This window comes from Myotis nattereri (genome assembly GCF_964212035.1).
Source record: "Myotis nattereri genome assembly, chromosome: X".
NCBI classification, from domain to species: Eukaryota; Metazoa; Chordata; class Mammalia; order Chiroptera; family Vespertilionidae; genus Myotis; species Myotis nattereri.
In genome coordinates, this window is record NC_138078.1 from 90,926,584 (window position 1) to 90,995,122 (window position 68,539).

Sequence of the window (68,539 nt, forward strand, 5' to 3'; positions counted from 1 at the left end):
ACCACAACCCTCTCTTTTCTATGCCTGAAACAGACACTTATGGGAGAGGGGAAAAACAAGTTCACTAAAATGGGTTATTCAGGAAGCCTGCATGATATTGTGCATACATATGTCTCAGGAACCCTGACGCCCCAGCAGGATTTTTTCATTCTCCTAAATCTAGATAAAATTTACAAAGATATTCTGTATCCCTTTTCTTGGCCTTCTAATCATCAAATCTAATCAGCCTGCATCCTTGGTCTTTCACCTTTGCTAAAATTGGTGGTGTTGCATGCCTGATTTTACCCCTTTGTTTAGTGTTGTTTTGTTTTGCTTTTTAATTATTAATATAATCTATACTCAGTTTTGAACATGTGGGAAATATAGAAATATACAAAGGAAAAAAATATATTACCCCATTGTCCAGAAGCAACCTTTTAGTATTTTCTTTCCAGTCTTTTATCTACACATACTTTAAAAAAAACATAGTTGAGATCATACTGTATATCCAATCTCAGATCACCCTTTTCATTATAACACAAATAATTTCCCATGTTCTTTAAAAATTCTTCAGAAATATTTTAATGACACCATAATAATCTACTTTTAGAATATAATTTGCTTAATATTTCTCCCACTGATGGATATGTAAGTCTTTTTCTATTTATATTTAATATTAAAATTAATTTTATAAGGTGGTCATCCTTATGTAGGGTGTCTACAAAGTCTGAAAACAAAAGTGGCAATATTTATTTTACAGAATGATGACAATATGTATATTCACTTGTCCTTCCAGATTTTTTGAACACCTTTGTCTACATTTCATATTTAATTCCTTAAGAAAATTCAGCCTTTATCCTCAGTCATTGGAAATATGAAGAAGTCATTCATTCTGATCATCCTAGGTCTCCTGATCTAGAAAACCCAGCATGAGCACCCTCTTAACCGTTTTTTTTCTTAAAAGAGCTACCATAGCCCCTAACTTGAACTCCTCACTGACAGTGAGACGCTGCCCATCACTGAAACCACCACAGCATGGCTACCTCACCTGCACCTCCGCCGGGAACAACTATGGTGCCACCTGCGAATATCACTGTGATGGAGGTTATGAGCGCCAAGGGACTCCCTCCCGGGTCTGCCAGTCCAGCCGCCAGTGGTCAGGATCACCGCCCATCTGTGCTCGTGAGTGAAACCAGGGAATGAGGAGAGTGAATATATTGATCATGGCTACTTTGGAGGATCTCCAGATGTGTATAGCACAGGGATTCAATAGTAATGTGTGTGATATGAGAATGGGGGAGTGTTCTAAAATGTTTTTATTTTAGGGGCTAGTGTTTTCTTCCTGGACAGTCCTACTCCAAGATGAAGGGTTTAAAATTTCCAAGTATTCTTTCAGGATTTCCCCCAAGGAAAGGGAGAAACAACCAAAAAGGGTTATCCTGAAAGACTGGAATTCCTGAAGATATTGTTACCCATGCTGGGGTGAAGGAGAAGGCCATACTCTGACTGGCCATCTGCTTCTGCCCTAGCTATGAAGATTAATGTTAATGTCAACTCAGCTGCTGGCCTTCTGGATCAGTTCTATGAGAAACAACGCCTCATCATCATCTCAGCTCCTGATCCCTCCAACCGATATTACAAAATGCAGATCTCTATGCTACAGGTGAGACCTAATCCCCTAATTCAGGCTTAGCTTCTTTATATATGCCCTAACCTCACCCCATTATTCCCTTACCTCTTCCAAATCAGAGTTGCTTTTTCTACAGCACAAACTCTATTTCCTCAAACTCTTTATGGACAGTTGACCAGTTCTACTCTAGACAAATTTATCACACTTTCAAAACTGCTATGTTTTTACTAAAAAGGCAGTGAGGAACCTGGAATGGTGGGTATGACTTACAGGGGGCTTGGTGAGGGTAGGAAGGGAGTGTGGTGGAGCACTGTAGAGAGACTTGTAAAATAAGTATGATTAAATGTAAATGTTGGGATGAAATTATGTTTATGTTTTCAAAGAATAATAGCATTAACAAATACTTATATGGTAAGTGCTAGATGGGTACCAGGTATATAAGTATGTGTTTTATATATATTCATTTAATTCTCAAAACAACCCTTAAGAGGTAGGTACTATTACTATCCTCATTTTAAAGGTAAGGAAACTGAGGCATAGAGAGGTTAAAGATTTGCCCAATATCACTAGCTAGTAAGTGACTGGGTTAGGATTGAACTCAGTCTGACTCGAGGATCTGTGCTTTTAACCAATACTTATAACAGAAGAGAAAGACAAGTATTGTGATATCTCAAAGTAAAATGAGGGAATTGCACAATGATTTTTAACACACTGAGATACCTAGCCAAAGGCACTTATGGGGAAGGAAAGGTGAATAGGACAGAATAGATATGAACATTGGGATTTATAAAGAAAATAGACTAGGATCTTGAAGAGAATTCAGGGTATGAAGACAAGACTAAGAGAACCAGCTCTAAGGAGCTATAAAGGTGTTTTCTAAAGGTTGAATCTTTTAAGTTTCCAAGAGGCCCATGATGGAAGCAGCTTTATAAAAAGCATGACCCTGGGTATCTAGACCAATAAGGACCAAGTTCCTCCAGGGATCCCCTCCCCCCGCAAAAAAAGGCAAGCAAAGGCAATACCTCAGCTTGAACAGAAAGCAAGAACAAGAACTGGAACCAGCCAATAAGGACAGTGACTCTGAAAGTCAGGACTAGAGGAGTAGCCCAAAAATTAGACAAGGGGTTGGGCACCAGGGAGTGTTCACTGAGACTTTAAACCTCACCCCAGGTAACTGGCTCAGAGATAACCCTGCATGGCAATGCAGGACAAAGAGCCAGGGTAGAATTACAGGGTGTACTGCCTGATGTGAGGAAGGCAACAAAGGGTAATGAGAAGAACACTGGCACTATTTCTGAGAAATCCTGGAGACAGAGATTGTAGCCTAGTGGTAAGGAGCACACACTTGGGTAGGCAGTAGCAGCCTTAAGTTTAAATCTTGGCTAAGAATTTTACTGTCATGCAAGTTTTTGCAAGCTACTTTTTTACTCTACAGGATAAGAATATCACCTGCCTTGTTAGGGGTAAGTTAGATTATGCCTGCAAAACATTAGGTATGTGTATTCAGTAAATAATAGCCATTATTATCATATCACAATAGCTATCCATTAAGAACCTATGTAGCTTCCAACTGTAATATAAATAAGTTATGGTGACTATAGTTAATAATATTGCATTGTACTAGTATATTTTAAAGTTGCTAATAGAATAGAGCTTAACAATTCTTATTACAATAAAAAATATAACTATGTATGGTGATAGATGTTAACTAGACATCCTGTTGTGATCATTTCATAATATATACAAATATTGAATGATTATGTGGTATACTTGAAATTAATATTATATGTCAATTAGTATCTCAATTTAAAAAAAGAACCTACATAGTTTAAAACATATAAAAAATGAAGGAAGTAGGGATTGTGTTCCTGCAATTTAAAAATTATATTTCTCTTTTCTACCCCACATGTTATAATCAGCTTCATACACTTAATTAGAATAAAGAAAACACCGTTAGGGCAAGTAAATCAGGAATGACAGAGGGAAGAGGTTGTAGGCCCCATCATGTGATGTTTGGGAGGGAAGACCCTCCTTTCCCACACTGCCTCACTGTGGTCCCTGGAAGAATCAGCGAAGTAGTCTTAGGTTTGAGTCTGAGGCCCTATTCCATAAAACCTTCTCTCCCCTCCCAGCAATCCACCTGTGGACTGGACCTGCGGCATGTGACCATCATCGAGCTGGTGGGGCAGCCACCTCAGGAGGTGGGGCGCATCAGGGAGCAACAGCTGTCAGCCAACATCATCGAGGAGCTCAGGTCCAGGCTGAAGGGCCACAGGGAAGGGGTGGGCAGAAACCCTAGTTGAAACACTGGCAACAGGAGTGTGTGGGAGAATCAACTATACTACTCTCTTGGGGCACTACCATGTTTGAACTCTTTGGGTACATTAGTTAAGATCAGAGAGTGGCTATATATCAGAATCAAGTGGAGGGGGGCTTAAAATACAGAGGACCAGGCCCCATCCCAAACCATCTCAGGACTCTGTGCTTTTTTTTTTTTCCAATAAGGCATATCCCCTGACTCTGAAGTATAGCCAGAGCTGAGTCACAGGCCCAAGCATGACTCAGATAGGCCTCTGATCCTGTTGCCTCATGGCCTCATCTCTTAAACTTGGACCTCCAATAGGCAGTGAAATCTGAATCATATCTATCTACCCTTGGGGGAAGAACAAACTATTGGTGACATGCGGTAGAAGTTGACTTTTCTCATTATCTATCCATTATCACCCTTCCAATGCCTCCACATATACTCAGAGCCAATAAAGCCACCACACCTCTCTTTTCTAGATACACTACCTGCCTCTAGGTCTCATTCTCCATAGTGACAGAAAGATTCAGTCCCAGGTAGGGAGACACTGAGAAACACTCAGAGGAAGGAGACTGTAGACTTGCAGCTACAGATGCAAGAGTTGATCAGGTGAACTGATCTACCTCTGAGCTATCATGTATGGTTGTGCAAGTATGCCCAGCTCAATTCTAGAAAACACTAGTCTAGAAAGCACTGTGACTGGTTCTCCTTGGACTTATTCTATGCAGCCCACATTACTACATGAGAGAAACATCACCTAGTAATAATGTAGCTGCTCCATCTGCGGTGAGGAAGGGACAGCTTAGCAGAGCCAGACATACAAGGTCAGCAAGTGCAGGGTCAGAGCAGAGAAAAACGAAGGGTTTTGAGATAGGTAGTGGAGACAAGGACTCGGTTGGGGAAGGAATTAGTCCATCAGTGGAGCTACAAAAGGTCAAAGGGTAATATAGCCTAATGGAATGAAGCCCAGACAAGATCTCACACCTCCTTGGACTCCTCTCTCTAGGCAATTCCAGCACCTCACTCGCTCCTACTTCAACATGGTGTTGATTGACAAGCAGGGAATTGACCGGGAACGCTATATGGAACCTGTCACCCCGGAGGAAATCTTCACATTCATTGATGACTACCTACTGAGCAATCAGGAGCTGACCCAGCGTCTGGAACAAAGGGACGTATGCGAGTAAACTTGAGCCAGGGCATGGTTGAGGTCAAAGGAAAAGCTCCCCTAGTTGGCTGAAACCAGGGTCTAATAAAAGGAGGAAATGGTTTCCCATAATTCTAGGGACAGGACTCTGAGGTAGATGAGGTTCACCAATCTTGGGACATTTTCAGGAACCTTTTTAGAGCTGCATAATACTTTCCCTAAACAAGTCTCTGCTTTAGGTAGCACTGGAGGAGCATAAGAAGCTACGTAGAGACTGAGAAGTGGCCCTGGGCAGTGGGTTGGTGGTAGGTTTTCCTTTCTTAAGCTGGGCTTCTCCCAGCTCTTCGAAGTCTTCTAGATAAGTAAATCCTAAATTTATTCACTAACTGGCTGTGGGTTTTGTGTGATGTTTTTTGTTGTTTTGTTTGTTTTTTACTTTAGTAAGCATTTAATAATATTGTTTGGTCATTTTTTATAGCACTATTCTTTGTGACTCCTTTCTATATTTGGGGCTTACCAGTATACACAAACATTTAAGTTAGTACTTTGAAACAACAAGTTTGAGGTTGTTTGTGTTGCAACATGTATAATGTGTTTTCTTGAAGGGCCATCTGGATTAGGCGGATTGCCAGGTTTTAAGGGGAAACCTGGTGACACCAGACTACCTTGCAACCTGCACAATGATGAGAGGCTTTATTTTCAACCGGTATAGTCAAACCACAGCAATTCCTTCCTGTCCTGAAGGAACAAAGCCGCTCTATAATGGGTTTTCCCTTCTTTTTGTTCAAGGAAGTGAACAAGCTCATGGACAAGATCTGGGTAATGTCCCAGCCCCAGTCAGTTCCCAGTTACTTTGTTCCAAATTCAGATTGTAAATTTTTTATGGCATGGGATTCTTCTCTCTGAAATTAAGTATAAACAACCTTGGGTATTTTACAGCACTTTTTAAAAGAGAGTAAACAAAACATTGGCTTCATGTCTAATTTTTCTTCTGGAATGTAAAATCTTTTTAATTAAAGTATAATTGATATACAATATAATATTAGTTTTAGGTGTATAACATAGTTAGATTTCACATTTATTCACCTTACAAAGTGATCACCACAAAAAGTCCACTAACTATCCTATATAATAAAGAGGTAATATGCAAATTAACCTTCATGCCCTCACAAGATGGCTGCCTATGACCAGGTTGGCAGGGGGTTAGTAAGGGATGACCAAACAACTGAACAGCAGGTTGCATGGGGTGACCAGGCCAGCATGGGGGGGGGCCATGAGGGGTGACCAGGCCAGCAGGGGGGGCAGTAAGAGGCAACCAGGCTGGCGGGGGGTGGGGGGTCAGTTAGGGGAAACCAGGCTGGCAGAGGGGGTTGCAGTTTGGGGCCACCAGGCTAGCATGGGGGGCAGTTGGGGGCAATTAGGCTGGCAGGGGGGGCAGTGATGGATGACTAGGCCAGTGGGGGGGGGGTAGTTGGGGCGACCAGGCTGGCAGAGGGAGGCAGTTGGGGGCAATCAGGCCGGCACACAAAGGCAGTGAGGGGTGATCAGGCCAGTGGGGGGGGGGGAGTAAGGTTAAGGGTTACCAGGCAAGCATGCAGGTGAACAATTAGGAGCCAAAGGTCCAGGATTGTGAGAGGGATGTCTGATGCCGGTTGAGGCCTGATCCCTAGGATTGGGCCTCAACCGGCTGTCAGACATCCCCCGAGGGGTCCCAGATTAGAGAGGGTGCAGGCTGGACTGAGGAGACGCCCTCCCCGTGCATGAATTTCATACACTGGGCCCCTAGTATCACCATAAAAAAGTTATTGTGATATTATTGATTGTATTCCCTATGCTGTACTTTACATCCCCGTGACTTCTTTATAAGTTTGTATCTCTTAATCCCTTTACCTTTTGCCCATACCCCCACCACCCAACCCTCAGGCAACTATCAGGTTTTTTGTATCTATGAATCTGTTTTGTTTGTTTATTTGTTTAGTTTAAATTCCACACAAAAGTGAAATGACATAGTATTTCTTTTTCTCTGACTTATTTCACTTAGCATAATATCCTCTAGGTCTATCCATGTTGTCACAAGTGGCAAGATTTCATTCTTTTTCATGACTGAGTAAATATTCCAGTGTGTCTGAGTTGGATGTTTGTGTGTATACACATATATATTAACTTGTTTATCTATTCATCTGCTGATGAACACCTAGGTTTCTTCCATATCTTGGCTATTGGAAATAATCTTTATCTTTCCTAGTGATATTTTTTTTCTTTCATTCATTTCCTTACTAGAGGCTCAGTGCACGAGAAATGTGTGTGTGTGTGTGTGTGTGTGTGTGTGTGTGTTTTGCTTCCTCATATTCTAAGTTGCTGATTTGATTCTCTGCATCCTCTACTGTTGATTCCCTATAAATTATTCTTTATTTCAGTTACTGTATCCTTCATTTCTGACTGATTCTTTTTAATGTCTTTGAAATTGTCACTAAGTCCCTTGAAGCTCTCATTAAGTTCTTGAGCATCCTTCTAACCATTGTTTTTGAACTCTGTATCTAGGAGTTTGCTTGCTTCCATTTCATTAAATTTTTTTTAGAAATTTCTTCTCTTCTTTCATTTGTGACATGTTTCTTTGTCTCTGCATTTTGGCTGCTTCCCTGTGTTTGTTTCTATGCATTAGTTAGAGTTTCTATGTCTCCTGGAATTGGTAGAGTGGCCTTGTGTAATAGTTGTCCTGTAGGGCCCAGTGGCTCAGCCTCCCCAGTCACCTGAGCTGGGCCCTCTAGGTATGCCCTTGTGTGGGCTGTGTGCACTGTCTTGTTATAGTTGAGCCTTGATTGCTGTTGGCATCAATGGAAGGGATTTACGTCCAGGCAAATTGGCAGTGAGGACCAACTGTGACTACAGCAAAAGAGCTGCTGTGCAGGAGATACCCCTATGGAGCAGGACTTGCTTCAGTGGGGCTTTGGTGCTCACTGAGTCTGCCCCTTGAGTGTGTCGCTTATGGATGTGTAGAGTTGTAATCTGGCATGATCTAAAGCTGTCCACCAGGTGTACTGGCTCTGGGGCTTCCTAGAGGTTCAAAGTCAGCCACTGCCTGTGCCCTGCACAAGCCACAGAGTGATCTGCATTTGGTTGCTACCTCTGTTTGGTTTGGAGGTGACCAGGAGAGGCCAAACTGTGAACCAAGGCAGGCTTCTGCTAGTGCCGGGCCTGGGACTGCTCATCAAGTGATATGGGGCATGCTGAGTCCAGCTGCTACTTGTTTGAGAGATTTTAGGGAAGTCTGAAACCTGAACCAGAACTGTCCATTCATATGGAAAAGCCACTGCAAACAGCTTGGATAGGGAAGCAAATTGGGTGAGGCAGGGTCTCAGGGAATCACCAGGGCAGGGCAAACAGTGTGAGGCAGATGATGGAGACTCAGATATAGTGTTTGCCACTCAGCTCTGTGGTGGAGAAAGTTTCAGCATACAAACAACGACCTCTGCAAGAACTTTTGTCTGGGAGAAAGCTGCCCCTGAGTTCTTGCCCTGATGGCAGACAATTTAGTTCCTCCCCATATGTCCCTAGATCCTTTCAAGCTACTGCCCAAGAGCTGGAGCTCGAAAGGAGTGAGTCCAAGTGCTGGCCCTTTAAGAGGAACTGTCTGGGTCTCCAGCAACTTCTGTGTCACTCAGCCACAATCCCTGCTGGTTTTTATATCCTGAAGTTACAGGGACTTCTCTTTCCAGCACTTATAACTCTGGGCTGAGGGTCTGGTGTGTGGCTGGGATATCTACAGCCAAGATATCCCTCCCAATTAAAAAAACACCACATGTGGTTGTCAGACCAGCCCATTTCAGCCTCCACCTCTCCTACCAGTCTCAGTGTGCTTTCTTCTTTAATTCTCTAGTTGTAGGTCTTCCATTCAGCCAGATTTCAGGTGGTTCTGAATGATGGCTCTTCTGTATTTTAGTTGTAATTTTGATGTGGTTGTGGGAGGCAGCGAGTACCACATTTACCTACCCCACTGGGTGTAGCATATCAGGAGCTATTTCAAAGAGTGCTAGCCTGGGTGGGTTCTCATGCCAAGGAGGGGTGAACAGTGTTAGCAAACTTAATGGAGAAATAGTGCCTGCCATGTCTGACCAAAGAAACGGGGGAAACTGTCACCTACCAGCAACTCTAACTCAGGAGAAAGTTCCAACAGAGCTGTGTCCCTCCAGTACATACCCTAAAATTAGTCTCAATGTATCACCTTTATATATGACATAGGTGCTTTTCAAACTTCTGCCTCTGTGCAAGGACTCAGAAAGAGCACAACCTGCGTTTCCTACAGCCCTTCGGCTCTCCAAGACATAAGCCCCTAGCCTAGATTTTTCAAAGCCAGTTGTTATGGTGGTTCCTTTTCTTAGTGCAGTTCTTAGGCTAGGGCTTGGACCCCTCACTCTTCTAGGACAACCTCCACTGTTGTGATACACCTCCCACTTGTGAGTCACCACATGGAGAGTGGAGGATAGGATAGGTTGTGACTAGACTTAGACTGTACCCCTCCTACTCATTTCACTGTGCCTTTTTCTTTATATCCGTAGTTGTAGAAAATCTTTTCTGCTAGTCTATAGGCCATTGTCAGAGATAGCTGTTCTATATGTAGTTGTAGTTTTTGTGTCAATGAGAGGAGGTAAGCTCAGGATCTTCCTACTCCACCATCTTGAACTCAAAGCCAGGAGTCTGGCTCTTGAGTGCCAATTTAGCTTGTCTGTGGAATGCCATTCCTTGTTGTTGGTACACTGCCCCCAAAACAAACATGTCTCTGGATGGGATCACTAATAACCAACCGTGTTTTAAATGGTTCCTCTACCCTGAGGTGACAGCAGAGGGCAGAACCATCACGACAAACAGGACACCTTAGCAAGTGTAGCTGAATTTTCCTCATAGGTTAACTGTGTCATTGGTGGTGGGAGAAGCTTCAAAACATTCTTGGACTTATCATTTCACCTTTTAGGGCATTAGTCGACAAGTGCTATGTTTACTATTGCTTCATCTAAGAGTTGGGAAAATGCTACTGGGTGTGGGAGCTTAGGAAGAAAAATCAGGCCAGAGCAGAATGCTTTCTTTGGCCCCTCCAATCTCTTCTTACTGAGCCTCCAGTCCCATAGTAAAAGGTAGTCAAAGCTGTCCCTTCATCAGAGGAGCTCCAAGCTCATGATCTAGGAACACTTGAAAGCACCACTGAAAGTCTCAGTAAAACTAAACAATAGAAAAGGCAAAAAAAAAAAAAGATAGCCTAATTTATTAAGTTCATCAGATAATCACTTTTAAGAGATGAGCATAGAGCAGGTGGGAGCTACAGCAGCACAAAGTCTAGTCTTAGGGGCCAGGCATGAAAGTAAATTTAAGGCAGGGCTATTGGGAAGTGGGGCTATACTCAGACCCCTGCTCTGGCTTCAGTCTGTCAGTGTTTTAAAGAAAAGTGTTCTTCTCTGTGCTGCAGAGGACCTTCTGTTCCACACTCATGGAAGGGACCCAGTATCATGGTTAAGACCCAGCACACTTTCTGATTTAGCTCTACCCAGGGGGTCATCAGTGAAAAATTAGAGAAAAGGAATCAGGCTGGGTAGAGAGGCAGAGCTTATAATGTTTGAGCATTCACTATATGCTAGGTGCCATTCTAAACATTCTATTGATTGACTCTGAAATGTTCACAAGAAACTTATAAGATAGGCACTATTATTATTCCCATTTTTCAGATGAGGAAACTGAAGCACAAAGAAGTTGGGCAACTTGCCTAAGACCAGACAGCTAGTAGTGGCAGAGTCAGGATTTAGACAACAGTATTCTGGCTCCAGAGTCAATGTTCTTAAACATTATGCTATACTGCCTCTACCTCTTTTTCTACTTTTCATTTAAAGACAGCTGACAGCCCTAAGCAAGGAGAAATATTTCACCTTCTATATATAATCTTGCTCAGACACAAGACTTCAGAGCGGACCCAGGAGGAGAGGGATATAAAAGGCTCTTAAGTTGTGAAAATTCATTTCCCAAAGCAGGGCAATGGGACATAAATCATGAGCCCAGAACATGTGGGGGCAGTGATAAGTCATAGAAATGCTTAGGAGATTTAGTGGAAATCTTCTTTTAAAAATGCAAAATCAAAAGTTAGGCAGTTGCTGAGTGGAATTAGACATGGAAGAAATTATCAAACTTGGACCAAAAAGGTCCCTTTCTTCCTCTTCCCTCCAGGGAAGTATAGGAGTTGTGAAAGGAAGGAGGGAAATTATGAACAAAAGGAAAAATACGATGAGTTAATGTCGGAAGTCTCCAGTCAGATAGAGTCTATGATTCTAAAGGAAAATGAATGCCCTTCCTTACCTTTATCATTAATACTAGTGGCCTGGTGCATGAAATTTGTGCACGTTAAAAGGGGATTAATTAGAGGAAATATTTTAATATTGCTATTTGCCCTTTCTCTATAATAGAAGTGTCAAAGATGAAAGAAAATTAGTAAAATGTATATGAAAATCTTCCTCCTGTCAGAGTCTGGGGCACACCATGGGACCCAAAGTCAAGTTTCCACCCACCCACATGTGCCTCAAAATTGCATGAGACCCAGACCTGGCTGGCCTGCCCCACCATTGGCTAGATTCAGACCTGGCCGATCCCACCCTTGTTAAGCCCCGCTGGGCAGGGGGCACAGCCTCAGGCCCCCTGTCCCGGCACCAGGGTGGGGGATGTGGCTTGAGGTCCCCCAACCCAGACCAGGGCAGGGGGCACACCTTGAGGTCCCCCGTCAAGCCCCGCCAGGCAGGGGGTGCAGCCTCAGGTCCCCCATCAAGCCCCACCAGGAGGGGGGGAGCAGCCTTAGGTCCCCTGTCAAGCCCCGCTGGGCAGGAGGCATGGCCTGAGGTCCCCCAGCCCAGGGATAGGGGAGCAGCCTGAGGTCCCCTGGCCCAGCACTGGGGTGGGGGGTCGCACCTTGAGGTCCCCCGTCAAGCCCTGCCAGTTGGGGGGTGTGGCCTGAGGTCCCCTGTCAAGCCCCACCAGACAGAGCGCAGCCTCGGATCCCCTGGCCCGGCATTGGGGCGGGGGGTGCGGCCTCAGGTCCCCTGGCCTGGTGCTGGGGCGGGGAGCATAGCCTGAGGTCCCCCATCAAGCCCTGCCAGGTGGGGGGCGTGGCCTGAGGTCCCCTGGCCTGGTGCCAGGGTTGAGGGCACAGCCTGAGGTCCCCTGTAAAGCCCCACGGGGGTGGGGAGGAGCGCAGCCTCAGGTCCCTGCTGATTGCTTGTTAAGGCTCATTACGGGAACTCTGCCTTCACTGTGGGTGCAGCCATCTTGTGTTACAGAATCCCCTGCCTCTTCTGTACACACCACCATCTTTGTGGCAAAGTGACAGTCAACTTGTATATTCCCTCTTTATTATATAGGATGCCAAGTGGCAAGCCAGGGCATACGAGCAGTCAAAGGCCCAATGATAACATACTGCCTCCTGAACAGAGTTCCCATCTGGGCCTGACTCTCACATATAAGTGCTTTAAAAAATTGAAGTTTTTGTTTTGTTTTACAATAATTAAGGCAAGTCAATCTTGCTTTCTTTAGGTAGTTTCACTGTAACCTCCTTTGAATTATGATTGATGAAATCTCAGTTTTTTAAGTAGGGAAAGAAGAGAGCAGAATTAGGCCCACTGCCAGACCCCAAGGGGCTAGCTCCACCCTGACCCTGTCCATACCTCTGCTTCTGTTCTTCTCTGCTCCCTTCTCTGCCACTCTCCTCCTAACTATTCAGTCTGTCAGCTGGCTAGGTAACTTCTAAAGCATTCTGATTGCCCTATTTTGTAAACTAAACTTATTTCTTTGGGATATTTTAGAAGAGAGGAAGCATTCCTTCCTTGGAATCTTCATCCTTGCAGGAAGCAGCATGGTAGTATAGAGTCAGACCTTGATTCAAATACTAACTCTTGCCTTGACTTTCCTCTATAAAAAGGTAAATTTTCCTACTTCATAAGGTTCTTGGAGAAATTAAAGCAATAATATGTAATATATCTAGCATAAAGCCTTCTACACAGAAGTTATTAAACATATACTAACTAGAGGTCTGGTGTACAAAATCATGCATGGGGGAGAGGATCCCTCAGCCTGTCCTGTGCCCTCTCACAGTTTGGGAGCCCCACGATCAATAGATCGCCCCAAAGAGGTAGGCCCCGCCCACCTGCCACAGCCCGCTGGTCAGTGGCCTGGGCCTCCCTCTGCAGGGTGATCATGGGGTGATGGCCAGGCCCCCGACCAATCACATCACATCTGCCTTGACTGGCTTGGCGCCAGTGTGTGTCATAGTGTGGTCGTCCAGAAGATCATCCAGATAGTCATCTAGACAGTTATCTGGATGGTCGTTCTGCTGTTCGGTTGATTTGCATATTACACTTTTTTATTATAGACTAGAGTCCCGGTGCACAAAAATTTGTGCACTTGGGGGGGAGGGGAAGTCCCTCAGCCCAGCCTGTGCCCTCTCGCAGTCTGGGACCCCTCAGGGGATGACCACCTGCTGGCTTAGGCCTGCTCACCGGGGGATTGGGCCTAAGATGGCAATCAGACATCCCTCTGGCAGCCTGGCAGCCCTCGGGGGATGTCCACTTGCCAGCGGGGAGCAGGCCTAAACTGCAGTAGGACATCCTTAGCACTGCTGAGGAGGCAGGAGAGGCTCCCACCAACACCGCTGTACTGGCAGCCATCAGCCTGGCTTGTGGCCGAGCAGAGCTCCTCCCATGTGAGAGCGCCCTGACCACCAGAGGGCAGCTCCTGCATTGAGCGTCTGCCCCCTGGTGGTCAGTGTATGTCATAGTAACCAGTCATTCCCAGTCTTTCTGCTGTTAGGGTCAGTTTGCATGTTACCCTTTTACTATATAGGATAGAGGCCTGGTGCACGGGTGGGGGCCGGCTGGTTTGCCTTCAAGGGTGTCCCGGATCAGGGTGGGGGTCCCGCTTGGGTGCCTGGCCAGCCTGGATGAGGGGATGGCTGTTTGCAGCTGGGCACACCCCCTTCAGGGTGCCTGGCCAGCCTGGATGACGGGATGATGGCTGTTTGCAGCTGGTCACACCCCCTTCAGGGTGGGGGTCCCCACTGGGGTGCCTGGCCAGTCTGGGTGAGGGGCTGAGGGCCGTTTTCAGGCTGGCGGGTGACTGAAACTCCCAACCTCTCCTTTTTTTCTTTTTTATTCTGGGATTTATTTACCTTCTATGGCTGTCACTGGAGCTGAGAGCCAGCTTTAACTCTGAGGCTTGGCTCCAGCTCTGAGACCTCGGTTTGTTTGGCTTCTATAATTGAAACACTGTTGCAACTCCAGCTCTGAGGCCCGGCTGGCTGAAAGCAGGTTTCTGGGGATTGTTTAGCTTCTATAATTGCAACATAGTTGTTTAGAGTGCAGCTCAGAGCTGGGCGGCGGCAGGTGGGGAATCTTGGCTTCCTCCATCACTGGAGCAAGCAAGCCTCATGTTCGCTTCAGCTGCCTGGCTGCCAGCCGCCATCTTGGTTGGCAGTTAATTTGCATATGGCCCTGATTAGCCAATGGGAAGCATGTCGGAGGTATGGTTAATTACCATGTTTGTCTATTATTAGATAGGATGCCCTTTTTACACAAGAGGTCAAAAGTCACTTGGACCTACCTAGAAACCCAGAGCTTTATTTCTCAGATGGGTTACGTAGCATATGTGTTATTTATCTCTCAAAACAAAATAATAGCAGTAGGGGTGAAGGGAAAAGGCTCTATACCTCCTAGTGAAGTATTTGGAAATAGCCTAAGTGCCCACAGCAGATGAATGGATTAGAAAACTGTGGTACATCTACACAATGGAATACTATGCTGCTGTAAAAAAGAAGGAATTCTTACAATTTGCAACACCATGGATGGAACTGGAGAGCATTATGCTAAGTGAAATAAGCCAGTCAGAGAAAGATAAATACCACATGATCTCACTCATTTATGGATAATAAAGACCATTATAAACTGATGAACAAAAATAGATACAGAGGCAGAGCAGCATCGAACAGACTATTAGTCAAACTACAGGGGGAAGGCTGGGGAGGGTTGGGGGGCGGGGATAAGGGATCAACTGGTTGTGCGTGCATATAAGCATAACCAATGGACACAAGACACTGGGGGGTAGGGGAGGCTGGGGGAAGGTCAAGGGGAGGAAAAAAAAGGAGACATATGTAATACTCTTTGTAATACTTTAAGCAATAAAACAAAATAAAAAGAAAGAAAGAAAGACAGCTTGGAACATCTCCCCTGTGTACACCCCTCCAGCATGTGGTTGGGGGGCACAAAGCTAAAGGGGGAGTTCTCTTGGTACTTGAGAGAGAGAAAAGTGGTACCACTTTTAAGATGGCTTCTCAGTTCTTTCCCTACATACAATGGATCAGAGCTCAGTGGAGGCATCGGGAAGCAATGTGGGGAAAGGGAAATTTTCTATGAATCTGTTCGCAAGGGTTAGGGAAGGGCATCTGTCCTTATCCTTATCCTTAAAGCCACCTGAAAAGCAACAACAGGAAGTCAGGACATCAAAGACAAAAGCATCCATAGAACCAACAAATGCAAACACTTAACAAGTGAGAACACTTTATTGAAGAACAAGTATATTTCAGGGGGTGGAGAACAAAGGAGCAAGTTACAGCACAGTATCCCAAGTTTGCCTTCCATTACAATATCAACCCACACCAAATAAACCTTTTAAAAACACTCCTCCATTCAGTTCATATATATAGGAGAGTCAGTGAGTGAGCACATGACTACCCTGACAGGTATTTCTTCTCCGGTATAGACTTCTTTCACAAATGACTATGTAGATACACATGGAAGAATAAAAAGGTCAGTTTGGAACAGTTAGTTTTAGAAAAAGAACCTTAGCTCATTAAAATCCTTCTTAGAAAGGTCTCAACATATCACTCCCCTGTTACATCTTACATCTAGGTCAAGATTAGGAAACAGTAGAAAAAAAATAAGATCTGAAACCATTTCAAGAAAGAATTCAGAATACATTATCTCAGAGCACTAACAGTGCCCAGCCTGGAGAAACACTGGACCAGTTTACATAGTACTTGGCTATTCTGGTGGACAAAATGATATGTAGACCATATTCTGTGTGGTAATACATTGTGGACACAAACACTAAGAAAGATGTGGTACATGTTGAGAATGAAGATGTCTTGCCTTTCGTTAGAGAAATGAGCTCTCCAACAACCACTGTAACAGTTTAAATGCAAAGAATTCAACACAGACTGGAAGACACTTCAGCCTCAGTCACCCTGGTCCTCTGGAACCACCAAGGACTACTTGCTGCTCATGTCCATTATGTCCATGACTTGGTCTAAAGGCTATTATTTAATTAAAGTGCTTTTTTAAAAGCAGCCCCATTATAAGGTATAGTGAAGGTGTCTAGAACCAGAAGGAACTGAATAATTTTCTTACCATTTCACAAAAACCATTAGACTCAAGCAAGGTGGAAATTGCTTAAAAAACAAGAGGAGTTAAAAGCAAAGTTCTAGAAATTTGTCAAGGTAGAAAAGGCATTAAAAGCATAAATTAGAGAGGAAGGAGAGGACCTACTCACCTTTCTACCATCTTCTCCTGTCTTTAGTAACCCAACCCTGCTTCCCAGATCCTTGACCTCAGACCAGGAACACATTTAAACATAGATTCTTACTAATGCCAGAGGCAGCCAGGGCTTCCTAGGGAAGTAGGAACAAGGACAGTAAGACAGGAGATAAAAAGTTATTTTAAAACATTTTAGAAGTTAATTAAAACTCAGAGATATAAGAATGGGCTTTGCAAGTATACTAGCTTCTGCACAAATAAAAACATTAAAGAGACCCTTATTCTTGAACCTGTTTTCAAAAGGGGAGCAAGTCTAGCACAGTGAGATTTATAGAAATACATATTTGTATACACATAGACATAATACACATATTAAACTATAAATCTTTACTCTTGGTTTCTTCACTTCCTCTGACTTTCTCTGGCCAACTCATAAACCGGCTTCTGCTTGGCCATCGAGGAACGAAGTTGCAGAGTCCCTTCTGCCCAAGACCCTGGGTACTGTCGCATCTTCTGCCACAAGCTCACTTCTTCCCCAGTCGAGTCCATCCAGTCCACCACTTCCCCATTACTGATCCCTGAAAAGAAACACCAGAGGAGCCTGAACAGGGATCCTACCCCTTAGCTCACCAGAAAATATGGGCTTACAAGGATAGCCAGCCACCCCATAAATGACAGTGTGCTATGTAGATGGGCTAATAGGGACAGCAGTCTGGGAAGTATTCCCTGATGATTCTATTCCTGAGACTCTGTCAAGAGGCTTCTGATTAATGAAATGGGCCTCCAACTGGGACACCAATAGTTAGAGGCCTCTTATTTTGAGGCTTGTGTGGAGCTCTGGTGTCTGACAACTCACCTCATGCCAGACCTATTGCCCTTCTGGTATTGCCAACTTGACTTAAATGTTTTGTGTGGTGTTGTGTGTGTGTTTTAATAAAGAAGCTGAACACCTTTTCTCTCTAGCTGTAAACTCCAGGCCTGAAGTTAGGATTGTGCATGGCCTCATTCCTATTCTCTTGTACATTCATTCAATAAACATTTATTGAGTACCGACTATTTGCCAGTACTCTTCTAGGCTCTAGGGAATATAGTGATGAACAAAGCAGAAAAAGTCCGGCCTGTAGGTGGCTTACATTTGAATAGGAAAGACAGAAAATATCCAAGTAAATCAACAAAAGTAATTCAGATAATGAGGTAAATGTCATGAAGTTAGTAAACAAGGTGATTTGTAGTGCCTAGAGCAGGAGATCCTTTAGATGGAGTGGTCCGAGGGCCTCTATGAAAAGGAGACACTTGAGTCAAGATCTGAAGGATAGGAAGGAACCAGCCTTTCCAGACAGGGAGAACACTAATTGCTTAGGTTATAAAGTGGAAATAAGATTGAGATATTTGGAGAACAGAAAGAAAGTCATTGTGGTTGGAGCATACTGAGTAAGCAGGAGAGATGCAGAGATGGATCATAAAGCAACAGAGAAGGTCTAGATCATATGGGGCCTGTAGGCATGCTGAGAACTTTGTTCTAAGTGCAATAGGAAGCCACTGAAGGTTTTTAAGCAGAAACTAACATGAATTGGCTTATATTTGTAAAAACATCATCATAGATGCTTTGTGTTAAATGCTTTGTATGAGTTAGTAATATACAATTACTATTTAAGGCCACAGGAATGCAGAGACTATAGAGAAAAGAAAAAGATCTAAGACTATGCCTTAAGAAACACCAACATTTAGAGTTTGTGTATAGAATGAGGAAACTACAAAGAACATTGAGAAGGTGAGCAGTGAGTTAAAAGGGAGTATAATGTCTTGACTAAAAGCTAAGTATTTCAAGAAAAAGGAAGTGATCGGCTATGTTGGATAGCACTTAAAATTCTAGTAAGAGTAAAACAAAACTTTGGCAGAAGCAATTGCTCAGTGGAGTAATGGGACAGAAGTCAGCTCACAGTGGATTGAAGACTAAAAAAGAGGGGAGGGAGTGGAGATAATTATTTTTAATAAGTTAGAAGGGAGTTGTAGGATCAAGGGGAGGTTTATTTATGTTTTTCAAAATCAGAAATACCAGAGCATATCTGTTTTCACCTCCAGTAGAGAGGCAGAGAGAATGAAACTGATCAGTCAGGAGAGATAGGAGATTCCAGAAGTGAGGTCATTGAGAGGTGAGGATATGATTCAGAATATTCGGAAAAAGATTGACCTTTGCTAGAAAGGACCCTTCATTCATTATGACAGGATGGAAGATGGAAATTATAGGTACAGATATAAGCAGGTTTTCAGATTTTTTTGTGGTGGGAAGATGATGGTGTTCCTGGCAATCAGGGTCACATTTATCTGTACACATAAGAAAGAGTACATGAGCTGTATTCCTCTAGGCCTGCACGTAGTAGGTACTCAATAAATATTGGTTGAACATTAACTCAAAGAAGAAAACTCCTGTCATAAAGAAGCTTTGTAGCGAGGAAGTTAGTTATATTGGGAGTGAAATGTATGAAAGGCCTTTAAGGTAGTGAGGAAGAGGAGAAGCTCTCACCAGTGCCAACACCCAGCCTGACCCCTCCCAGGAAGTCATTGCTGGCCAGAGGCTCCCGGTCCCACACAGTCAGTTCCAGGCACATGTGTTGTAGATCTTCCAGCCTCACACCATTGTAGACAAATGTATGGTTGTAGTGGGGATTCAGGGTCTTCTTCATCACAGGAGTTTTACGCTTACTGGCCTTGTTCCTCGCAGGAAGGAGGTATCTGGCAGAGGGCGGGGAGTAATCAACAACCTACTCAAGTCTGGCAATATGTATCTAAATTCTCCTTTCCACTACTAGAGGCCTAGCTCAGGGATGTGTGCAAACTCTCAAATCCTAATATAAATATTCCTGCCTTTGAATCCGAAGCAGAGTTCCTACTAACCCCACTAGATCATTCATCTGATTCAATTCCTTCAACCAGGAGAGAAAAGTAATATAATGTTATTCTATTTAAAATATTATATTAATTATATTATATTATATTATATTAAAAATGGGTTTTAAATATTTGGTTACATTTCTTTTGGGCTAGGTTCTCTTTAAATAAAACCAATGTTAGTAACTATTGGCATAGCCAAACATGATTTACTTGAGAACTTAATTCAGGGGGTGATCTATAATTTGGGGAAAGCTAGCATTGCTTAAATATTGTAGGGAACAAAGTAATGAGCCCTCAAATCTTAACTGTCAGGGGACAGAGGTTTATTATTATTATTATTAAGGATTAATTAATAGTATAAGTCTATAACAAAGGAAAAGCCAAACCTATCTGTCTACCACCCTTCTCTTTGGCAATCAGCACTACAATCCAGTCCAAGCTGAGCTTAGACCAGTGCAAATGTAGTGGTGGTTTTGCCATAAATTTCAGGAAAAAAAGTTGTTTGCTGGAGGTGGTAGAACACACAAATATAATATCCACAGAGAAAGGTTAAATTGGGCCTCTCCCTTAGCTCTCTTATCCTAAAATTGGTTAATTTCATGCTGGTCCAGGGACTCACCCCTTGACAAAGCTGTCTGAAGTCCCTCCTGATTTGGCAGCCGTCAGGTTCTTGGCTTCTTTGATCCATACCTGGAGCTCTCCCCCTTCCCCACCTTTACCTGTAAGGGATGTCAGCCATAGCAAATAAGTGAGCCCCTACACCTCCAGATTTCTCTTGAGCTTTATCTACATAGCATTTCCTTCCCTTGCTCCTGAAGGCAGCAAGTTCCATAACTGGACTGCACCTGGCCTGGATTCTCAGTACCTAGCAGAGTGCCTGACAGTAAGCAATAAATGCTCAATTAAGAAAAACAACAGCAATAAATGCTTATAGAAATCTTGCTGTGTGTCAGATTCTATGTTCAGCATTTCATTATTAAAATAACCCTATCCTATATAATAAAGAGGTGATATGCAAATTGACCATCACACCCTCATACAAGATGGCCACACCCATTTGGACACAAGATGGCCACCCCCATGTGGTCACAGTTAGAAGTCAATCAGGCTGGTAGGGGAGTGGTTAGGGGCAATCAGACAGGCAGCCACAAGATGGCCAGCAGGGGAGGGCAGTTGGGGGTGACCAGGCTGGCAGGGGAGGGCAGTTGGGGTGACCAGGCCAGCAGGGGAGGGCAGTTGGGGGTAATCAGGCCGGCAGGATAGCATTTAGGCATTGATCAGGCTGGTAGGGGAGTGGTTATGGGCAATCAGACAGGCAGGCAGGCAATCCCTGTGAAATCAGGCCTAAACCAGCAGTTGGACATACTCCGAGGGGTCCCAGATTGGAGAGGGTACAGGCTGGGCTGTAGGATCCCACCCTCCAATGCACAAATTTCATTCACCAGGCCTCTAGTTATCTACAACAATACTATTATTGTCCTCATTTTATAGATGAGAAAATTGAGCCTTAGAGAAATAAAGTTGCCTAATATTAGTTGAATGACTAAAAAAAGAGGACTCCTCCACTGTGTTCTTGATTCTACTCCAACTTCACAGGATTCATCAGGCATCACCAATTTCAACCCCCATCTCCCATTTTTAATATCTGTTTTTTCACTGGTTCCTTCCCTTCAGTCTAAATATCTGCTAATCTCATCTCTCCTTGTAAAAATATATTTTAAGAAAATTGCCTTTCAACCTTGTCTCATTTTCAGGCTATTCTCTATGTCCCTCCTTTCTTTTGCCATCAATTATCCTGAATAAAAGAGTCCACACTCAGTACCTCTACTTCTTTTGCCTCATTCACTCTGCCCAGTTTCTAGTGAAATCTGGTTTCTGCTTTAACACCCATAAGCCATGTCTTCTCAGTCCTCATTGGGCCCGACCTCCCAGTAGTATGTCAGTACTGTTGACAAGCCCCACTCCCTTCTTCAAGCTCTATCATGGCATTGCTCTCTCCTGATAACCCCCTATCTCACTGGCTTTTCTTTCTCTCTTCAACCCTTATAATGGTGACATTTCTCATGGCTCTATCCTTGCCTCTCTTCTCTAGTCATTTTGCACAACCTCCTTGGGGATATCATTGATTCCCCACATCCTATAGTGAGACTTTGATGTAGGTATCTTTTTTAAGAACTTCGGGTTTCTATTGCTAATAGATGAATTTCAACTCATTATTAGGTTCAAGGCCCTTTTTGGTGGGGCTCCAGCCTCACCAACAATTCCAGTCCTACTCCCATATCTATATCCTATAACTCCAGCCCCACTGAAAAAAGGACTTCATTCCTTCACACTCACATACACCCCACATTTACCATGATCATGTTATTTTCTCTTCTGGAAATGCTCTTCTCACCCTGTCCTCTTCCTTTTCTGCCTGATAGTCTTAAGTCCAGTTTCATCATTACTTTCTCTTTAAAGCTATCCCAAATTTAACCAGAAAGAATTTATCACTCCTGCATCTGTATTCTTTTTTGCATATGACTGTCTTTCTTGCTAAACTAAGCTTCTCAAGGGGGGCAAATATCATGTCTCATTCGTCTACATATCCATAGTCACTAGCACAGTGGCTGGTATGTTGATTCACTCTTCCTCAGCCTTCAAATTCCTGTCCCTCATTCTTCACCACCCCTTCCAACCATCCTTTCTAAGCCCCAAGGTTTCTGTTCTGTAGCTTGCCACAGCTGGACCAAGACCAAGTTAGTTTAATAACCTAAAAAATTAAATGCCAACCTGAGGCATTCCCTTCTGGTTAAAAAATGCAGAAAAGGCTTACTTAGTAAGTAAATGAATCTTCCCTAGAAGATGATCCAGGGCTCATCTCAGTCTGGTCTCTCCAACAGTGGTAGCCACCTCATACAGATCCTTTACAGAAGATAAGGGCTAAACCCAGGGCCCCAAAGAAAACTTACTCTTTTTCCGGTCACCTCCAACAGGGAGTTTGGAGGCTGGGATGTATTTCAATGAAACCACCAACTCGCCTTTGTGTGATGACAAGCCAGTCGGGGACTCAGCACTGATCTGAAACACATGGAAACAAACACAAGGTCAAGCTGAGCTTTTCAGGAGTTGTTGGGGCCTCTTGCTGAGGAGATTCTAAAATTATCCCCCCAAACAGCTCCACAGCATGAGGATCCTTCTCCTTATGAATATAATCCAGGGTCCCTAGGCCATGGCAGCCACAGGTTTCTAAGGTAATTTCTTCAGAAGGAGATGCAGAAGAACCAACAAAAAGTATTCTGCAATGCCCACTATTTTACTACTTGGTGATACACCTACTAGATTCCAAATACTCTCACAGGTCTTCCAGCATGCTTGTCGCACAAACTCATAGGGGACTGACACCATGATGAAGGGTTTAGCTACGAGTATTGTTAGTAAAAGCCATGGAAACAACTTACATGTCAATCAATATAGGAAAGGTTAAATGAATGTTTTTAATGCCCTCATATGGCATATGGCATGCAATCATCAAAAGAATGTGGTGAATCTGTACACACTGACATGGAAAGATATCCAACATGTTAAGTTACTAAAGCAATCTGCAGAAAAGTATCCCATTTATATTAAAATATATTCATATTTTTATATATGTAATGTGTATATATGTATGTAAGAAATGATTAATATCATTATCACTTAAATAGTACTTACTCTGTGCCAGGCACTGTTATAAGTACTCTAAGTATATCATTTTGTTTAATCCTCAAAACAGTTCCCATTAAATAGTTACTATTGTTCCCATTTTACAGATTATGGAACAGGGGAACAGAGAGGTTAAGTAATTTACCCAAGTACACACAGTAATTGGCAGAGACAGGATTCAAATTCAGACATTAACCACTCTACTACACTGCATAGAAAACCCCCAAAGGATACAGACAAACTTAATACCTATTTCTTGTAAGGAAGGGAATGGAATGGTGAAAGAAAAGAGGGCTTTCACATTTTATTCTGTATATGTCTATATAGAGAATAGCATGTATCACTTGAATGATCTTCAAAGAATCATTTTCTTAAAGAAAGCTTCTGATAAAAAAAAAAATTGAGGGCTAGATGGAACTCTGTTACAAGGACTTGAATATGTACCAATTTTTTTTTTCAAATTTATGTTACTTTTGATTAATGACTGTCTCTATCACTAGAATCTAAATGCCAGAAGTACAGGAATCAAGCCTGTTCATCCTAGTATGCCCAACACTTAGCAAAGTTCCTGGCATGTACATGCTCCACAAGTATTGACTGAATGAATGCAAAAGTGAATGAATGAATTTCCGGGATGAACAGCGAGTGGCCTTTCATCTTGGGCTGTGGGTAGCAGAACTGCTTCACTCTATTGGCTCTTTCAGCATGCCTCTGCTCTTTATGCTTTAGTACCTAGAGCATGAGCTGATGCACACTAGAAATGCCCTTTCACCTGCCTGTGTTCACCAGGGCTCCTCTAAATGAGGTCCTCATCATTGAAGACATCAATGCCAGGAGGGCATAATACTTATAACTTTAGAAAAATGTACCACATCCCCAGAATGCACAAAGTTTAGTGTATGGGTGAGACAAAGAAAAAGGGGGTAATAGTGGTTACCAAAGGGGAAGGGGGTTGGGGGGAGGCCATAGAGATTAAAGGGGTCAAATGCAAGGTGATGGAAGAAAACTAGACTTCAGGTGGTGAGAACACAATAGAGTACACAGATGTCGTATTATAAAGTTGTACACATGAAATCTGTATAATGTTGTTAACCAATGTTACCCCAATAAATTCTATGTAAAAAATAATAAAGGTGGTGGATGCCTGGAAGAGAATATTGATCGGGAGGCAAAAAGATTACTGGGGGGGAAAACAAACAAACTAGAGACAATAAATGTAGAATGTTTTAAGTTAAATAGATATGTAATATTGAAATGGTCTTTGTATTGTTTATAAAATGTCTACAAAATTTAAATTTCTAAATTGTGAATTTCAGCGGACTGTTAAGAATTGGATTTAGCCTTAGTTGGAAATTGGCATGTTTGTTTCAGTAATATATCTTCATTCTGGTTCCAAATAATTGCAAAGAGCAAATACCTCCATTTTAATACAGCTTTAAATTGATGTGAAGCATTGTTATTGGCAGTAGTTCATGATGGTTTGTACTACCATTTTCAATATAATTGTCTCAACTGTAGGCCCTTGAGAGAATGACTTGTGTGCCAAATGCTTAAGAAATTCTAAATTTCTAACAATATGCTAGTTTTGTGATAATTTGTTTCCTGTTTTTACTAGTATTTAAAGGGGAAAATTTAATTTTTACTGGTGGTTTTGGGTGTTTTTGGAGGGCAAAAGCTATCAAAATATTATATGTACATTTCCTTTGACTCAGCAGTTCCATCACCAGAAATTTCTCCTATAGTCACATATATTACAGCAAAGGTTTAACAGCAAAAAAAAGCAACAATTTAAATATATATCAGTGGGGGAATGGTAAATAAATTATAATATAGGCAAATGAAAGAATATTATACAGCAATAAAAATGAGATAGATCTGTAAGTGATGGCAGAGAAAGATGTCCATGATAAATGACAAATTGCTAAATAAAAAATCAAGATATTTATAAACAATGAGTTTTGTATGAGCCATTTGTGTAAAAAGGAAAAAAATATAAATCCATATGTGCACATTTGTGCTGCTTAAAATTTCTATAAAGTTATCCAAGTAGTTGATAAACAGTGATTATTTCTAGGGAATGGAACCTACTTTTCTTCTTATACATGTCTATATTGTTTTAATTTTTAACCATGTACGTATAAATTCTTAATTGTTAAATGAGTGTTATTACACACACATACACACACACACACACACGCTAAAAAGTTCAAACACTTTAAAAGGGCATATATACTGAGTGGCCAGATTATTATGACCAGCCAGATTATTATGACTACCTCATCAGTACTTCATTGACACTTCCAATTGAAATGTTTGAATATTGAAAACTTCCTAAGCAAATACTCTCAAGGTTTTATTATTAGTAGTATTTGCATAACTAATTCAATTCATTGTACTGATGGAGTGGTCATAATAATCTGGCTGATCATAATAATCTGGCCACTCAGTATAGAGAAAAGTAAATTACCCTCCCACCTCAGTCTCTCTTCCTGGAGGCAGCCACTACTACTAGTTTCTTGTCTATCTTTCCAGAAATATTCTATGTGCCATGTCCTATTTTTAGCAATTAAAATGCTAGTATAAAAAAGTGTTACAGAAAGACCTTAAAATTGAACAGTTATGATAATCAAGAAGTCCTGACTCTGTTTTAGCAACTTCATCTTAACCAGAATGACAGCAACCTATTGAATGTCCATTATGTACCGGGCATTAATTGGTACTTTGTATACAATCCTGCAAAAGAGGAATATTATTACCTTCATTTTATAGATGAAAAAACTAAGGTTCACAGAAGTTAGGTGACTTACCTAAGTTATTTTATAAATTAGATGACTTAACTACATGGCAAATAGCAGGACCAGGATTCAAATCTAGGTCGGCACTCAAATCTTAGCCACTATTATACACACTGATAAAATCTTACCTGAGGTGCCATCTCCATTTCCATTGCTTGCGTTACCAAGAGCACAGTAATTGGAACTCCATTAATTGTTTTACTTCCCACTTCTTTAATGAAAAAGTTAGCTTGGGAAAGGAGCGCAGATTAGGATACGCCGAAAAGGTTAGCTTGGGGACGAGGTGCAATTTAGGATGTTAGGATATAGCCATACTCTGGAAGTTTAGGAGGAAAAGCGTGGCACACATATGAAAGACTTTTCAAAGAAAACTATGGCTTCATCTGCTGGTCATACAAGTGCATCTGAAATTACTGTCAAACTCAGAAACTCCAGCAGAGTGCGCTAGAACTACACAGCATACTACATTCAAAGACGTTACCAACAAGTACCAGCAGAGGACACTGCAAACAATTCCACCTCAGATGCAAACTGCCTGAGTTGTAAAAGCAGACAGACTACCTTTCCATGCAAAGGAAGGCAATGTTCCAGTTTCTTATCAAGCTTCCAGGAATCCATCTGGACATCTGCCTCTCCAAGAAAAGTGTTTCTACCAAAACGACCATGATGCCAAACTGAGAACTGCAATGTCCTTTGGGCCAGGAGAGATTCTGGGATCTCATACTGTGAAAAACAAGGAGAAAACCAAGATAATTAGTGATAATTCCTCAGCAAAGATTACTCCAAAATCTGAGCAACCATACCCAAAGTCCATAGTCTCAAACATCACATTACGCTAGCCCAGTGATGGCGAACCTTTTGAGCTTGGCGTGTCAGCATTTTGAAAAACCCTAACTTAACTCTGGTGCTATGTCACATATAGGAATTTTTTGATCTTTGCAACCATAGTAAAACAAAGATTTATATTTTTGATATTTATTTTATATATTTAATGCCATTTAACAAAGAAAAATCAACCAAAAAAATGAGTTTGCGTGTCACCTCTGACACGCATGTCATAGGTTCGCCATCACTGCTCTAGTCCCTGAGCACTATGAGTTTCCTCACTCAAAGCCTCCACTTACCCCATTTGACAAAAAACTACCATATTCTATGGGAGAACCTGGAAATTAATTTTCCTTGAGTGGGTAAGAGAATACTGGAACATTAAAAAAAATTGTCCAGAGACTCTTGATCCCAAATGATGCTATTTAAATTTTACTTTACAATTACAGATTATATTCAACATTATTTGGTATCACTTTCCGGTATATGCATAGTAGTTAGATAATCATAAGTTTTACAAAGTGCCCCCCCAACATTTCAAGTACCCACCTGGCACCATACATAAGTTATTACAATATTGTTCACTATAATCTCTGTGCTGTACCTTACATCCCCATGACTATTTTGTAATTACCAATTAGTACTTCTTTTTATTGTTGTTTACCCTCGCCTGAGGACATTTTCCCATTGATTTTTAGAGAGAGTGGAAGGGAGGGGGCAAAACAAAGAGAGAAACATCCATGTGAGAGAGACACATTGATTGCTTGTCTCCTGCATGTGCCCCAATTGGGGATTGAGCCTGCAAAGGAGGTTTGTGCCCTTGATCAGAATGGATCCTGTGACCCTTCAGTCCATGGGCTGATGCTTTATCCACTGAGTCGAACCGGCTAAGGCCCAACTAGTACTTCTTAATCCCTTCACCTTTTTTACCCAGCTCCCCCAACCCTCCCTCCTTTCTGGCACCCATCACTGTGTTCTCTGTACCTGTAAGTCTGTTTCTATTTTGTTTATTTTCTTCTTCTTTTTAACTCTAGTTGAAACCCATGTATTTCCCCCACTGGAATAATCTACCCAATCTCCCTGATCCTATTCTTGACTGTCTTCTCTCACTAGCACCTACTAGGTCCTGATCCTGCTCCAGGCAATTCTACTATGGCTGAAAGAGCACTGGATTTGGAATCAGGCATCCAGCCTTCTCACTTTCTGTGTGACTTTACAAACATGGTTTAACCACTCTGGACTTCAGTTCCTTCATATGTAAAATAGAATTATGGTAATGCCTCCCTTGTAGGATTGTGGGACTAGTACTGGGCTAAACTGATGCTTCATTCAGTTTGGGCTCTTTGAATGAGGCTGCTGGGGAAACTGAGGTCACTCAAGGGCTCTTAACCTGCTACAAATTTGGGTTTCTTTGGATATATTCCCAGAAGTGGGATCACTGGGTCAGAAAGTAGTTCCATTTTTAGTTTTTTGAAGAAATTGCTTACTGTTTTCCACAGTGCCTGCACCAGTCGGCATTCCTACCAGCAGTTCCCCAGGAGCTCCTTTTCTCCACATCCTCACTAGCACTTGTTAATTTATTGATGAGCCATCTGACAGGCATGAGGTGATATCTCCATGTGGTTTCAATTTGCATATATTTGATGATTAGTTATGTGGAGCATCTTTTCATGTATATTGGCAATCTGTATGTCCTCTTTGGAAAAGTGTCTATGCAGGTCCTTTGCCCACTTTTATTTTTTAATTTTTTTCTTTATTGATTAAGGTATTACATATGTGTCCTTATCCCCCCATTGTCCTCACACCTCCACTCATGCCCCCACCCCCCTGGTGTCTGTGTCCATTGGTTAGGCTTATATGCATGCATACAAATCCTTTGGTTGATCTCTCTCCCTTACCCCCACCCTCTCCTACCTTCCCTCTGAGGTTTGATGGTCTGATTGATGCTTCTCTGTGTCTGGATCTGTTTTTGTTCATCAGTTTATGTTGTTCATTATATTCCACAAATGAGTGAGATCATGTGATATTTATCTTTCTCTGACTGGCTTATTTCACTTAGCATAATGCTCTCTAGTTCCATTCATGCTGCTGCAAATGGTAGGAGTTCCTTCTTTTTTTTTACAGCAGCATAGTATTCCATTGTGTAGATGTACCACAGTTTTTTAATCCACTCATCTGCTGATGGACACTTACACTATTTCCAAATCTTAGCTATTGTAAATTGTGCTGCTATGAACATAGGGGTGCATATATTCTTTCTGATTGGTGTTTCTGATCTCTTGGGATATATTCCTAGAAGTGGGATCACTGGGTCAAATGAGCGTTCCATTTTCAATTTTTTGAGGAAACTTCAAACTGTTTTCCACAGAGGCTGCACCAGTCTGCATTCTCCAAAACGGACATACAGAAGGCCAAAAGGCATATGAAAATGTGCTCAAAGTCACTGATCATCCGAGAGATGCAAATCAAAACGACAATGAGGTAGCACTTCACACCTGTAAAAATGGCTATCATCAACAAATCAACAAGTGACAAGTATTGGCAAGGATGCGGAGAAAAGGGAACTCTTGTGCAGTATTGAGATTTTTCTTGAGGTAGGCCTGTATTACTATGAATTTCCCAATTGAGACTGCTTTCATTGTATCTCATAAATTTTAGGTTGTTGTGTTTTCATTTTTATTTATCTCAAGGTATCTTTTGAATTCTTCCTTGATCTTGTTGTTAATCAATTTATTGTTTAGTAATATGTTATTTAACCTCTATGTGTTTATGTGTTTTTCATTTTTTCTTGTAATTGATTTCTAGTTTCAAAAGATTGTGATTGGAGAAGATACTTGATATGACTTCAATCTTCTCAAATTTACTGAGATGTTTTAACATGTGGTCTGTTTTGCAAAAAAGTTCCATGTGCACTTGAAAAGAATGTATATTCTGCCATTTTGGAGTAAAATGATCTGAAAACATTAATTAAATCCATCTGGTCTAATGTGTCATTTAAGGCTGCTGTTTCCTTGTTGATTTTTCATCTGGAAGATCTATCCATTAATGTCAAAGGGTGTTAAGGTAGTCTGCTATGACTATTACTCTTGACCTCTCCCTTTATGTCCATCAATATTTCCTTTATATATTTATATGCTCCTGTGTTGGGTGCATAAATGTTAACAAGGGTTATAGCCTCTTGTTGGATTGATCCAATTATTTTTATGTAATGTCCTTCTTTGTCTTCTTTTAATAGCCTTTAAAATCTACTTTTTCTGGTATAAGTACTGATATCCCAGCCTTTTTTATATTCTATTTGCATGAAATATTTTTTTCCATCCTTTACTTCAGTCTGTGTGTCTTTTTATATGAAGTAGACCTCTTGTAGACAGCAGGATCTTACTTTCTTATCCATTCAGCTACCCTATGTCTTTTGATTGGAGCATCTAATCCATTTAAATATAAAGTGATTACTTATAGGTACCTATTTATTGCTATTTTCATTCATATTTATTTTTCTGTTTTTACTTTCTTTTTTAACTCCCTTGAACCTATCTTGTAATACCAGTTTGGTGGTGATGAACTCCTTTAGCTTTTTCTTCTCTGAGAAGCTCTTTATTTTCCTTCAGTTTTAAATGGCAGCCTTGCCAGGTAGAGTAATCTTGGTTCTAGGTCTTTATTTATCACCACTTTGAATATTTCATGTCAGTCACTTCTGGCCTGAAAAGTTTCTGTTGAGGAATCAGCTCACAGTCTTATGGGGGTACCTTTGCAGGTAACTGTCTTTCTCTAGCTGATTTTATGATTTTCTCTTTGTCTTTAACCTTTGCCATTCTAATTATGATGTGTACTGGTGTGGGTTTGTTTGGGTTCATCTTGTTTAGGACTCTGTACTTCCTGGACCTGTGTGTCTTTTTCATTCATCAGGGTAGGAAAGTTTTCAGTCGTTATTTTTTCAAATAGGTTTTCAATCCCTTACTCTCTCTTCTCCTTCTAGTTCCCAGATGATATGGATGTTGTTAAACTTAATATCTTCACAGAGGTCCCTGAATCTTCATTTTCTTTAAATTCTTTTTTCCTTTCAATGCTCTGATTGTGTGTTTTATGCTACATCATATTCCAAATCACTGAAGCAATCCTCTTCACCTACTTTGCTATTGATTTCTGACAGTTTATTCTTCATTTTAGATTTGTATTACTCATTTTGACTGTTTTTTTGTGGCTTCTATGTCCTTTCTTATGCTTAGTAGCTCTTTTTTTTTTTTTTTTTTGAAATTCTCACTGAGTTCATCCAGTCTTCCTCTAAGTTCCTTCAGCATCCTTATAACCATTACCTGGAACTCTGTATCACTTTATTGCTTGCCTCCATTCCATTTATTTCTTTTCCTGGAGAATTCTTCTATTCTTTTATTTGGGGCATGTGTCTTTATCTTCCAATTTTGGCTACCTCTCTGTGATTGTTTCTAAGTATTTGGTAGATATGCTATTTCTCCCAGGTTTTGTAGAGTGGTCTTATGTAGTTGGTGTTCTGTGGGTCTTAGCAGTGCAGTTTTATGATACCTGAGCTGGGTGCTTTAGGAGTGTGTCTTGTGTGGGTTATGTGATCCCTCCTGTTGCATTTGAGTCTTTAATGATGTTGGCCCAATAGTGAGTGGAGTTGACCCTCAGGTAGGCTCAGCCTGTGAGAATTGACCCCAACCACAGTATATGAGCTGCTGACCCCTGAGGTGGAACTTGCACCTGCAGGTTCTGTTACATGCCCAGACCTCCTTTCTGTGTGCCATATTCTGATGTGGTCTCAAGCTAGCCAACAATGTGTTGGTTCTGAGGCCTCTTGGAAGGGACTCCAGTGCTCATCAATTTAGACAGTCTGTAGCTGGTCCCAGGTTACCTGTTAGGCGCCACAAGGAAATCCACGGTTGGTAGCTGCTCTTGCATGGCCTGAGTTCTTACTGGAGGGGCCAAGCTGTGCATCAAGGCTGGATGACACCAGTACTGAGTCTGGGGCAGGTCACCAAAAGTCCCAAGGCACCCCAAAACTCATCACCACCTACTGGCTGCCTATTAGACTCAGTCTCTAAAAGAGCCTCTGGCAGTACATGAGTTGCATGAAGCAGGTTCTCAGTGAGTTACCCGGTAGGGGTGCGTATTTTACACAAAGTAGGCACCAGTGCTGAGTCTAAGGCCACTCAGCAAAAGTCTCAGGGTATGCCAAGGCCAGCTGCTACCTGCCTGAGGCCTGCAGACCTTTGCAGTGGGGTGGGCCCTGAGGGAGTTGGCAGAGAGGGGTTAATGCCTCTCCCTAGGCTCATGCTGTGTGATCGTGGAAACTGGCCAAACACAGGAATGGTGGTGCCTCCTTGTGCATGTGGGAAAAATGGGCCCTCACCCCAAAGCTACACAACTCAGTTTCTCCCTGTGTGTCTCTGGTATTCCCTGAGTTTTTCTGAATTTCCTTGAGAGTTTTTCAAGAAAGACTGCAATGCAGGTCCAGGCTGGAGGCCTTGAGCATATATATCCATTGGAGTTTTCTTGGCAGAGCAGGCCTCAGGTACTCAGTGAGGAGGGGCCATCTCTCCTGGCTAATGCTGTATGGATGGAAGTGCTTGACCCAGGAAAGATGGCATCAATGGGCAGTATAAAAGACAGACCCAGCACAAGTACATTGGTGGCTATCCCTTCAGCCCTTTCCCCAAGTCATTCAATCAAATCTCTCCCTGTATGAAACCAGTCTCCTCCCTCCTTCGAGCCATCATCCCTTCCATAGAGCCCAGGGTGAGTGCCTGAAAGTGAGATTTTGTGTACTGGTTCTTTAAGAGGATTTCCTGGGTTTCCAGCAGTCTCCCACCACACCTTGGTGGATGGATTCCCTGCTGATTTTCACAGCCAGATATTATGTGAGCTCCTTTTCCCAACTAGGGTACTCTGAGCTAGGGAGTCTGGCATGTAGTTGAGGTCCCTTGCTCCTATGAGGGAACTTCTTCAGCAGAAATATCCCTTCAAGTTCTAAACCACAGCAAGTATGTACAGGGTCAGTCCTTTTCATGTCTCTGCCCCTCCTACCAGTCTCAACGTGCCTTCTGTATATCCTTAGTTATGACTTCTGTTCACCTAGTCTTCAGTTGGGTATTCAGATTGATTGTTCTGTAGTTTAGTTGTAATTTTGCTATGGTCCTAGGAGAAGGTAGGTGTAACTTCTACCTACTCTGCAACCATCTTTGATCCCCCAAATGACTTCTTAAATGGAGATTTGTGGCCATGTGAATATCTATCTTCACAACAATCCATGAAAGCCATATCACCTTTGTTCTCTTCTCTGGAGGCCAGGATGTGAACAGATGCCCATAGTGTATTCCTAGACACAGACATGGACACTGAAAACCATGTCAACCAGCCATGTAGCAGGAGAACAGCTACAGCTTATTTAGTGCACAAGATAGAACATGTTACCCTTCCCTCTGGATCTGGATACTTACTCTGAAGGTCTCATCATATAGTGGATTGATGGTGTCCCTCTTGATGCTGGTTTTTCTTTTTCCTTGCCTGGACTTGTCAGGCAGCAGATAAGTCTTCACATATCTGGAAACCAGAAATTAAAATGTCATATCAAACCCTCTTAGATATGCCATTCTTGCATTTTCCCGATCGTGGTCCCTTTCCCACATCTCTCCTAACCACTCTCAATCACACATTCCTATTCATCCAGGAAGGGATAATCTCAGTTCAAGAGTTCCCAAATAGATGACAGGATCTGAGCGCTCATTTCAGAGCATCAGTCAAGTTCTAGAAACACTCACGGATTAGAGCGCTTCTTAGCTTCATCAGCATAAGCCAGTTGGTGGCACTCCTTCACATGGATGACCAAAGTCTGTGTTTGCTGTTCATACTTCAGGGAAAAGGCAATCTTGCCAGTCACAGAGATGTTCCCGAAATCACCAGCTTCACTATAGATGCTCATTGTGCTGCCTATTGTACTCTGAAGATAAAGCACCCACAAACATCTGGTGAAGGCATACTCCCCCATCCACATGGCTCACATCTTTCCTCATGATACAACCACAGTCAATGAATAAAACAAAAATTTCCAAAGTTCCTACAAGCCAGTATACCAACACTCTTGTACTCAGAGTATAAGAGACATCTAGTAGCACTCTCACTTTAGCTCATGACTCTTATAGGTTCTTAGTTTCTCCTCTTCCCCTATTTTTACATATTTTATTGTTAATTTTCACCTGCCTTAGAAGGTGGCCAAGGCATACAAGACATAATCTCACTTCTGGTATTTGTTATATATGCTAAAACACTCACTATAAGGGGACAGTTACTACTTAAAACAAAGTGCCTTAATTATCTGTGTGTTTCTTTTCCCTATCTTATTCCTATCAAAGGCTACAGAAAAAAGTGAAAGGATCAAAATCCCACCTGAGGTAAAAATACATCTTCTCAGGTTGTGATAAACTCTGCAAGCCTGCTATTCTCTTCCTGTGTGTGAGCAGGAACAAACTCTAATCACTCTGGTTCCTGACTCTTGTTCCTCCTAAACATCAATCTTCATACTTATGATGTAACTAAGCCCTAATTCTTAAACGTTCTTTTAACTTCATGATTATGATTGGTACTGTTGCTCCTTAATCACACCCTAATGCCAATTAATACTGCCAGGGCCCTTCTCATGACACTCACTATCCTTGAATGTGAGATTTGGGTTGGGTTCTGATAAAGAAATCTGATCTTGCTCACTTCATGGCCTGAGTAACTCTTTAAGAAAGAAGCTAACGGTTACTGTTCAAAAAGCTGTGATGAAACACGTCTCTATCCCTAATTATTACGTGACATATTAATCTCTAGGACAGAGGCTGAGGAAATCACCTAGCTGTGCAGTAAGCAACTACGATCTAAATTGAGGACAGGAACAGTTAGTCTAAGTTGACGCCTAACTGCTCCCCTGCCGGCCTGATCACCCCCAACTAGCCTCCCCTGACAACACCTTTCTAGGTTACCTAGAAAGGGTGACTAGAATGTTTCCCCAGGTCCTGACTCTGCTCCAAGGTGGCACTTTCTTCCTTCCTGGTATCCAAACATGTCTACAGTCAAAGAACTAACAGAACTTACCATGGAGGAGCCACTTCGCAGGCTGCTTCTGGCTAGTTTCTGGCGATGCAACTTAACCAGGTGGTCAATGTCTTCTTCTTCCTCCTCTTCTTCCTCTTCTTCTTCTTCTTCCTAAAGCAATAAGGATAAATTCAGAGTTAATAAAAATAATAAATATCTCAAAAACTAATAGTCTTCCTTTAGTGGAAGCCATAATTGTTGCTAATCCCTGAGGTGTCATGTGAACATGTATGCACATATCCTTATTTTTGTCCCCCCATTTCAAGCTTCCAAGCTATATTCCATCATTCTCAAATATCAAAGAATAAGATTAAGAATATCTCTTTCCCATTTGACTGCCCCAATCCAGCCATCCGTTTACATTTTAATAAAAAATAAGTATTTATTTGAGCACCCAACCATATATCAAACAATGTATTAGAAGATAAAAGAGACAGTGAAGACAGTCTTTCTTTAAGCAATTCAGCAACCAGATTTACTTTAGTAATTTGGGAAAATAAAGATTCATGTTGCCTTTTCCTAAATAATTAAACAGGTTGGTTGAGATTATCAGGTACTAAAGTCTATTCTAGATATATAAAATTTCACCTAGTTACCATGTGAAATAGAAAGATACTTACCATATCCATACTGAGTCCAGGGACAGATTTGCTTCTGTCTCCCAAGGAGCCACATTCATGCCCCACATCTTCCGGGCGAAGATCAATCACAGATTTAGTATATTCTAAGTGGAAGACCAAAATACCAAATCAAAAGAAACATACTATTCTCCATACTAAGAACCCATCAAGGGCACTCAGAATTTCAATCTCAAAAGGCCATGAAAGAAAGACGGCTACCTGAAGGCCTGAAGATTTTTCTGGTGTTCTTCTTGAATATCATTTCACCCTCATTGACAGGTATCACATTTTGACCTCCAGATTGAGTTTCCTAGGAAAGAATAGGGCAAGGAAATGGAAAAGGACAGTTGGATAAGTGAAAGGATGGAGTAAGGAAGAATAACCTCATAAAGAATAAGGCTCAGGGAACTGATCCAAGATGGCAGAGTAGATGGAAGTTAGACTCACCTCCTCCCAGGGCCACATCAAAATTATAATTAAACTAGAGGCCCGGTACATGAAATTCATGCAGTGGGGGGATCTTCTCAGTCCAGCCTGCACCTTCTCTAATCTGGGACCCCTTGGAGGATGTCCAACTGCCAGTTTAGGCCCGATCCTGGGACAGCTGGCTCTTAACCGCTCACTTGCCTGCCTGCCTGATTGCCCCTAATCACTTCTGCCTGCCAGCCTGATTGCCCCCTAACCACTCCCCTTCCAGCCTGATTGTCACCTAACTGCTCCCCTGCCAGCCCGATCACCCCCAACTGCGCCCCCTGCTGGCCTGGTCACCCCTAACTGCCCCCCCCCACCGGCCTGGTCGCCCCACGCAGCCTGTTTGTTCAGTCGTTTGGTCATCCCTCACTAACTCCCCTGCCGGCCTAGTTGCCCCACACAGCCTGCTTCTTCAGTCATTTGGTTGTCCCTCACTAACCGCCCTGCTGGCCTGGTCGTAGGCAGCCATCTTTGTGAGGGCATGAGGGTCAATTTGCATATCACCTCTTTATTATATAGGATTATAAAAAAATCAACCTGGATAACCATCTTAAGACTAGCTGAACTGAAGTCTTATAACTAAAGATTTACAGAAAAAGCTACTTCAAAACTGGTAGGAAGAGTGGAGATACAAAAAGGGCTGCTCCTGTACCCATGGTTGAGAATCTAGCAGGATAGCTCAGCTTCAGAGTTTCCCCCCTGAGGAGCGAGAGGTCTCAACCCCATGTCAGGTTTCCCAGACCAGGGCACCAGTACACATAACATCTGGTTTTGAAAATTAGCGGGGATTCTGCCCACCCAGGTGAGATGAGAGACTTCTGGAAACCCAGGCACCCTCTGAAAAAAAAGAAGTGACAAAATCTCACTTGCAGGCACTCACTTAGTGGAGGGATGGCAACTTATAGGATGCTGACATCATGCAGGGAGAAACTGAATTGTGTGGTTTCAGGAACAGCGCTAGAGGGAAAACCACCAATGTCCCTGTGTTGAGTCCCTCTCCCACACTGCACACAGATGCCATCTGATCCTGGGTCAACCACTCCCCTCCATATGGCATTAGCCAGGAGAGAACTACACAAATCCCACCCTGCCAACTTCTTTAGGCACCACCCTGCCAAGCTCGCACTCAGCTGTGGGCTTTGCTGGCAGCAACCAGTCTGGGCCTGAATTACAGACTTTCTTAAAAAAAAAAAAAAAAAAAACTCTCAAGGAATTCAGGGCAACCTCAGGAGGTGCCAGAAACACACAGGGAGAGACTGAGTTGTGTGGCTTTAGGGCTAGGGCCAACTTCCCCCCAGTCCCATATGCCTTACTGGTATGACTGTTGCTGTGTTGGGTCCCCAAAACCTCACCTCAGCATCAGCCTGAAGAACTATGTTAGCCCAACCCTGCCAACTCCCTGAAGCCCTACCCAAACAAGTTCACAAAAGGTTGTGGGATCTGCTGGTGGCGACCAGCCTGAACCTGCATTATAGTCTTCCTTAAAAGACTTTTGAGGAATTCCAGGCAAGCTTAGGGGTACCAGAGGCACATAGGGAACATACCTCAACATAATAAAGGCCATATATGACAAACCAACAGCCAATATCATATTCAATGGGCAAAGACTAAAATTATTTCCACTAAGAACAAGAACAGGAATGTCTGCTGCCATCATTTATATTCAACATAGAACTGGAAGTCCTAGCTACAGCAATCAGACTAGAAGAAAAAATAAAACACATTCAAATTGGAAATGAAGAAGTAAAACTGTCATTATTTGAAGATGACATAATACTATATATAAAGAACCCTAAAGATTCCATCAAAAAAAAAAACTATAAGAACTGATAAATGAATTCAGTAAAGTAGCAGGATACAAAATAAATATTCAACATTGGTTGCATTTTTATACACCAATAATGAAATATCAGAAAGGGAAACGAAGAAAACAATACCATTTACAATTACATCAAAAATAAAATACCTAGGAATTAATTTAACCAAAGAGATAAAAGACCTGTACTCAGAAAATTATAAAACACTAAAGAAATAAATTGAAGAACATACAAATAAATGGAAGCATATGCCATACTCAGGAGGAATTAACATCATTAAAATGTCCATACTACCTAAATCAATCTATAGTTTCAATGCAATTAGTATAAAAATACTAATGGTACATTTCACGGAACTAAAACAAATAATCCAACAATTTCTATGGAACCACAAAATACCTATAATAGCTTCAGCAATCTTGAGAAAGAAGAACAAAGTTAGACCTATCACACTACCTGATATAAACCATTACCTCAAGGCCATAGTAATCAAACCAGCATAGTACTGTCTTAAAAACACACACCAGTGGAACAGAATAGAGAGCCCAGAAATAAACCTACAACTATATGGTCAATTCATAAAGGAGGCAAGAAGGGGTAAAGACAGTCTGGTCAATAAATGGTGCTGGAAAAATTGGGCAGATAAATGGAAAAAAATAAAATAAAAAATGAAACTAGACTACCTTCTTATACCACATACAAGAATAAACTCAAAATGGTTTAAAGACTTAAGGGAAAGACTGGAAACCATAAAATCTAGAAGAAAGCATAGGCAGTAAACTGTCTGACATTGTTCTTAATAATATTTTTTCTGATATATCTCCTCAGGCAAAGGAAACAAAAGAAAACACAAGCAAATGGCACTCACCAAATTAAAAAGGTTTTGTAAAGCATAGGAAACAATCAACAAAATGAAAAGAATATCTACTGAATGGGAGAAAATATTAGCTAATGAAACATCTGATAAAGGATTAATATAAAAAATATATAAAATATATATATACAACTCAGCAACAACAACAACAAAACAAAGAACACAGAAAATGGGCAAAGGACCTGAATAGACACTTCTCCAAAGAGGACATCAGATGCTCAAAAGACATATGAAAAGATGTTCAATGTCACTAATCATCAGAGAGATGCAAATTAAAACCACAATGAGCTATCACCTCACACTTGTCAGAATGGCTATCATCAGTAAATCATCAACAAATAAAAAGTGTTGGCAAAGATGTGGAAAAAACGGAACCCTCATGCACTGTTGGTGGTGCATCCATTTTGGAAAACATTGTGGAAGTTCCTCAAAAATTTAAAATAAAAAATGGAATTTCCTCCCTGGTAAGTGTGGCTCAATGGTTGGAGCATCAACTCATGTACTGCAGGGTCACGAGTTCCATTCCAGTCAAGGGCACATACCTTTGTTACAAGGGCACAGTCAGAGCACATGTAGGAGGCAACCAATCAATGTGTCTCACATCGATGTTTCTCTCTCTCTCTCTCTCTCTCTCTCTCTCTCTCTCTCTCTCTTTCTCTCTCTCTCCCTCTCTCCTCCCCTTTCCCTCCCTCCCTCCTTTTCTCTCTCTAAAAATCATTGGGGGAAAAAAATCCTTGGGTTAGGATTAACAAAACAAAATAATGGAACTTCCTTATGACCCAGCGATTCCACTTCTGGGGATTTATCTAAAGAAACCGAAAACAGTAATTTGAAAGAATATATGCACCCCTATGTTTATTTCAGTGTTATTTACAACAGGAAATATATATAAGCAACCTGAGTGCTCATCTATAGAAGAGTGGATAAGTAAGTAGTAGTATTGAATGGCCAGATTATTATGTCCACCTGACGTTTGTAGGCAAATTAGCTGTACACTGCATCGTATGGGATATGGAAGCCGAAGGCCTGTTCGAACACCTTTGCTGTCTGCAGTTACCAAGATAAAACGTCTCCAATTCGCACAGGTACACAAGAATTGGACAGTTGAGCGTTGGAAAAAAGTTATGTGGTCCGATGAATCGCATTTCCAGTGCATCATGCAGATAGCAGAGTGAGAATTTGGTGGAAACAGCGTGAAAGCATGCACCTCACATGCATGAGTACAACGCTTCAAGATGGAGGGGGTAGTGTTATGGTTTGGGGCATGTTTTCCTGGCATGATTTGAGCCCTTTAATTCATGTGGAACAACATCTGAATAGCACAACATACCTAAGTATCATTGCTGATCAAGTTCATCCTTTCATGTTAATGGCATAACCCAATGGAGATGGCTTCTTCCAACAAGACAATGCGCCATGCCACGGTGCTTGTATTGTGTAGGAGTGGTTTCAAGCACATGAGGGAGACTTTACCTTGCTTAGGTGGCCCCCACAATCACCAGATCTCAATCCAATTGAGCATTTGTGGGACGAAGTTAAAAGAGCCATCAGGCAACTTGTTCCACAACCATCAAATCTCACAGAACTGGACCGTGCTATTCATCAGGCATGGTGTCAGATTCCTCACATCACCTTTCAACATCTCGTGGAGTCAATGCCAAGAAGAATCGCTGCAGTATTGAAGGCAAAAGGTGGCCCAACAATGTACTGATGGGGTGGTCATAATAATCTGGCCACTCAGTATATATATATATTACTTGGCCATAAAAAAGAATGAAGTCTTACCATTTGTAACAACATAGATGGACCTAGATGATATTATGCTAAGTGAAATAAGTGAGATACCGAAAGAAAAATACCATATGATTTCACTTAAATGTGGAATCTAAAGGACAAAAAAAAGAGAACAAACAAAGTAGAAATAGACCCACAGATATAGAGAACAGACTGATGGTTGCCACAGGGAGGGGTTTGAGGGTTGAGTGAAAAAGGTAAAGCGATTAAGAAGTATAAATTGGCAGTTACAGAATAGTCACAGAGATGTAAATTACAGCATAGAGAATATAGTCAATAATATTTTAATAACTATTAATGGTGGCAGGTGGGCACTTGAAATATTGAGGAGATCACATTGCAAAGTACATGATTATGTAACCACTATGTTGTACACCTGAAACTAAAACAAAATAATATTGAATGTAAACTGTAATTGAAAAAAATTTTAATAATAAAAATAAAAAAAGAATAAGGCTCAGAGTTTCACTAAACTATTACAAACATAAAGAAAAGCTTAATCTTAGGAATTTAATTTAATCCTAGGAAGTAGTACAAAACCTATTTTCTCAAATGTTTCAAGCAAAACCTTAGAAAATGTTCCCAAGTGAATCAGAACTAAACTTTTTTAGTTGAATTTTTTCTTTAAATTCTTCCTGAGAAATGAAAGAGCAGAGACAGAGGGAGAGAGAGAGGGAATATGGGAGGGAGGGAGAGAGGGAGGGAGATTACCTTTTCTAGTTGAGATTTTGGAGCAGACATCTTCTTCCATTCTGGAAAGAGGCCAGATTTGTCCAGAGAGTCTCTCCTGTAGGTAGATACAGAAGTTATAACAAAACCACCTCCTCCCTTTCCTCTTCTAAGGACCCAAGCTCTAGGGAAGGAAAGCAACTGGCTTGCTCTCACCAAATCCATAAGATAAACTTCACATCAGATCTTCCTTGAAGTAATGTAGATGATCAGATAAGCAACTTTGCACAAACACACACACACACACACACACACACACACACACACACACACACACACCAATTACTAAAGGACAGCAGCATCTGTTGCTGCTGGTCCAGGAACACTCCTCCAAGGCACTGTAGCCTGTGGAAGTTAGTGTGCTCCTGAAGACTGTGATTGGAGACAACAGTTGAAGTGCTAATGAAAGACTTGTAGCAAGGTCAGAGACAAGATTTCATTCAACTTGCTGAAGAGAAGTCAGGAACAATGAAGGCATAGGAGCCTTGCATTCTGATGCTAGAGAACAAAATGGGAAGTTTGGTTGAACAGATGGGCAGGGATTTGCAGGGATCTCACCTGGATGTGCTATCTGAGTCAGCCGTGTAGCTATCCAGACTCTCACTCTCAGCCTCCAGTGCACTCTTTCCACTTTTCGGCTTGGGCACTTCGATTGGTACACTAGAATAAAACCCAAGAGCCAAGATATAAAGGAAGTGGGCTCTCCTGATGAGTATCAGCCTTCCTTCCAACCTATTCACAATGGTAGCCTAAGTGACCTTTCTAGAATAATTATCTGAGTATACTTTTAAAATTGTTCAGCAGTTCCCCACTGCTATTGGGATTGAGTCAAACTCAGCATGTCAAGAAAATCCTAATGATTTGACCCCTGCTCACCTCTCCAGACTCATCTTTTTACCCTCCACTTCACCTTATATTTTACATTCCAGAATGATGAGGGTATTTTGGTTCCCCTAATATAACAACACTCTCCCTCTTTTCTCTGCCATGGATATTCTTTTCACAATGGCCATTTTTCTTCACCTGGCTAAATCTACTCCTTCAGGTCTCTCCTTATATGTTAATCCTTCCATATCTCTCTGGCCAAGCTGCTCTAAGTCTGCATTAGTAACCTTCCTATGTGCTCTTAAAGCATCCTCATTTCTTGGTAATAGTCATCACATATCTAATTATTTATGTCTTTTAAAGAAATTATTTAATTTGTTCAATAATTTAAACAAATGCTTTGCTTAATGTCTTTCTCCATTAGCCTAAGTTCTGTGAGATCAGTGAGCATGCATCTTGTTCACTGTTGTGTTCCCAATGCCTAGAAGAGAAACTAGCATAGAGTGGGCACTCACATATTTGTTGACTACATTCTTGACTAAATGCCCTCAGTGGGGCTTAAAGTATATACACAAATAAGTAATATAATTTGAAGACAGTATTCAGGAGACCAGAATTCTTTTTCAGCTTAATGAAAATGAACAAGTCATTCAAAAGAGCAATCCTCATCTCTAAAGGAAAGAGCACAATTCCTAGACCCCTTACTTTTAGGAATTTGTGAGAGTAGCAAGAAAAATTTTTTTTCCCCCTCAAGGATCTGAAGTAATATCATTTGGCTGCCAGGACTCCAAACTCTCTTGGTCCTCTGACCTCACTGGCTACTCATTCTCAATCTCCTGGGCTGGTCCTTCCTCATGTTCTAGACCTCTAATCTTTAGATGTGTCCAGGCTTATTCCTTGGACTGCTTCTCTTCACTACCTGGAATTATTCCTATGTGATCTTATCTAATCTCATATTCTTTACATGTTAGTAAACTAATAACTCCTAAATTTATATCTCAATCAAATGCCAGACTTATATTTCCAAGAGCCTAATTGACTGCTTGGATGTTCAAACATAGCAAGTCTGAAACCAAAGCCCTAATCCTCCCCCAAACCCGCTCTTCTCTCAATCTCATCAAATGGCAACTCCCTCCTTTCATTTCTCAGGTCAAAATTTTTAAGAATCATCCTTGATTCCCATTGTTTTTTCACAATACAAAACCAATGTGTTAGCAAATTTTCTGGGCTATATCTTCAATGTATGTCTAAAATCTAACCAGTTCTCACCCCCTCCACTGCTATTACCCTGGTCCAAACCACCATCATCTAGCTCCTGGATGGCTGCAATAGCCTTCTAACCAAACTCCCTACTTGTGCCCTTATCCCTCATAATGTAGCCTCAACTCAACAGCTAAAATGAGCTTTTAAAATATATATCCAATATAGAATTACCATATGACCCAGCAATACCACTCTTAGGTATACACTCAAGAGAAATGAAAACATGTTTCCACAAAAAAACCTGTTCACAAATGCTTATAGCAGCATTATTCTCAATAGCCAACAGCCCAAATGTCCATCAATGGATGAATGGATGAATGAAATGTGGTCTATATATAAATTGAAATATTATCAACAGTAAGAAGGAATGAAGTTCTAATACATGCTACAACATGGATGAACATTGAAAAATTATGTTAATTTAAAGAAGCCAGACATAAATGGTCACATTTCATTGACTCCATTTATACAAAATGTCCAGAATAGACAAATTCATAGAGAATGAAAGCAGGTTAGGGGCTTGAAGAAATGTGGAATGACTGCTTAATAGGTCCAGGGTTTCTTCTTGGATTGATGAAAATGTTCTAAAATACATACCTTTAAAATGTTAAAGTTATTAATTTTATACTACGTGAATTTTATGTCAATTTAGAAAAAGAAAAAAATAGTATCAGTCATTCAGAGCTCTCCATCTCACTTGGAGTAAAAGACAGAGTCCTTACAGTATCAACAAAGTCTTACATGATCTGCTTTTCACCCTATCTCTGTCTTCATATTCTACCCTTCTCCCCTTCTAATGCAGTTCCAGACTACTCTAACATGCCAAACACAAACTCACCTTAAGTCTTTATATCTTTTGCTTTCTCTGCTTAGAATGCTTTTCCCCCAGATACTCTCAGGGTTTGTTCCCTCATTTGCTTGACATCTTTGTTCAAATGTTACCTTATTAAGACTTTTCCCTGGATGTCCTTAATAAAACAGTATATGTACACACATGCTTTCCTAGCACCCCATATCCTTTTGGTCTACTTCATTTTCTCCATAGCACTTGTCAACATCTTATCCTATCTAATAAAAGAGAAACATGGTAATTAGCGTACAACTGCTACCCTTCTCATTGGCTAATCAGGGCAATATGCAAATTAACTGCCAACCAAGATGGCGGCCGGCAGCCAGGCAGCTTGAAACTAACATGAGGCTTGCTTGCTTCAGTGATGGAGGAAACCAACGTTCCCCCACCTGCCTTGCTGGCCTCTGAGCCTGCAGTTTGAAACATTGTAACAAATATAGAAGCTAAACAAAACCCCAGAAACCTGCTTTCAGTGAGCCGGGATCTCAGAGCTGGAGTTATACATTGTTTCGATTATAGAATCCAAACAAACCAGATACCTGTTTTCAGCAGCAGAGGCCTCAGAGCTGGAGCCAGAGCTAAAGCTGGCCCAGAATAAAAGAAAAAAGAAAAAAAGGAGCAGTTGGGAGCTTCAGCCCTCAGCCCCTCACCCAGACTGGCCAGGCACCCCAGTGGGGACCCCCACCCTGAAGGGTGTGTGACCAGCTGCAAACAGCCATCTTACCCTCACCCAGGCTGGCCAGGCACCGCAGTGGGGACCCCCACCCTGATCCAGGACAACCTTCAGGGCAAACCAGCCAGACCCACCCATGCACCAGTCCTCTACCGTATATAGTAAAAGGGTAATATGCCTCCCAGCACCAGGATCAGCGGAGCTGCGAGGCCTCCCAGCACCAGGATAAGCATGACTGGGGGCAGCGCCCAAACCCCCTGATTGCCTTGCAGCTCTGTGTGTGACAGGGGGCGGGGCCACAACCTCCCTATCCACCCTGCTCTGTTTGTGACAGGGGAAGGCGCCCCAACCTCCTGATCAGCCCTGCTCTGTGCCTGATATGGGGGAGCTCCCCAACCCCCCGATCACCCTGCAGCTCTGTATGTGACAGGGTTCAGCGCCCCAACCCCCCCCCCCCATGGGCCCTGCTCTGTGTGTGACAGGGTAGAGCCATAACCTCCCCATCGTCCCTGCCCTGAGTGTGAGAGTGGCGGCGCCCCAACCCCCTGATTGGCCCTGCTCTGTGGGTGATAGAGGGTGGTGCCCCACCCCTCCGCACGGGCCCTGCTCTGTGTGTGATGGGGTAGAGCCATAACCTCCCCATCGGCCCTGCCCTTAGTGTAAGAGTGGTGGCGCCCCAACCCCCTGATCCGCCCTGCTCTGTGTGTGACAGGAGGCAGTGCCCCAACTCCCCTATCGGCCCTACTCTGTGAGTGACAGGGGGGAGCTCCCCAACCCCCGGATCGACCCTGCTCTGTGCGTGACAGGGTACGGAGCCCCAAACCCCCTGATGGGCCCTGCTCTGTGCGTGACAGGGGGTGGCACCGCAACCTCCCCATTGACCCTGCCTTGAGTGTGACAATCCGCCCTGCTCTGTGCATGACAGGGGGCGGCGCCCCAACTCCCCAATCGGCCCTGCTCTGAGCCCGACCTGGGGCTGCACCTAGGGATTGGGCCTGCCCTCTGCTACCCGGGAGCAGGCCTAAGCCAGCAGGGCGTTATCTCCCAAGGGGTCCCAGACTACGAGAGGGCACAGGCCGGGCTGAGGGACCCACCCTTCCCCCGCAAGTGCACAAATTTTTGTGCACCGGGCCTCTAGTCCTATCTAATAAAAGAGAAACATAGTAATTAGCGTACGACCGCTACCCTTCCCATTGGCTAATCAGGGCAATATGCAAATTAACTGCAAGCCAAGATGGCGGCCGGCAGCCAGGCAGCTTAAAGCGAACATGAGACTTGCTTGCTTCAGTGATGGAGGACTCCAACATTCCCTGCCTGCCGCTGCCGGCCTCTGAGCTGCAACTCTAAGCAACTATGTTACAAATATAGAAGCTAAACAAAACCCCAGAAACCTGCTTTAGTCACCAGGCTTCAGCCAGCAGTACTGCAACATTGTTTCAAATACAGAAGGTAAACAAAGGCCAGAAACCTGCTTTCAGCAGCGGAGGCCTAAGAGCTGGAGCCAAGCCTCAGAGCTAAAGCTGGCCCAGAATAAAAAAAAAAAAAAAGAATAAAGGAGCGGTTGGGAGCTTCAGTCACCCGCCAGCCTGAAAACAGCCCTCAGCCCCTCACCCAGACTGGCCAGGCACCCCAGTGGGGACCCCCACCCTGAAGGGTGTGTGACCAGCTGCAAACAGCCATCATACCCTCACCCAGGCTGGCCAGGCACCCAAGCGGGACCCCCAGCCTGATCCAGGACACCTTTCAGGGCAAACCAGCCGGCCCCCACCCGTGTACCACGCCTCTATCCTATATAGTAAAAGGGTAATATGCCTCCCAGCACCAGGATCAGCGGAGCCGCGAGGCCTTCCGGCACCGGGATCAGTGCGACAGGGGGCAGCGCCCAAACCCCCTGATCACCCTGCTGCTCTGTGTGTGACAGGGGGCGGGGCCACAACCTCCCTATCGGCCCTGCTTTGTTCATGACAGGGGAAGGCACCCCAACCCCCTGATCGCCCTGCGGCTCTGTGTGTGACAGGGTGCGGCACCCCAACGCCCCCCAACGGGCCCTGCTCTGTGTGTGATGGGGTAGAGCCATAACCTCCCCATCAGCCCTACCCTGAGTGTGAGAGTAGTGGCGCCCCAACCCCTGATCAGCCCTGTTCTGTGTGTGACAGGGGGCGGTGCCCCAACTCCCCTATCGGCCCTACTCTGTGAGTGACAGGGGGGAGCTCCCTAACCCCTGATCGGCCCTGCTCTGTGCGTTACAGGGGGGAGCTCCCCGACCTCCTGATCGACCCTGCTCTGTGCGTGACAGGGTACGGAGCCCCAACACCCTGATGGGCCCTGCTCTGTGCGTGACAGGGGGCAGCTCCCCAACCCCCTGATCGACCCCTCTCTGTGTGTGACAGGGTACAGAGCCCCAAACCCCCTGATGGGCCCTGCTCTGTGCGTGTCAGGGGGTGGCGCCGCAACCTGCCCATCGACCCTGCCTTGAGTGTGACAGGGGGCGGTGCCCCAACCCCCCAATCGGCCCTACCCTGAGCGTGACTGAGGGTGACATCGCAACCTCCTAATCCGCCCTGCTCTGTGCATGACAGGGGTGGCGCCCCAACTACCCAATCAGCCCTGCTCTGAGCCCGACCAGGGGCTGCACTTAGGGATTGGGCCTGCCCTCTGCCACCCGGGAGCAGGCCTAAGCTAGCAGGGTGTTATCTCCCGAGGGGTCCCAGACTGCGAGAGGGCACAGGCCGGGCTGAGGGACCCCTCTTTCCCCCCGAGTGTACAAATTTTTGTGCACCGGGCCTCTAGTATACAATATATTTACTTGATTATTTATTGTCTGTGTTTTCTACCCGCAAATTTAAGCTTCCTTGAATACAACAAGGAAGGGACTTTGTTGTATTCATCAGTGTGTCACACTGCTCAAAACAATGCCTGGCAAATAGTAGGCATTCATGGGTATTTATTAACAAATAAACTAAACAGTAAATGAACAAAGACTGAAGTAAGAAAAATCTGTCTTAGGCAGTAAGCAATGAAGTTTCCAAGTTATCAACTGGTGTTTAAGGTAGTTCTATGAAAACAGGATTGGTTGAAATCCTAGGGAATGCAAGAAGTGAAACAGCAGTCATTTTTAAAGTCCAAGACACAGCAGGGAGCTTGATTTTACTTTTACTTGGGAAATATTCTTTTCCCCCCTTTGCTCCACAGAATAAATAACCCAAAGTAAAACCATTCCTCCAGAGAGGTAGTTTAACAATGGTCCATGGAGAGTATTTTCTGCTTGTATTTTTCCCTAAAGATTAATATATACAGATCCAGAGCTAATACAAACAACCCTAGGGGTAAAAAGCAATTATTTGACATCTGTGCAGTAAAAAAATAAAGAGACGGGAGTCCTGGGCTCTAACTATCTTTATGATCTTAAGTAAATCACTTATCCTGCCCTCTTTTCTGTAAAAAAAATAAGGGGGTTGAATTAGATTATCTCTTAAGCGCCATAATTTTATGGAAAAGATCATTTATGGCCACTTAATCTGTTTTCATGGTTAGAATAAATAAGAGTTTTCTGGATCCAATGAGACAAAAAGTCATAGACAGCCAGAAGCAATAGGATTCAGAAATTACATTCTAACCGATGATGTCAGATGTGTTAATCAAGTTCAGGAAATAAAGCCACTCTTATCCTTACCCACAAAGGAAAAAGGGGGCCTCATCACCTAAAACAGATGAGTCACCCACCCAAGGCTGTGTGGATAAAATCACACTACATACAGTAACTCCTCACTTTGTGTCATCCATAGGTTCTTGGAAACTGTGACTTTAAGTGAAACGACGTATAACAAAACCAATTTTATCACAGGCTAATTGATATAAACAACGGTTAAGTACTTATGGCATATTTCTGATCACAAAAACACCACCAAACTTCTAAATAAAAACCCACAGCACTTCTAATATTAAATGTGAGCTATACATACATTTAAGAAAAATTAAAAAGAACAAGTAAGATAATTATTTTTCAACCTGTTTATTTCAGTTCATGGTCACTGGTGGCCAGAGACTCAGCTCAGGGTGCAGGACAGAAACCTGCACTGGACAGGATGCCCTTCCATCACAGGGCACACTCACACCCAGCTCCACTCACTCACACTCACACTGGGATAATTTATACACCACTTAACCTAACATACACAGGTTTGGGATGTGGGAGGAAACTGGAGTATCCAGGGAAAACACGCACAGACATGGGGAGAACATGCAACTGTCACACAGACAGTAGCCTTGGCCTGGAATCAAGTTTTTTGTCATCAACATTATAAGGAAATGACGTTGAATGAAAAAATGTTATTTAAGGATTTGTTGTATATACATACAAGGAAATACTACACAGATAGCAAAATGAATGATGTAGACCCTTGGTGCTGACATAGAAAGATATCAAGGTTATATTATCCTATATATTTTTTCCTTTGTACAACTTGAATTATAACTGACATAAACTGCATGTTTAAGTGTGCAATTTGATGAGTTTTGACATGTATGTACACTCATGAAACCATTACCACAATTAAGTTAGTGAACACATATATTACTACCCAAACTTCCCCGTGCCCCTTGGTAATCCATCCACCTTTCTGTCACTCAAATTTAGTTTGCATTTGCTAGAATTTTATATAAACAGAATCATACAGTGTGTCTTTTTTATTTGGATTCTTTCACTCACCATGATTATTCTGAGATTCATCCATGTTGCTGCATGTATCAGTAGTCCATTCCTTTTCATTGCTGAGTAGTATTCCACTGTATAAACAAATGCCAATTTATCCCTTTGGGATGTTTCTAGGTTTTGAATATTACAAATAAAGCTGCTATGAACATTCATGTATAAGTCTTTATATGGACATATGCTATCACTTCTCTTGAGTAAATACCTAGGAATGGAATGATTGAATCACAAGATAGGTGTACATTTAACTTGTTAAGACACTACTAAACTGCTTTTCAAAGTGGCTTGACTATTGTACATTTACACCAGCAGTGTATGAGTATTCCAGTTGCTCTACATCATTACAGACAATTGGAATGCTCAGTATTTTTCATTTTAGCCATTATAGTGAGTATATGGTAGCATCTTACTATAATCTTAATTTGCATTTCTGTAGTAACTAATGATGTTGAGCATCTTTTAAAGTGCTTATTGCACACCTGTATATTGTCTTTAGTGAAATGTCTGTTCGAATCTTTTGTCCATTTTCTATCCAATTATCTGTATTATTGAGTTTTTAAAGTTCTTCCTGGTTCACGTAATGTGCATATAGAATAACATTTTAAAAAGTAAATTAAAAATTTAAGAAACCCTCTAGGTCCATCCATACTGTCACTAAAGGTAAGATAAGTCAGCCAGAGAAAGACAAATACCACATTATTTCACTTACATGTGGAATCTAAATAACAATATAAATGAACAAAATAGAAACAGACTCATAGATACAGAGAACAGACTGATGGTTATCAGAGAAGAGGGGCTTGGGGGACTGAGTGGAAAAGGTGAAGGGATTAAGAAGTACATATTAGAAAAAAGAAGTACAAATTGGTAGTTATAAAATAGTCATGAGTATGTAAATACAGCATAGAAAATGTAGTCAATAATATTTTAATAACTCTGTGTGGTGCCAGGTATATACTGGCACTATCAGGGGGAATACTTTGTAAAGTGTATGACTGTCTTACCTATGTTATACACCTGAAACTAATATAAAATAATATTGAATGTAAACTGTAATTTAAAAATAAAACCAAAAATTTTTTTAAGAATCTATCCCATATGTGTACATTTAGACAGTCTGATAGTCCATATACCAAAATTATTAACAACTCTTGTCCGGGGAAGAAGCGGTGTGGTTACACATTTAATATATTTCCATATTGCTTTTCAACAACCATATAAAATGTGAGAGAGTTATTTGTCTTTGGCTGAGGGAAAGTTAGAAATAAAGCACAAATAAAAAGCCAAAAATTCACCAGCAGCAACCAAGTGAGGAAAGGAGTAAAGTCTCAACTCATAAAGTTCAAAAGATCATGGCTAAGAAAACAGAAGAAAGATATAGCTCAGTAAAACTTCCAATATGGAGATGTGCAAACTGAGTGAGTGACTAAGCAGTCCTGGAATAAGTCAAGGAAAACAGAGTCTTTAAGATTTGTAGTCCCAGATATCCCTGGGGAACCCCAACTGAGGCAGACAAGACCACCGGCATATGTCATCTCTCAGGGCACTGGTATGAGCTAGAGGACACATCTGTAACTGGGCTGAATGAGCTGGGATATTTAAGATAATTTTAGGAGACTGTAATGCTCAACCCCCAACTTGCCTTTTGCCCCTCCCCTAGGGTTACAAAAAAAAAGAAGTATATAGAAAGCAATATTTTACCCTTAAATCAAAATGTAGTGGGGAGTGGGAAGAGATAAATTGTTTCAAGTTGAGGTGAGAAGCCTGTCAAGAAGAACTCACACATTATTATATCAGAGCAAAAAAAATATATAGGCAGAACTTCCCATGTTAAGCATGAATAAAATGAAAAGAAATGATCTTGCAAATATGTAAATATGCCATTAGGTGTGAGGGGGGAGAAATAACTTGAAAAATGAACAAAGAACCCATTCTGGAGAATAATATAGCCCTAGGAAAATAAGTATGTTTCTTGTGAATCTTTTACATTGCACAGGAATTGAATAAGAATATAGATTTGATAAAATGCAAGAGTTCAAATACTAGCTATTAAAGTAACAAAATTAGAGGAAAAGGAAGATTGAAATGAGAGAACAAATTAAAACCTAAATAAGATAATCCATTCAAATAATTAGAAAAGCAAAAAGGAAGGGAGGGAGGAAATAAGGGAAGGAGGGGAAGAGAAAACTGGCTGAAAATCAAAGTAATAACACAGAGGAAAGGGTTGGGCTAATCATGCTTAATTACTATTCATCTTGCATTTAATAATAAAAGAAAAGGACAGAAATGGAGAACAAGGAAATCCAATGTCCCTCAGGTGGAGAACTTAACTAATTAAAAAAGAAAAAAGTTCAGAGTATACAGTACAAAAAATTTGTCCAGCAATGAAGAAAGAACTCATCAAGGGTACATGTTAGGGAAAAGTGATATACCACTGAGACATATCCTTGCTAAGTTACTAAACTTCAAGAAAACTAGCCCGGCTGGTGTGGCTCAGTGGTTGAGCATCGACCTATGAACCAGGAGGTCATGATTTGATTCCCAGTAGGGGGCATGCAAGAGGCAGCCGATTAGTGATTTTCTCTCATCAATGTTTCTCTCTCTCTCTCTCTCTCTCTCTCTCTCTCTCTCTCTCTCTCTCTCTCCCTCTCTGAAATCAATAAAAAATATTTTTAAAAGAAAAATAAAAGGAATTTGTTTACACACACACACACACACACACACACACACTATGAGTTACCTACAAGGGAGAAAAATAAGAACTAGCTAGCTAGCCTCAGACTTCTTCACAGTTACATCCAGTGGCAGAAGACAATAATGTCTACAACATTCTGAGGGAAAGAAAGTGTGACCCAAGAATATAATATCCAGCCAACATATCATTCAAGTATAAAGGCACTAGACAGACACTCTCAACATGAAAGAATGAAATAAAAATAGCACCTACAAGCCCTTCTTGAAGGAATTTCTTAATGAAAAAATCCAGGTAACTAAGAAATAAATCAAAGTAAAGAACTCAGAAATGCAGAGAAGTCATGGTACCGTGCATGGTTATAAGCATACGATCATTTTAAATATTAACTAAAAATAAAAAAGATAAAACTAACAGATGATTTATGATAGCATAACAGAATGTAAATGCCATAATAATTTGAGTAATAAAAATTGGGAGTAGGGGAAAAAGTTGTGAGAGAGTGTAAGAAACCTAATCTCCTCTTTCATAGCAGACAGTCCACTTAAAATGTGCAATATTGAAATAGGTAGATTTTAAAAAATGACTAAATGACTATTTGACCCAGCAACTCCACATCTAGGTATCTATCTACCTAAGATAAATTAAATCATATGTGCAAACAAAAACTCGTAATGAATGTTCATAACAGCATTACTCACAAAATCCAGAAAGTGGAACCAACCCACATATCCATCGACAGATGAATGGATAAACAAATGTGATATCTACATATAATGGGATATTATTTGGCAATAAAAAGAAATGAAGTACTAATACATGCCACCACATAGATGAACCTTAAAAACATAATGTTAAATGAGAAAAGATGGTCACAAAGGACCACATATTGTATGATTCCATTTAAATGAAACATTCTGAATAGGTAAATATATAAAAACTAGTGGTCCAGTGCACAAAATTTGTGCACATTAAAAGGGAAGTATTAGAGGAAATATTTTAATATTGATATTTGCCCTTTCTCTATAATAGAAGTGTCAGAGATAAAAGACAATTAGTAAAATATATATGAAAATCTCCCTCCTGTCAGAGTCTGGGGTACACCGCAGGTCCCAGAGTCAAGTCCCCGACCACCCGTGTGCACCTTGAAATTGCGTGAGACCCAGACCCAGCTGGCCCCACCCATCAAGCCCTGCAGGGTTGGGGGCACAGCCTCAGGTCCCCCATCAAGCCCTGCTGGGTGGGGGGCACAGCCTCAAGTCTCCTGGCCCCGGTGCTGGGGTGGGGGACGCGGCCTCAGGTCCCCCCGCCTGGCCTCAATTCCCCTGGTCCTGGCGCAAGGGCACGAGGGTGCGAAGGCTTGATGACCATTTGCATATTAGCTCTTTATTATATAGGATAGAAAGTAGATCAGTGATTGCTTAGGGATGGGGAAGGATAGGGAGGCTGCGGGGAATGATAGCTATAAGATATAGGGTTTCTTTTTAAGGTGATGAAAAGTTCTATAATCGATTGGGGTAATGGTTGCACAATTCTGTAAATATACTAAAATCCACTGCATTGTACACTATAAGTGGATTAACTGTATGGTATGTGAATTTTATCTCGAAAGGTTCCTTAACAAAAAGACATTAGAAAAAAATTAATAACTGTTCAATGTTTTCATAATATTTTTTCTTAGCCTTAGAGGGATGTTAATGACTGGTATATTTTACTAGAGGCCCGGTGCACGAAATTCATGCACTCGGAGTGGGGGGGTCCCTCAGCCCGGACTGCACCCTCTTGCAGTCTGTGAACCCTCAGGGGATGTCCCCCATAGGGAGTGGGCCTAAGCCATCAGTCGGACATCCTTAGTGCTGCCACAGAGGTAGGAGAGGCTCCCACCACCGCTGCTGCATTAGCCAGCCATGAGCCCAGCTTCTGGCTGAGTGGCGCTCCCCCTGTGGGAGCATACTGACTACCAGGGGACAGCTCCTGCATTGAGCATCTGCCCCTGGTGGTCAGTGTGTGTCATAGTGACCGGTCATTTTGCTGTTTGGTCAATTTGCATATTAGCCTTTTATTATATAGGATGGTTAAAAAAACACATTTGTCTGAAGATGAGCAATTCTTCAATTTTACTTAAGTATTTTAGTCCGATAAATTCAAGTAAAATTAAACAAAATGTTTTAAATTTATTATAATCCTATATTACAAAGATTTTTTATGTACCCATTCACCCTTCCCTCTATGTCTAGATATGCAAAAAAGATATATGAAATAATTTTTATATAATGTGAACCCTGAAAAAGGAATTTGGGTGATTTGTTGCTTTCTTTATTATTTCCTACTAGAGGCCTGATGCACAAATCCATGCACCAGGGCCTCTAGTATGCATATGATCTTTGGTTAATCTCTTCCCACACTCTCCCCTCCCCCTTCCCTCTAAGATTCATCAGTCTGTTCCATGTTTCCATGCCTGTGCACTGAAAGTCTGTCACCTGGTGGTCAGTGCACATCATGGCTACTGGTCGAGCAGTTGAACGGTCACTTAACACATTGTTTGCGGGTAGTTCTTATTGTGCGCTAACAGGTGGCGCGGGCCATTTTTGCTAATTTTTTGCACAAATGGCAACGTTCGGTAAAATTACGATAACTTTAGTTTACGATAACTTTAGATAACTTTATACATTACCCGCATTCTACCGCTAGTCTATAAAAAACGTATTAATACGTGTCCCGCGCTCTACTACCAGTCAATGTAAAATGTATAAGTAAAACGTATAAATACGTTTCCCGCATACAATGTGTTAAGATTTTATATATATAGATATTGATTAAATTTTCAATAATGAGTATGTGTTATTTGTATTTATCTTTAAATTGTCCTTATAAAGTAAATATGCCAAAGTATTAATGTTTACATATGGGTAGTAGGATTAGGAATATTGTTTTATTCCCTTAAAAATATTTTCATTGATTTTTAGAGAGATAGGAAAGGAGAGGGAGAGAGAAGGAAAAACATCGATGTGAGAGGGAAACATCGATTGGCTTCCTCCTTCACGACCCCTGCTGGAGACTGAGCCTGCAACCTGGGCATGTACCCTGACCAGGAATCAAACCAGCAACCTTTTGGTGCATGGGCCAATATCCAACTAACAGCCACATTTACCAGGGCTTTTTCCCTCCTTCTTTATTTTCTGTACTTTCCCAATTTTCCGACAATGAACATCTATTATTTTAGAGACAGAACAAAGTAAAAAATAATAGAATTAAAGAGATGTGTAGCAGTTCTTTAAATGATCGGTTATTACCTGGGATCCTTCTGTTGCTCCTGAATGATCTTTCTTCCTGGCCAGACATCACCCATTTGTGACTGATGATGGAGGGACTGTCCCACAGTCTCTCTTTTATTCACTTCAAAACAAACAAAAACATGGCAGAGTGGTGGTGATGAGGGGGAAAGGGAAACACATTATACTTGCAAAAGGGATAGCAATATAATCTTTATGTTCCCCCACAATCAGGTTGAGCCCATGAAAGTAAGATACCACCAATAAGAATACATGAGGATTTCACACCAGAGAATCTATGACTTGAGGTCAAACATCTTAAGGAACCACCTCCAGAAAGATCCTGTACCTGCAGGTTTGCGACGCAGGGACATCCTGATTATCTCACTGCCTGTGCGATAAGCAAAGCGATTCACTTTCTGGTCATAAAACCAGTCTCCAGTTGCCTTCTTCAGCTCTCTGTGAAGGAATATAAGAAAATGACAGATAGATAATGGTTCTTGTCATTCAACCAATGAAGGCTGAGAGGAGAAAGTCTCACCACAGCTAGGGCCTCATTTCCTCTCTCTACTCAGCCCTAAGTGACACTCACATTTCCTTGGCGCACACCTTGCACCTCCAGGTACTATTGCTTTCATGAATACGGCAGTCTCGGCACACCAGGTGATTACAACCCCGACAAGTGGTGGTCTTAGGAGTCAAACGTCCCAGGTTCTCCTGGCACCGGGCACAGGTCCGATCACTATAGTGTTGGCTGCCCCTCTTGGCCCCTTTCCTTTTTATTTCCAGTAATTCATTCTTCAATCGCCTGCCGAGACCCAAAAAAGAAGTACAAGTTGATTCAGGATCTGCACAGGTTAGAGAGAGAGGGGTTGTGGAGTAGAGACAGTAAAACTATTTAGTTCTATGAAAGCAATCACCTCAGAGCCCAACCTAATCCAATGAAGAGTTGTAAACATCATACACAAGTTCCTCTGAAAGTCATATCCTATATAATAAAGCGGTAATATGCAAATTGACCGTCACTCCAACACAAAGATGGCCACCCCCATGTGGACACAAGATGGCCACCACAAGATGGCCAGCAGGGAGGGAAGTTGGGAGGGGCCAGGCTGGCAAGGGAGGGCAGTTAGGGGTGACCAGGCCTGCAGGGGAGGGCAGTTGTGGGCCATCAGGCCAGAAGGGGAGGGCAGTTGTGAGTGATCAGGCCTGCAGGGGAGGTCAATTGGGGACAACCAGGCCAGCAGGGAAGGGCAGTTGGGGGAGACCAGGCCGGCAGGGGAGGGCAGCTAGGGACAATCGGGCCGGCAGGGGAGCAGTTAAGCGTCAATCAGGCTGGCAGGGGAGTGGTTAGAGGGTGGTCAGGCTGGCAGGTAGAAGTGGTTAGAGCAGCCGTGGGCAAATTACGGCCCGTGGGCCGGATCCGGCCCGTTTGAAATGAATAAAACTATTGAAAAAAAAGACCGTACCCTTTTATGTAATGATGTTTACTTTGAATTTATATTAGTTCACACAAACACTCCATCCATGCTTTTGTTCCGGCCCTCCGGTCCAGTTTAAGAACCCATTGTGGCCCTCGAGTCAAAAAGTTTGCCCACCCCTGGGTTAGAGGCAATCAGGCAGGCATGCAGGCAAGCAGTTGGGAGCCAGCAGTCCTGGATTGTGAGAGGGATGTCCGACTGCCCTCAAGGAGTCCCAGATTGGAGAGGGTGCAGGCTGGGCTGAGGAACACACACACACATATACACCCGTGCACGAATTTTGTGCACCGGGCTTCTAGTGAGAGTTATAAGAAGAAGTCTGGATATCATTGGTCAAAAGCCTGGGAACCCATGCTTTTTCTGGAACTCTTACCTAATCCTTTTCTCATCTGCTTTTCGGAGTTCCTCATCTCGTTGTAGAACACTAATGATCAAATCCCTTTCCATCTCAGACAGAAAAGAGAGGTCAAGCATCTCCGACATGACTTTCTCTATTTTTCCTTCTATTCTCCTTTCTTCAAAGCAACCAGCATAGGAGAGCTACCAGAGTTGCCTGAAATAAGTGAAGAATTAATTTCACACAGATAATTTACTCCAGAATAGGCCCACAGCTCTAGAGGCTTTTAGTAGACCACTTTCCCCTTGAGTCAGGCTAAAGAGACAATCAATGCAGCCCAGCTGGTGTGGCTCAGTGGTTGAGCATCAACCTATGAGCCAGGAGGTCATGGTTAAATTCCTGGTCAGGGCACATGCCCGGGTTGTGGGCTCAATCCCCAGTGTGGGGTGTGCAGGAGGCAGCCAATCAGTGATTCTCTCTCATCATTGATGATTCAATCTCTCTCTCCCTTCCTCTCTGAAAGCAATAAAAACATATTTTTTTAAAAAGAGACAATGTAGAATTATCTGACTTATTTACCATTCCTACCTCACCTGAATTAAAGGTGGGGCTTTGATTTAACATTAAGAGGCTTTGATTTTTCAAGTAGAAAAACTTATTCATGTCTCTGGGAAAGGGTTGGGTCTTTCTTCTTGGTCAGGAAAGAGCTCAGACCAAATGAGTCAAACTTCTCCTCCACCAAGCAGATCCTTAATCATCCAATTTTTAATACATTAAATGTTCTCAAGCCCCAAGTCTATTAATGCAAAAAATCAGATACCTGGTCTCTGTAGTAGAAGAGAAAACCACATGAGGATTCCTGCCATTTGAAGCCCATTTTTCCTTTCCTGACCAACTTCCATGTTCCCAGGATTCACTCAGCTTTCTGCTACATTTCAGAACTTCCATAACCTACTCTATCTCCCAAAGTTCTTTTTTTAATTTTATTTTATTGTTTAAAGTATTACAAATAGTAGTACATATGTCTCTTTTTTTCCCCATTGACCTCCCACCGGCCCCTCTACCCCACCCCCGCCCCCGCACATGCCCTCACCCCCTGCCCCGTGTCTTGCATCCATTGGTTATCTTTATATGCATGTATACAAGTCCTTTGGTTGATCTCTTATTGCTAACACTACCTCAAGGATATCTTTACCCACTCCATGCACATTTGTTGAGCACCCACTCTGACAACCATTGTGCAAAGTGTGAGAAATAGAGAGATCCGTAAAACAGTTCCTGCCTTAAGTTCACAGCGTAGTAGGGCAAACAGATACATAAAAATACAGTACAATGTACTAAGTTCTATCAGAGGGATCATAGATTAAATGCTATGGAACTTAGAGAAGGAAGTAAATAATTCTAACTTACATAGAGAGGGAAAAGAGAGCACTGCATACATGGAAGGCTTTACAGAAGAGGTGAATTTTGTCTTATACAACAGAGTATATGTTTGCCAGTAGGGGACAATGGTAGGAGAGATAGGTCAGGGTGAGATTATATAAATCTCAAATACTCTTAAAAATTAAGAATTTTAAAATTCATTATATAGACAATAGAAATCCATCAAACATCTTTGTTGCTGCTTTGTTTCTTATATTGGGAAGTCACATGATCAAATTCATTTTACAGAGATCAATTAGCTATAATATAAAAGACTGATTTTAGGACAGAATGAAGTGCAATTTGGTAGTACATAACACATTGTAAAATATGCATACTTCTTAGTCAAGCAATACCACTTCTAAGACTCTACCTAATAGAAATATTCACACAAATGTGAATGCAAGGGTATATGTACAAGAATGTTACTGCAACATTATTTGCAAGAGGAAAAAGTTCTTTAACAAATGGATCATTAAACCAAATACTACTTCCATATAACAACATACTATGTGGCCATTTAAAATGTGGTAGGTCTATATGAAAATACATCCCTGAGTGGAAAAGAAGTAGTTGCAGGAAAATATTGAATGATCTTTTTTGGTAAAGTATCTAAACATTTGTATATGCTATAAGAGAAGAAATGGGTTTAGAAGTAAGGCAAGAAGCATAGTTTTAGTCATATTGAGTTTGTGCTGCATACAGCATATTCAGGTAATTAGACACAGGATGTTGAAGGCACAGAGCTGAACGTTAGGAAGAGAGACTATATCTGAAAATATATATTTGGTAGTCATGTGAGTCAGAGCCCAGGAAAGAGATATGAGGTTCATACTTACCTTCTCTGCTCTCCCTTAAAACTAGACAACAAACCCTTTTAAACTTAAGGTGTGTTTTTTTACTAATTACCTACTGGATAATCCTATATAATAAAAGGCTAATATGCAAATAGACTGAATGGTGGAACAACCGGAACCGGTTGCTATGACATGCACTGACCACCAGCGGGTGTGCGTGGAGCATGGCAGGTGTCAGCCACAGTGGGATAATAGGTGAGCTGAGCATCAGACCAAGATGGAGCGCCAGTCACTCAGTGCCATCAGCCGGCGGCTGTCGGCCCCAATAGCCCCTCAGGGCTTCTCCACCTCCCCCTGCTCCTGAGGGAGATCAGGGCTGGCAGTCATCTCTCGCTCTTGCTGCCAGCAATGGCCCCGCTCACACCCACTGCCAGCCCTGGCCCCAATCGCACCCATAGCCGGCACCAGAGCCACAGCTTGCACCCACTGCCAGTGCCTGGCACCGGTTCTGATCACTTGGAACCATCAGTGGATGTGAGCGACAGCTGCCGACCCTGATCACCCCTGAGGGCTTCTCCATCTCCCCCTGCTGTGGAGGGGCGATCAGGGCAGCAGCTGTCACTCGCACCCACTGCTGGTGCTGGCCCCAATGGCTTCGCGCCTTCAGCAGGTGTGAGCGGGGCCAGCACCGTCAGAGCGTGGGAGCAGTGGCAGGAGCGGGGCTGCCAGCAGACAGGTGACTGGGGGCCAGACATGGGCTCAGAGGATGGGCCGAGACCCGCTCCTGTGCCTACCACAGCCTCGTGGCCCACAGTTCCTTTCAAGGTGCACGAATTCATGCACTGAGCCCCTAGTAGAAATATAAAGACAGCAAAGCTATACAAGTTCCTGAAACCTTAACATTTCCTCAACTTGGCTATTTCTTAGTCTTTATTGAACAGCCTCTTTCCTAGGCCCTTTCTTAGATAGTTTGGAGGAAATCATCTTAGTTCTTATCCCCAAGGAAAATATAAACTCTTCATGAGAACAAGGACTTTGTCAATTTTATTCTATGTATCTGGACCAGAACCTAACACAAAACTTGGCACAAAGCATTGCACATGCACCACTATTACTGATCATCATTGTTGTCATCACCCCAACAGTTCCATTTATTGAGAATTTACTATATTTCAAGAAGCAAGTACTTTACAGATGTTAACTAATTTAATCTTCATAGCAACTCTGAGAGTGAGGTACTATAATCTTCATTTTATAAATGAGGACTCAGGAGAGCTTAGGTTAATTTTCCCATAAATAAACAGCAAGTAAGTGAAGTTGCTGGGATTCAAGCCCAGGCATTCCGATTCTAGAGCTAGTGCTTTACTGGCTTGAATCAGGCAGGATAATGGCCAAAGCAATTATAAAATATTGAACAGAGCAATCAAATGCATTGTGGAAATGAATTATCATATGTGTGATTATGGCAGAAGCACTGGTCAACAAATCAGCAGCTCCTGGATTACACAGGTATCATCAATTTCCTGATCTCCAAACTCAGCTGGACCCTCATTATCTTTTTACTAGCTTTTAGTTCAGTTCCCTTACCTAATCCCTCATTTTATTTTATTGATTTCAGAGAGGAAGGGAGAGGGAGAGATAGAAACATCAATGAAGAGAGAGAATCACCGATCAGCTGCCTCCCACTCGCCCCACACCAGGGACAGGACCGAGCCCACAACCTGGGTATGTGCCCTGAACGGGAATCGAACAGTGACCTCCTGCTTCATAGGTCGACGCCCAACCACTGAGCCACACAAGATGGGCCAGGTTCTATTTTAAGGCTTCATCTCACACTCCTCCCACTTCCCGTTCCTCAAGTCCTATCAGACATCCTTATCTCACAATTGCCATATATATATGGCAATTACCACCATCATCTCCCTGTCTCTTCTCCCCCATCACCCCATCACTTGCAAATCTTTCAGAAAATCCACATCCCATCCCCAGCCCTACCTTCAACTATGGGTTGCTGAGATTTCCAACATTAATCCTTTTACAGTCAACTAACTTGAGAAGAGATCTTACAGAATCAGTAGTGGGGAGAAGAAAACACAATATTGAAGGCAAGCAGAAAAAGGAAAGCATAGAAAAAGTTAGACAAATACAAAGCAAAAAGTGAGAAGGTAAAAACAAATTTCAATATATAAATAAACTTGAAAAGCAAAAGTTACCAAAATTTACCCTATAAAATACAGAGATTAACACACTCTATACAATTTTAAAAGTCAGCTATGGTGCCATTCTATAAGAGACACATCTAAAACATAAGGACAAGGAAAGATTAAAAGGAAAAAAGATGGGAAAAGCTATATAAGGTAAATGCTAACGAAAAGAAAACTGAGTTAGATATATTAATATCTAAAAAATAAAACTTTGAGACAAAGGCATTAAAAGGATAAAGAAGATCACTACATAGAGTAAATAAACTCATATGCACTAATAGAACACCTCCAAATATATAAAAGAAGACTATGTACAACTAGAGAGAGAAATTGAAAAATCAACCATCAAAATGGGAGACTAACATACCTCTTTCAGTTATAGTATGCACCACTTAATGATGGATACATTCTGAGAAATGTGTCACTAGGCGATTTTGTCATTATTTGAACATCATATAGTGTACTTACACAAACCTACATGGAGAGTCTATTACACACCTAGGCTATGGTATACCACCGCAGTCTGTCATTCACTGAAACATTATGCGCTGCATGACTGTATTGCTAGTACAATCAGGTAAAAAATTAGTAAGCCTATAGACCAGGGGTGGGCAACCCCTGGCACACGTGCCAAACATGGCACGCCAGTAACTTTTGCTGGCACGCGAAACCCTCTCTTATAATCTTCCATTTACAATTTGAATGACTTGAATGTTAAATTACAAGGAACTGGCAAGACACTTGATGTTATGTTTGCTTACATAAAGGCTTTTGAAAAGAAACTGGAAGTCTTTAAGAGGGATGTGGATGGTGAGAGATTTAGACATTTCCCAAATCTCAAGAGGCACATCAAAGACCTCCCAAAAGATAACAGAACAGACTGTCAAAGCCTTCAAAAGCTGTTTTTAAACACCATCGAGTCAACTATTGAGCAGTTCTTCTCAAGATTTGCGAAATTCAGAGAACGAAGAGACAGCAAAATTCATGAGGTTTCCAGACAGCATGAAACTGGAGGAACTAAACTTACAAATGGATAGACATGGCTGACTTTGAAATGCAGTTGATTGAATTTCAGAGTAGCTCAATTTGGAAGCAGAAGTTTATTGACCTTAGAGTTGACTTGGAAAACATTGAAAAAAAGCGATTAGAGACAGGAGTACCAGAGAGAAGTGTCAAAAACGAACTATTGAGGACTTGGAATGCCATTCCAGAAAAGTTTTTCTGTTTAAAAAACTTTGCAACAGCGTTACTCTCCAGGTTTTCATCTACATACGCTTGTGAATCTTTGTTCTCAGTGATGAATTTTGTTAAGTCTCGTAATAGGAGTAGCCTGACGGATGAAAATAGTAGCTCATGCATATCTCTGAAGGTCATGAAATATAAACCTGATGTAAAATCTCTGTCATCAGTGATGTAGCAGCAAAAGTCCCACTGATAATATCAAATGGAGTCATAAAGTTTTCTGTTGGACTATCAGTGTACATGTATACATTAAAAAATAAATGTATTTTTCATCATATACTGTGTTTTTGTCACTCGAATGAATTTTATTATTTCTTCAAGGTTCTTCACATACGTATACCTTAAGAGATATCAAGTAGGCATAACATGGTCTCAAAAAATTAGGGTTGGCACGCAGAAGAATTTTGAGTCAGAGATTTTGCTGGTTTTGGCACGCACTCACAAAAAGGTTGCCCACCCCTGCTATAGTCTGTTGGGGAGCACACAAGACTTGGGTGGAAAGTTTGTAAGGAGGACATTCTTAGAAAAAGGAAGTGTGTGGAAGGCCACCTGCCCTGTTTATCGGAATTTCGACTTAGGGGAGACTTAAGGGAGTGTCAAAGGTGGTGCTCCTAATTATTCCTTGACCTTTCCAAACAAGTCTGTGCACTAGCAGACCACTGGGTGTTTACTGGAATCCTTATACCTAATCTTTGGGTGTCCTTGCTTAAAGGACATTGCAAACATATGTGTCCTCCCAATATTACTTACCCTGCTGATTGTATCTAAAAGATAAACTTCACCTTAAACTGCTGGTACAATAAAAGCCTAATGAGGCAGGCAATTGAGACTGCTTGGTCCCTTGAGCCAGGCAACCCCTTAGCCTTCTCTTTCACAGTGAAATTGTGTCAGAGTAATCTGTTCATCCATCGCTCAGGGGCTACTGGTCAGCCCTGGTAAGGTGGTGCCCCGTGTGAGGAGTCCCAGCAATAGAAAAGCTGAACAAAATAAGCTTGATTTAATGGGCATATGTAGAATTCTATATCCAGTTGGAGAACTGCATTCTTATCAAGCACATATGGAACATTTATTCCCCCCAAATGACCATTGTATTAGGTTATAATGCAAATCTTGGTAATTTCAAAGAAATCATTTTCTTACAGACCAGAGTCTTTGACCTCAAGGAAATTAAATATGAATTCAATAATAAAATATATTTTTAATCCCAATACATTTTGGAAATTTAAACACAAATCATAATTGTACTAAATCTATCATTAACATCTTCAAAAAGAAACCTGCTGCCTGCTTCACCACCCTCATCACCCCTTTACCACAGGCTAGAATATTTTCAAGAAATTAAAAAAGGAAAACAGAAAATAATGCTTTCACTCTGGCCAGTATGGCTTGGTTGGCTGAGCATCATCCCATGCACCAGAAGGTTGGCGAATTGATTCCAGATCAGGGCATATGCCTGAGTTGCTGGCTTTATTTCCAACAGGGGGTGTGCAGGAGGCAGCCTATCAATGTTTCTCTCTTACATCGATGTTTTTCTCTCTCTCCCTCTCCTTTCCTCTCTCTCTAAAATCAATAAAAACATTAAAAAATAATAATGCTTTCACATGCAGTGAGTTATGTGATATATTTTTATGGCAAATGGTACATCACATTTAAAAATATATAACTCAGAACAAGAAGGGAAGCACAAATAAGAAAACCAGGCAGATTTGAAATGAGAAAACTTGTGATCATTCATATTTTCCCAATTGATTGACACTAGAGTTTAGTAGAAAAACTAAAGCCCAAGAAAACTTGTTAAGGCCCTTCACTGAAATTTACTCACAGGTGTATAGTAAAAAGGGCAAGGATTATGAATAAATTAAACAAACATAATAGAAACAGACTCATAGATACAGAGAATACACTGACAGCTGTCAGAGAGATGGGAGTTGGGGGCTGGGGTAGAAGGGTGAAGGGATTAAGCAAAAAATACACACACAAAAACCTCATATGCATGCATATTAGCATAACCAATAGACACGGATACTGGGGCAGTGGGGGCTTGTCTTGGGCGGGGGAGTCAATCCGGGAAAAAGGAGTCATGCGTAATACTTTAAACAATATGTGTGTGTGTGTGTGTGTGTGTGTCTAAAACTCATAGACACAGACAACAGTATGGTGATTACCAGAGGGAAAGGGGCGTAGGAGCAGGTAGAAGAGGGTAAAGAGGGGATACATGGTGATGGAAGAAGACTTGAGTTGGGGTGTGTGAACATACAATATAATATACAGATGATGTATTATAGAATCACACACCTGGAAACTATAATTTTATTAACCAATGTTACTCCCAACAAATTCAATAAATTTAAAAAAAAACAGAAAAATATAAAAGGGCAAGGATTATCTACTGAGAAAACCACAGCTCAAATTACACATGTCCGAACCTGAGCTCTGATGGACAATTTGTTCCATGTTAATGGTAGGGTGACAAGATTCAGATGAAATATCTCAATATTGCATCCTTGTGGGATTTCATGCCCACAAAAAGATACTTTAGAAAAGGTGGTTTGTTTAGTTAGAAAATTACATACATCTATTTCTAAAACTTCAGGATAATATTTTAATGCAAATACTTACAAAAGAAAGGGGGAACTGAAAAATATACCATCAGAATGGGAGGTTAACATACCCTACTTAATTACTGATCATACAACCAGATAAAAAGTTGCAAATATATAAACAAGTTGAACAAAACAATAAGCTTGATATAATGAAAATATGTAGAATTATATATTCAAGTGGATATGTCCCATTTATAACCTAATCCTATAGATTAGGAGATAATAATAATAAATGAGCATTAACATTAACACTAACACAGCTAGTTTTCATGAAGGGGTGGGGAGAGGTATCTCAAATTATTTTAAATTCTGAAGACCAGTTTTTAAAATGAAAAGCTGAGCCAAACTGATAGGAAACGTGAATTAATGAATATAGTAGTGTAAAACAGACTTGGGTTCAAATTCTAGCTCTTCTATTTATTAGTTATATGACCTTGGGCAAGGGCCTAGAATATAAAAAATATTAGATACAGAATATAGAATATATAGAATATGGAATTCCTTTTAAGAGTATTACTTAACTTTGAAATAATTGTTGGTGCTCTCAAAATGGAAACTGATCTGAATCATAAAAACACCAAATAGCCCTGGCTGGTATGGCTCAGTTGGTTGGAGCATTGTCCCATGCACCAAAGGGTTGCAGGTTCGATTCCAGGTCAGGGTACATACCAGGTTGCGGGTTTGATCCCTAGTAGGGACGCTATATACGGGAGGCAACCTATTGATGTTTCTCTCTCACATTAGTGTTTCTCTCTCCCTCTCCCTACCTCTAAAAAAACAAAAAAACAAACAAACAAAAAAACGCCACCAAATAATGTTCTTGCACTGGGTAGCAAATAATACAGATTTTGCTGTGTTTAATTTGTTGCACACATGGGTACTCCCCTTTTCCAAACAGGCAGTACACATATACATGTGAAAATGGTGATATTTATCTCAAACTAGAATCTTCTACCAGATGTGACCTCCGTGAGGGCAGCCACTGTATCTGGACTTCATACTCCCAGCAGCTTATTTAGCAGAGTGCAGAGTGTCTAAAACACAGAATGAATTCAATTAATGTTTACTGAATGTCTACCCAGATGTGTATTTTTATTTATATGTTTAAACTTAAAACTCACAGAATCTGAACAGTGGTAATAGAGCTGAGAGAAAGGTGGCTTTGTTTTCCTGAGGTGTTATGAGCATGGACTCTGGAGCCAGACTGCTTGAATTTGAATCCCAACTTTGCCATTTACTGTGTGACCTTGGGCAAATTACTAAACCTTTCAATGCCTCAAATTTCTCATTTATAAGATGAAAATAATAACATAGGCTTGTTATAAAGATTAAATGCGTTTTAAAAATATGTAAAGTTCTGCCCTACCAGGTTTGGCTCGGTGGATAGAGTGTCGGCCTGCGGACTGAAGGGTCCCAGGTTCGATTCCGGTCAAGGGCATGTACCTTGGTTGCGGGTACATCCCCAGTTGGGGGTGTGCAGGAGGCAGCTGACCGATGTTTCTCTCTCATCGATGTTTCTAATTCACTATCCCTCTCCCTTCCTCTCTGTAAAAAATCAATAAAATATATTTTAAAAAAATATGTAAAGTTCTTAGAGTAATGTGAATACAGAGAAAGCTAAATGTTAGCTACTGGTATTTTTATTTTGTCAGCTTTTATATGTGCATTTGCACTTTAAGACTTAACTGGGTCTTGCATAATGACATTTATTTCCTTTTAAAGAATACAGATGAATTGTGAGTAACTGCATCTAGACACCATCTAAAGTTTCGGGAATTTTTTTAAGTGAAAATCTAAGCTTTAGACAATTTTAGAGATAACAGAAGAATTTCAGAAAAAGTGATCCATGCTCAAGAGTAAAACAACTGAAGATGTATTAAATTACTCTGCTAAACTTAGAAGTAGTAATTATGTGATTGTTTTGCATATAAATTCTACCGAATTATCAGTTATATCCCACAACAGTGATGTGATAAAAGCATTTTACTGTTTGGGCCAAGGACAAAGGACAATGGATAATTTTGGTAAAATGTACACCTCACTGAATATGAAAATTTGAACTAGAGTCTTTCAAAGGATATTCATTTAACCAAGAAGCCCTGAATTAAACTGTTATTGTTAAGCAAATGATACTATGCTTTACATACAAACTGATGAGTGATGTGTGAAGATAAATACTGCTAGGTGTCAGATTTTGTATACATTTGAATATAGATATTTAGAACTGGTCAAGCCATGTCAAGAAGCCTGATGGTGTCCACAATTTTGAAAGATTAAAATTGAAATTGGACTACAAATTATGACTGGTCATGAAAATTTGGGATTATAAAATGTCAATGGACTTCTACTTCTGGCCACAATGGAGCAAAAAAGAATGGATTTCCACCCTGCAGGGAACAAGACTTCTCCCCCTCTCCCCACAAAATGGATAAAATACATGAAACTGGTGGTTTCCAAGACATTGGACATCAGACAATAAAGGAATGTGATCCCTGAGAGACAGAAAACAAATAGGGTGAGCCCTCTTAATTTTCCAGGCTCACTGTCTTGAGACAGTTTACAGGCCATTATGCAGGGAGGAGTGTAGGCAGAGCCTGGAGAACTCCATGAGTTGAGGTGACAGAGCTGAGAGTATAGGAAAACCCAGGTGGCTACAGTTCATAGGAGAATGACAGCCACACAAAGAGAAATCTTCAGAGAGCTTCAGAGGTCTCCCTCAAGTATTCAGCAAAGTACTGATCAGTGCATGGCATGCCTATGAGGATATTACCCTGTACCAGGGAAAGAACCAGTTAAAATGACTCAAAAAACAGAGCCTGTCACTCACACAGGTCCAAGATTAGTGCCTTTCCACCAGCCAAACTGGAAAACCTCATGATTCACAGGGCACTGGGCAGAGTACTCAGAAGGGTCTTGCCTAGGTAATGGGAAATAATTAGCCCTAAATTGCACTGCTCTGGTCCTA

The 68,539-nt window shown here is 41.7% G+C and overlaps 2 protein-coding genes across 3 annotated transcripts in view; one reads left to right on the top strand and one right to left on the bottom strand.

The window, feature by feature from the left end:
* The window catches only part of SRPX2 (sushi repeat containing protein X-linked 2), a 21,715-nt gene extending 15,621 nt beyond the window's left edge, over positions 1-6,094 (top strand). The window contains exons 7-10 of the mRNA XM_081080889.1: positions 982-1,161; positions 1,509-1,642; positions 3,742-3,863; positions 4,921-6,094. Of these exons, the coding sequence (XP_080937015.1) occupies positions 982-1,161; positions 1,509-1,642; positions 3,742-3,863; positions 4,921-5,101 (617 nt within the window). The 3' untranslated portion in view covers positions 5,102-6,094. The remainder of the gene's footprint in view (positions 1-981; positions 1,162-1,508; positions 1,643-3,741; positions 3,864-4,920) is intronic.
* Positions 6,095-15,610: 9,516 nt separating this feature from the next.
* SYTL4 (synaptotagmin like 4) lies at positions 15,611-57,522 on the bottom strand. Of its 2 annotated transcripts, XM_081080890.1 has the most exons (16): positions 57,343-57,522; positions 56,081-56,296; positions 55,838-55,947; positions 55,510-55,612; positions 41,761-41,862; positions 41,185-41,260; positions 35,737-35,827; positions 35,518-35,621; positions 34,898-35,008; positions 33,583-33,761; positions 33,262-33,364; positions 26,543-26,704; positions 22,454-22,562; positions 20,122-20,221; positions 19,135-19,343; positions 15,611-17,188 (listed from the first exon to the last, which is right to left on the bottom strand). In XM_081080890.1, exons 1-16 carry the CDS (start codon positions 57,450-57,452, stop codon positions 17,013-17,015), a joined length of 2,061 nt encoding a protein of 686 aa, XP_080937016.1. In that variant the 5' UTR covers positions 57,453-57,522; the 3' UTR covers positions 15,611-17,012. The 2 variants fall into 2 exon arrangements, with proteins under 2 accessions (XP_080937016.1, XP_080937017.1); XM_081080891.1 differs by lacking the exon at positions 41,761-41,862 and having other exon boundaries at positions 15,621-17,188; positions 57,343-57,463.
* Between the last annotated feature and the right edge of the window lie 11,017 nt (positions 57,523-68,539).

What these genes read in the sequence shown, in the direction of transcription:
- SYTL4 (XM_081080890.1), bottom strand. Translation starts at nt 57,452, where the DNA reads ATGTCGGAGATGCTTGACCTCTCTTTTCTGTCTGAGATGGAAAGGGAT. An exon ending in GAGCAACAGAAGGATCCCAG is followed by an intron (nt 41,863 to 55,509) that starts GTAATAACCGAT and finishes GTTTTATTCTAG; the next exon opens with TGTACCAATCGAAGTGCCCA. An exon ending in CTGGACTCAGTATGGATATG is followed by an intron (nt 35,009 to 35,517) that starts GTAAGTATCTTT and finishes TTATTGCTTTAG; the next exon opens with GAAGAAGAAGAAGAAGAGGA.